Below are 72,089 nucleotides of genomic sequence, written 5' to 3' on the forward strand. Positions count from 1 at the left end.
GAACAGGTTCCCAGGAAGTGGGGTTGGCACTATGGAGGCATTTCACTCCTTCCCTGCCACTTGAGGGAGGTGAGAGCCAGGCGATGAGGGGTTCCCAACCTGGCCTAGAGGTATGGGATGAAAATTCTCTGCTGAACATGCTCAGTAGGCTTCTTCTAAGGTTATTGTGGAGCTTAGTGAAGACTAGCTAGCTCACTCTCTCTGGTTTTGTAGCACACTCTTCACTGCAGGACCCGCAACTACAAAGTTGAAGGGGCAACTGCCCCAGTTATGATAAACAACTCTCTCTCTCCATGCTTACCAGATGACATTCTAACATACCCCTTCCCTCTGTGCTAGGTGTTGATTTTATGAAGTGCTTGTGGCACTGGGACACCACCACCTTGGACTGGCCCTCAGCATGGACAGCAATGCTCCCTTTGACAGCAATGGTATTTTCCATACAGTTCTCGGGAGTCTTAGCTCTTTCTCTCCTCACATTCGTCTGGCTGATAAAAAGGCCTGGTGTGCCAACATTCCTGTGACATGCTACTCCGCTCCAGAGAAACCCTCTCCCAGAGTTTTGCTGCAGTATTATCTAATGCAGTTCACTGACTACCTAAATGGCACATCTCTAGCGAATAGCTCCTTGAATGACAATAGGAAATGTCAGACGCTGAGATAGAAAGCACTGCAAATGACTCAAGATGAAGCAATTTATTGTCAGATTAATTAACTTAGTGTCAACACCTCAGGCTTGTGTTATATATATTTACATCAAATTAGATGTTTTATACACCTCTCCCTCCAGTGTCGCTTTTCCCCCTCACTTCAGCAGGCACAGGGGGCCCCAGGGCACAGAAATATGTAGGCAAGAGGGGCTGGGATTTGGACAGCCATGCAGGTGTTATGCACTCCCCTTTGTGGTAGCCACAAGGACACATGTATGGGGGTAGCAGGCAGGGCCTGCTATCGGCATTTTGTCACCCAGGGTGGAAAGTGTTTTTGGCAGCCCCCCAAACTGCTGATGAAACAAAAAAACACCCCAATTTGGCACCCCACCCAGATGTTGATTTGGTGCCCCTGGAATTTGGTGCCCAGGGCAGCAACCCTAATCAGCCACCCCTAAGGTGAGCCCTGCTAGCATGGACAAGCTGGGCCTGGAGCAGAATGGGAGAATCTGTTGCTGAGCTTATACTCTGGTCTTTCTTTTCCTTTACCATCCACAGAGGTGGTGGGTAGGGCTGGGTGAAAATTTTTGATCAAAACTGTTTTTTGACAGAAAATTGGGCTTTTGACTAGGTTTGTTGTTGTTGTTGTTTGTTTTTGTTTTGGTGAAAAGGGTCTGCTTTCCACAGGAAAAAAATTGTGCTTTTTTTTTTAACTGAAGTATTTCAGCGAAGAAACTAAACATTTCAATTTGAAAATACTGCTCCAGTGCCTTGTAGGAGTGGTAGTTCAGATTTCTCATTCCCCCATACTCCTCTATGGGTCAGGTTTCCTGACCAGACTACAATCCCCATGATGCACCACAGTCAGAGACTCCCTTCATGCAACCACCTCCCCTCACCATGAGGGGAGACTGTGGTGTTTCTTGGGAGCTGTAGACAGACTAAGGATCCCAGCCATCAGAGGCGAATGGGGGCATGAGGCACCCAAACTACCGTTCCCACAAGGCACTTTAGCAGCTTTCTCAATCCAAATAGCTTGGTTGTCAGATGAAATATTTTGGTGTCCGAATTTTAGCTCAAAAATCAAAATTCTCAGTGGACACAAAACATTTTCTTACCAGCTTGAGTGGTGGGGTAGGCCCATAGCTGTTGATATTCTTGTGGTCTACACAGAGCCACCCCACTGCTGCTTAGAAGCTCTGGGGGAAAGGGTTCTTCCTCCCCTTTTTTCCTGAGAGGTGCCTGGACCAATGTCTCTGGCTGGACTGGTCTTGTGTCTAAGTGAGAGTATGATGCAGACACAATCCAGAGGTGTCTTGCAAAGAATGTAACCTTTAACGCTGGCTCATCATTAAGTGGACTCATTTTCCATGAAATGCTCACAGAAGAGTGTTGTCACAGTTACCACCACAGTTACCTTAGAAACACCATGGGAGTTAGCTGGTATCAATACACAAAAATCAATTTTGTTTTATTTTTTGCAAGGCTCCTCAGCAAATAAAGTTTGCTGTACCTAGGATCAGGCAGCTGCTGATTTCAGCTCGTATTTTTCCTTTCACCTGACATTTAGCCCATATATACCAGACACTCCTGTGCAAAAGTGAATTTGTAAAGGCATATCAATCATACTGCCCTTTAGTTGTCTAAAGCAAGCAGTGGCTCCCATCTATGACTAGAGAGAATGCCACTGCTTGGGGAGGGGGACTGGAACACCCTGCTAAGACTTTACTTGGGTTTCTGTCACTTTAAAAACTGTTTTAAAACATTAAGTGACTAGGAAGGAGAGTGGAGTCACTGTTAACTCATCCTACCCACCCGTCAGCTTCATCAAATATCTGGAACATTCAGCGACCATCCTGCTTATGCTTATTAAGGGAACACTTATTGTGATTGCAGTTGAAAATCAAAGGGACTTGATTTTCCTTCCAGTATGTTTACGAGTTAAGGTTAAAGCATCTAGCAATGCACACCTAAGCAGACTAATAAACACTTCATCACTCTTGCGTCAGGTTCTTTTATTTTTTGTGGGGGTAGGGGGTAGCAGGGTGGCAACCATACCAGAATTTTAATAGGGATCAAGACAAATATTTGTGATAAAAAACTATCAAACAAAATCAGTTTCTCTATTGAAAAAGCTATGGAAATATCTACAAAAATTACCTCATTTCATCTATGAATATTGTCCTTGCCTGTTAGCCACATCACTCTACTAAGGTCCCATGGAAACAGAACTAATTAAAGCAACATTCACAAAAGCTAGTGTAAATGTCACATTTCAATGCAAGCATACAGGCCTTGGATACAGAAACATACTCAGAATTCAGGCTAAGAGCAGGAAGTGAAGTTCTTTCAGTATAACTTTAGAATATCACTGGCACTTCGAAGATTTCAGTGACTAGGTAACAATGATCAGTATGTGGAATGTATTCATCTTGGACTTCCTTGTGACCTTATAGTGTTCTTCAGAAGAAGCATTTCACTAATGTATGGACATACGAACTTCTGGAAAATGTAATTAGCAATGGCCCAAGGGGAAAAGTCTGGATATGGATCTTGACGACAACCCCCTCCCCCCACCCTCCCCTCCACCCCGCATAGTGCCCGTCTTTCCCCAAAAAGTAAAGGTGTTCAGATCCAAAATTTTGGATTTGGGCCATCTGTATAATAACTATCTCCAATAATGTAACCTTAGAACAATACTGTATATAATTGTGTGTTGTTTCTTCCATTTTCATCATGCCCTAATAACTCCCTCTAACATATTTTTCATTACTCATTTTCTGGGGGGCTAGAGCCAAGATGGGTATAAATTGGGGTAGCTCCAGTTGGATTTATAAATGTACACTTTAGATTCACCTTTATCACATGGGGCAGCATAACTTTGGAGACAGGTTTCGCTATCAGGTACATGCATCATCACAAACTGCTTTAGCATAACATTATTCGTAAAAACTCCCCTCTAGCATCCATTTGTAAATGTAAATGCAAAAGGTCTGCCTGCACTGAAAAATAAAATACTTTAGTTTTGTGTGAGGCAAGCTACTTTGGGCTATTCTCTGCAAGAAGTTGATGTAAACCCAGAAAGGCGTTCACTGTACTGTGTTCCTGAGCACATATAATTGTACTAAAGTGCACACAGCAAGACATATTATTTCTTGCACAACACATCACAAATGGAATTGGAAAGAAATCAGCAAAGCTATTTGTATTAGGACCTCAGGATACAAACAAAAAAGATCGCTTTTCAGTTTAGCCTCTGAGATCCCACCCATACTCCACTGGCTTTGTAAATAAACAAACTCAGACAACAAAGGAATTACTATACTGAGTCAGTAGTGCCAAAACACTTTGTTACTGTATAACTAGATGCAGGGAAGCAATCTGAATTCAGTTCAAGTGGTCACAGAAGTGTCACACAGAAGTATAACACTATTTCAGGAAATCTCCCTGCTGAAAGGCTAAGCAATGCCTGGATACATTCATACTCTAAAGTCAAGTTGGCTAAAATACTGGACAGACATTCTTCCTATAGACAATTTAGAGTTCTTACATTATTTTGGTTGCTCCAGATTCTGTCTGGTCTGACATGCAGAATTTGTCTTCCAAGCAACCAGACATTTACTTCCTCAGTCTGTATAATAATCTGCTGCTTTCTTATAGGAATTATATTACATTGTAAATAAAAGTACAAGCCAGACCTATTTCTTCTTACGTTTTGATAGAATAAGGCTGGGTGGGGGGTCAGACATTTTGGATTTGAAAGGCAAATTTCATTTCTCGTTGGTTAAGGGCATTGAGACTAGCATGCGTGTTTACACTATAATACTGAAATAATATAGGAACCAATGGCCAATCCAGCCTCTGGAAATAGCAGAAGGTGCAAGAAAACCCCTAGTTATTAATTATGAAATAACCTGCTTATAGGGGAAGTTTCTTCCTTAATCCCATCAATTAGTGGTGATTTATGCTCTGAAACAGCCGGGTTTATAGATTCATAGATATTAAGGTCAGAAGTGACCATTATGACCATCCAATCAGACCTCCTACATACATAGTACAGGCCAGAGAATTTTATCAAGTGGTCCTCACATCATGCCCATAACTTCTGTCTAAGGTAAGGACTATTTTTAGAAAGACATGCAGTAGTAATTCAAAAAGGCTTCAAAGGATGGAGAATCTGTCACTCCCTGGGTAAGTTGTGGTAATGGTTATTCATAGATTCCAAGACCAGAAGGGACCACTGTGATCATCTTGTCAGTGATGGAGAATCTACCACAACCCTCACTAAATTGTTCCACGAGCTAATTACTTTCACTGTTACAAAGACACACCTTATTTCCAGTCTGGATTTTTCTAGCTTCAACTTCCAGCCATTGGATCGTGTTATCCTTTTCTCTGCTAGATTGAAGAGCCCATTATTAAATATATTTTCTTCACTGTAGATTGTACCTATAGATAAATTGTAATCAACTCACCTTCTTCTTGTTCAGCTCAATAGATTGAGCTCGTAGAGTTTATCACTATAAGGCAGGTTTTCTAATCCTTAACCGTTCTTGTGGCTCTTCTCTGACCCCTCTCCAATGTATCAACATCCTTCTTGAATAATGGATACCAGAATTAGACATAGAATTCCAGCTGTGGTTACACCAGTGCCAAACACAGGGGTAAAATAACCACTCTGCTCCTACTTGAGATTCCCCAGTTTATGCATCCGGGGCCCTTTTGGCCACAGCATCACACTGAGAGCTCACGTTCAGCTGTTTATCCACCACAACCCCCCAAATCTTTCTCAGAGTCATTGCTTCCCAGACTCGAGCCCCCCATGTTCTTTGTTCCTAGATGTATACATTTACATTTAACCATATTAAAACACATTTGCTTGAGCCCAGCCTACCAAGTGATCCAGATCACTCTGTATCGGTGACCTGTCCTCTTCATTATTTATCACTCCTCCAATTTTTGTGTCATCTGCAAACTTTATTAGTTCCTTACCCTTGCTGTTATGTTCCACTTTGTAAAAATAAAGAAAGAAAGAAATCTAATGTGGATGCTTTCGTTATCTATACAAATATCTAACTGGGTTGGGGGGGGTATTTTTTATTTTTTTAAATCTTACTAAGCTTTGTGTTTCATAGATTAATCATGTGTTATGTAAAATAAGTCTTTTAAAATCAATTTTATTTTTTTACATTTCTATGTCACTGAACATCTCCTTGTTCTTATCTTATGATAAAAAGCAGAATAAGAACATCTAATTTACCTTCAGAGTAACAGTCTAGAACAATAACATTTTGTATACCTCTCTTCTGTACCCTCTTACCTATTCAGCTCTTCTCTAAACTAAACAGTTCTCTAAACTAAACTGGGGCCATATAGACAACTAAAGACTACTGCTGGGATTTGGGTTGGTATTTTTTTAATGTTTTATGCATGCTAATTAGACACGTGACATAGCAACCCTTTTTCATATTCTGTAGACAGATATGCAGAAATTACTATTAATCTTTTCTTGCGTTGGTTCTATAGAAACACTCATACATTCATATATGTGCTTATAAGTAAACAACATCTTCAGCATATTTATACAAAGCACTTACTGCCTGTCCTGTGCTCTGTGCTATGATGCACTAACGCTTTATCTTATCATACCACCTCATTTCAACATTGAGCGCCATAAAGATAATGTTCCGCATAGACTAGCTTTGCATTAAAAAGTAAATAGTAACAAAGGATACCAGGCAATGCAGGACTTGTGCGGGCTGTCGTAAAGAATGATGTTTCAAAATATGATCTTCAGATGAAAAACACGTACTGTAACTTACAGTCACCCTAAGGCAGGCAGCTTACTAGCTTGTTGTTATCACAGAAATAGCTTCAGACTCTGCTGTATTCATGTCATGCAGATCAAAGTGTTGGATAAAATATAACTGCTTGCATATATACATTTTATATCATTCCAGCTTTGCACTGAAAATAGAAATTAAAAGGAAAATTGCAGCAACTATTAGAAATCAGGATATGAGGCCACAGCTCTGTTGGCATAAATAGATATGTTCCATTGAAGTCAATGGATCTAGGACAATTTACACCAGCTGAGGATCCGGACCATGAGACCTATAGACGGTCAGTATAGAATGCTGTCAGGACTCACAGTGGCTTCACTTCAGCTGTGAGCTATTTAACTATTCCCGCTGCTTTGAACCACCCTTAACAGTAAACAGCCCTACATCTGCCTGAGAAAAACCTTCCCCCACAGCGTGATGCTTGCAGGGCAGAGGAATCGTTACTTAGGGAGGTGGTGGAATCTCCTTCCTTTGAGGTTTTTAAGGTCAGGCTTGACAAAGCCCTAGCTGGGATGATTTAGTTGGGGATTGGTCCTGCTTTGAGCAGGGGGTTGGACTAGATGACCTCCTGAGGTCCCTTCCAACCCTGATATTCTATGATTCTATGAACCACCCAGATTCAGTGGTGGGGCAGTAGTAGCAGAAGTGACTTAGGAATAAAAGCATTTTAGGAACAACCATTGCTGCCGTTAATAATTACTGTTATTTAGCATCACTGAGTTAGTGCTACTGGGTCACATGATACTTTATCTTCAGTACTTGTATGGCCCCTGTTACTTAGTATTTGAGCACCACATACCCTTTGGTGCATTTAGCCTCATGATACACCAGTGAGGTAGGGAAGTGCTTTTACCCCTAGTGTACAGATTAGAAACTGAGGCAAAGAGAGCCTAACTGACTTGCCCAAGGGCATAAAGGAAATTGCCTTCTATGATGAGATAACTGGCTCTGTGGATGAAGGGAAAGCAGTGGACATGTTGTTCCTTCACTTTAGCAAAGCTTTTGACACGGTCTCCCACAGTATTCTTGCCAGTAAGTTAAAGAAGTATGGGCTGGATGAATGGACTATAAGGTGGATAGAAAGCTGGCTAGATTGTCGGGCTCAACGGGTAGTGATCAATGGCTCCATGTCTAGCTGGCAGCTGGTATCAAGTGGAGTGCCCCAGGGGTCGGTCCTGGGGCCGGTTTTGTTCAATATCTTCATAAATGATCTGGAGGATGGTGTGGAATGCACCCTCAGCAATTTTGCGGATGACACTAAACGGGGAGGAGAGGTAGATACGCTGGAGGGTAGGGATAGGATACAGAGGACCCTAGACAAATTGGAGGATTGGGCCAAAAGAAATCTGTTGAGGTTCAACAAGGAGAAGGGCAGAGTCCTGCACTTAGGACGGAAGAATCCAATGCACCGCTACAGACTAGAGACCGAATGGCTCGGCAGCAGTTCTGCAGAAAAGGACCTAGGGGTTACAGTGGACGAGAAGCTGGATATGAGTCAACAGTGTGCCCTTGTTGCCAAGAAGGCCAATGGCATTTTGGGATGTATAAGTAGGGGCATTGCCAGCAGATCGAGGGACGTGATCGTTCCCCTCTATTCGACATTGGTGAGGCCTCATCTGGAGTACTGTGTCCAGTTTTGAGGCCCACACTACAAGAAGGATGTGGAAAAATTGGAAAGAGTCCAGCGGAGGGCAACAAAAATGATTAGGGGACTGGAACACATGAGTTATGAGGAGAGGCTGAAGGAACTGGGGATGTTTAGTCTTCAGAAGAGAAGAATGAGGGGGGATTTGATAGCTGCTTTCAACTACCTGAAAGGGGGTTCCAAAGAGGATGGCTCTAGACTGTTCTCAGTGGTAGCAGATGACTGAACAAGGAGTAATGGTCTCAAGTTGCAGTGGGGGAGATTTAGGTTGGATATTAGGAAAAACTTTTTCACTAGGAGGGTGGTGAAACACTGGAATGTGTTACCTAGGGAGGTGGTGGAATCCCCTTCCTTAGAAGTTTTTAAGGTCAGGCTTGACAAAGCCCTGGCTGGGATGATTTAGTTGGGGATCGGTCCTGCTTTGAGCAGGGGGTTGGACTAGATGACCTCCTGAGGTCCCTTCCAACCCTGATATTCTATGATTCTAAGTCTGTGAAGATGCAAGGCTTTGCACTCAGGTACCCAAGTATTATGTTAGTGCCTTAACCACTGGCCCAGCCTTCCTCTTTCAGAAATACACTTTATGGATGAAGAGGAATAGAAGGTCCCTGCATCTACCTTTTGGTAATCATAGAGGGACCAGTGACAGCTCCATTGTTAAGGTAAAGTTCTATTTTGCACTTAAAGCAAAGATTCAACCTCTTTATTATATATGAAAAATCCAGTCCATCCGCCCCAAGGTACAGCACACACTCTTTGAGGACAGAGTGACCTTTCTGAGAATTTTACAAGAAACCTATTACTTAGTTTAGCTATGAAAAGTCATTTTAAACCATAGCATTTAAGACATTTAGCATCTGTGCCAGTCTTTTCTTTCTCCTGAATGGTCCTTTATTAAGGAGCCCACACAGTTAATATTCATTGAAGTCTATATTTGAAGAAATTATGTTGTAATTAAGCTAAATTATTAATAACAATTTCCTGGGTTTGTAATGCTTGGTTTTGGAAAAAATGCAGCATCCCTGCAATGTGTTGTACCCTTAAGTTACTCTCAGCCTTAAGTCCATACTAACAGTGTGTACCTGGGAATTTGCATTAAGGGGAGAATGCTGAGCCCTGTGCTCAGACCTGTTTGAATCTTTCTCCTTCCTCAGGCTGAGGAGCAGTTGTCGAACTGCTCTGAAAAAGTGACAGTAATCCTTTCTCTGCAGCAGGTCTAACAAACTGCTCTATAGGAACTGGCGTGAAGGTGGAAGGATCTGCATAGTAGGTCTATCCCAGACCTCCCTTCACCCACTAACCTCTGGTGCAGACCCCCAGAATCCTGCCCCATGGGTAACAGAACTGTCTCTCTTGCCATGGAAGTGTCCTCCTCAGCTGAGTCAGGGGCAAGATTTACCCCTGAGTAAGTTAGTGCAATAAATACACCATTCCTTTCCTTATGTGAGAGGGAAATGTTGAAATAACCTAGATATAAAAGTATAAGATGGGTTGACATCTCAAATATATATATATATATATATATATATATATATATATATATATTTGAAATGGGGCAACCAGAACTGGTCACAATACTCAAGGTATGGGCATACTATGGGTTTATAAAGTGACATTATGATATTTTCTGTCTCATTATCTATCTCTTTCCTAATGGCTCCTAACATTCTGTTAGCTTTTTTGACTGATGCTGCACATTGAACAGACATTTTCATAGAACTATCTACAATGACTTCAAGATGTCTTTCCTGAGTGGTAACAGCTAATTTAAACCCCATCTGTATGTATAGTTCAGATCATGTATTCCAATGTGCATTACTTTTCACTTTTCAACACTGAATTTTATCAGCCATTTTATCACCCAGTTTTGTGAGATTCCTTTGTAACTCTTCACAGTCAGCTTTGGTCTTAACTATCTTAAGTAATTTTGTATTGTCTACAAATTTTGGCACCTCATTGTTCACCTCTTTTTCTAGATCGTTTATGAATAGGTTGAGCAGCACAGATTGCTGGACAGATCCTTGTGGGACCCCACTGTTTTCCTCTCTCCATTGTGAAAACTGACCATTTATTGCTACCCTATGTTTCCTACCTTTTAACCAGTCACTGATCCCTGAAAGGACCTTCCCTCATATCCTAGGACTGCTTACATTGTGTAGGAACCTTTAGTATGGTACCTTGTAAAAGGCTTTCTGACAGTCTAGATACACTATAGTAATTGATCACCCATGTCCCCATGTTTGTTGACTCCCTCAAAGAATTCTAATAGATTGGTGAGGCATGATTTCCTTTTACAAAAGCCGTGTTGAGTCTTCCCCAACATATCTTGTTCATCCATGTTTCTGATAATTCTGTTCTTTACTATAGTTTCAACAACATTGCCTGATATTGAAGTTAGGCTTACTGACCTGTAATTGCCAGGATTGCCTTTGAAACCTTTTTTAAAAAGTGGTATTACATTAGCTATCTGCCAGTCATCTGCTACAGAGGCTACAAAACTCAGTGACTAGGCTACATATCCTTGAGCACTCATCTATTAACTAACTATTTACATATAGACCCACACAGAACACTCTTGTAACTAGAGCTGGTTGGATATTTTCCACTGGAAACTCTTCCCGACAGAAAATGCTGATTTGTCAAAATCTAAATTGTTTTTGCAAGAATGCAACAAATGTGACAATATTGCAATGGAAACCTGCCGAGTTTCCTGCCAGCTTGTCTTCTCTCTGTCCCTGCTTCCTGGCAGCTCACCCAGGTTCCACGGCTCCCGAAGAGCATGTTTCATTTTTGAAACACTGAACAGGAACATTTCTGAATGTTTCTGAAGCAAATATTTGAGACTTGTAGTTCTGTGACCATTTTTTCAAAAAAAAACCCCTCAAATATTAATGGAACATGAAATCCATTTCTCAGCCAGATCTACTTGTAATGCTCACCCTGCACAAGTCGGCAGCTCTGGGAGGCACTGCATAGAATGCTTCCTGAATATGGCTCTGCATCCCCAATGCATACTCTGACTAAGCATAACCATTGAGCCCCAAAGAAGTAAGAGCATGGTAAGGAGCCCAAGTGTGAAAATATGCCAATAGAACCAGAATTTGAAAGAACTGGTGAGCAGAGGGTTGAAAATGGAGAGATCCCCACTGAGTAAAGCCAGTCAGTGAAAACTCCTCTTAACATGCACCTAAAGGAAGAGAGTTGACTTCTTAATATCAGAAAGGTGATCATGCAGTTGTATAATTGCAGGTACTGATGGATGTATTTGGGTACCATCTGTGTGCATATGGAAATGGAAACCTTGGGCATGAATGATAATGATCTTAAACTTATAAAACACCTTCCATCCCAGAGGATCCCAAAGTGTTTTCCAAAGTTGAGTAAACAATACACAGGGAACGACTACGGAAATGCTTCCATCTCCGGGGTGAAATGAAGCAACTGTTTAATAGTCATGCTGAGCAAAGCTGGTAGAATCTGAATCTAGGAGCCTAATCTCTGGTCTGCTGACATGTGACACACACATCAATAAAGCAGAGGTGCACAGAAACTCTCACGGTGAGAAGAACAGAATGGAAACCTGATGCAAATGTATCAGATACTATCCTAATCTGCCTACTTTCTTATTCTGAGTTTGTAAATATAGAATCTGAAGAAAGGACTTCATGTTTTGGTCAGAAAAAGGAGTGGACATAAATATGCAATCACACTGTGTCCTCTTTACACACATGCAGTCCCAGTGGAGTCATTGGAGTTGCAAGTGTACAACTAAGCAGCTGATTTGGCTCAAAATGTACATGTACAATACAAAACTCTGACAAGATAACTCAGCTGAATGTGACCTTTAAAATGAATCTCAAAATTAGCACCTAAAGTTTAAAAGTGTCACAGTACTCTAAAAATATACCTGTTGACAGAAGACAAGAAAGGTGAAAGAGCTAATCTGCACTTTCTTCCCCCTCATCTATTGCCCCCCCCACGAGAGGTATCTCAATGGTTAAAATACAGAAATCAATCTGTAAGAAATTGGTTAAATAACTTAGATAAGGCAGTTATTCCACGGGCAAATTGTTTTATGCAGTATTGCCATCCCATAGGTTCAAAAACCTTGAGTCAGGCCCCCATACCAGGAGATTGGATTCAAATCATGAGATTTGAACAATAGTTCATTTGGGGTATTTTTTATTTGTCTTCTGGGGTTTGAGGTAGATGAGACTTTCTTTGGACAATTAACTGAAGTTTCCAGAACACATGCCCTGGTTCTAATGGGGGACTTCAATCACTCTGACATCTGCTGGGAGAGCAATACAGCAGTGCACAAACAATCCAGGAGGTTTTTGGAGAGTGTTGGGGACAACTTCCTGGTGCAACTACTGGAGGAACCAACTAGGGGCTGTTCTGCTCTTGACCTGCTGTTTACAGACAGGGAAGAATTGGTAGGGGAAGTAGAAGTGGGTGGCAACCTGGACAGCAGTGACCATGAGATGGTTGAGTTCAGGATCCTCACAAAAGGAAGAAAGGAGAGTAGCAAACTACATACCCTGGACTTCAGAAAAGCAGACTTTGACTCCCTTAGGGAACTGATGGGCAGGATCCCCTGAGAGGCTAATATGAGGGGGAAAGGAGTTGAGGAAAGCTGACTGTATTTTAAAGAAGCCTTATTGAGGGTGCAGGAACAAACCATCCTGATGTGCAGAAAGAATAGCAAATATGTCAGGCGACCAGCTTGACTTAACAGTGAAATCTTCTTCAACACAAAAAGGAAGCTTACAAGAAGTGGAAACTTGGACAGATGACTAGGGAGGAGTATAAAAATATTGCTCAAGCACACAGAGGTGTAATCAGGAAGACCAAAACACAACTGGAGTTGCAGCTAGCCAGGTATGTGAAGGGTAACAAGAAGGTTTATACAGGTATGTTAGCAACAAGAAGAAGGTCAGGGAAAGTGTGGGACCCTTACTGAATGGGGGAGGCAACCTAGTGAGAGATGATGTGGAAAAAGCTGAAGTACTCAATGCTTTTTTTGCCTTGGTTTTCACAGACAAGGTCAGCTCCCAGACTGCTGTCCTGGGCAACACAGTATGGGGAGAAGGTGAGCAGTCCTCAGTGGTGAAAGAAGAGTTTAAGGACTATTTAGAAAAGCTGGACATGCACAAGTCCATGGGTCCAGATCTAATTCATCCAAGGGTGCTGAGAGAGTTGGCTGATGTGATTGCAGAGCCATTGACCATTATCTTTCAAAACTCGTGGCGACCGGGGGAGGTCCCGGGCTATTGGCAGAAGGCAAATATAGTGCCCATCTTTTAAAAAGGGAAAAAGGAGAACCCAGGGAACTACAGACCCATCAGCCTCACCTCAGTCCTTGGAAAAATCATGGAGCAGGTCCTCAAGGAAACCATTTTGAAACACTTGGAGGAGAGGAAGTTGATCAGGAACAGTCAACATGGATTTACCAAGTGAAAGTCATGCCTGACCAACCTGATTGCCTTCTATGATGAGATAACTGGCTCTGTGGATATGGGGAAAGCAGTGGACGTGTTATTCCTTGACTTTAGCAAAGCTTTTGACACGGTCTCCCACAGTATTCTTGCCAGCAAGTTAAAGAAGTATGGGCTGGATGAATGCACTATAAGGTGGATAGAAAGTAGGGTAGATTGTTGGGCTCAACGGGTAGTGATCAACGACTCGATGTCTAGTTGGCAGCCGGTATCAGGTGGAGTTCCCCTGGGGCCAATTTTGTTCAACATCTTTATTAACGATCTGGATGATGGGATTAATTGCACCCTCAGCAAGTTCGCAGATGAATCATAGAATCATAGATTATCAGAGTTGGAAGGGATCTCTGGAGGTCATCTAGTCCAACCCCTGCCCAGAGCAGGACCAATCCCCAACTAAATCATCCCAGCCAGGGCTTTGTCAAGCCTGACCTTAAAAACTTCTAAGGAAGGGGATTCCACCACATCCCTAGGTAACGCATTCCAGTGTTTCACCACCCTCCTAGTGAAAAAGTTTTTCCTAATATCCAACTTAAATCTCCCCCACTGCAACTTGAGACCATTACTCCTTGTCCTGTCATCTGCTATCACTGAGAATAGTCTAGAGCCATCCTCTTTGGATCCACTATTCAGGTAGTTGAAAGCAGCTATCAAATCCCCCCTCATTCTTCTCTTCCGTAGACTAAACAATCCCAGTTCCCTCAGCCTCTCCTCATAAGTCATGTGCTCCAGTCCCAATCATTTTTGTTGCCCCTCCGCTGGACTCTTTCCAATTTTTCCACATCCTTCTTGTAGTGTGGGGCCCAAAACTGGACACAGTACTCCAGATGAGGCCTCACCAATGTCGAATAGAGGGGAACGATCACGTCCCTCAATCTGCTGGCAATGCCCCTACTTATACATCCCAAAATGCCATTGGTCTTCTTGGCAACAAGGGCACACTGTTGACTCATATCCAGCTTCTCGTCCACTGTAACCCCTAGGTCCTTCTCTGAAGAACTGCTGCCTAGCCATTCGGTCCCTAGTCTGTAGCGATGCATTGGATTCTTCCGTCCTAAGTGCAGGACTCTGCACTTGTCCTTGTTGAACCTCATCAGATTTCTTTTGGCCCAATCCTCCAATTTGTCTAGGTCCCTCTGTATCCTATCCCTACCCTCCAGCGTATCTACCACTCCTCCCAGTTTAGTGTCATCCGCAAACTTGCTGAGGGTGCAATCCACACCATCCTCCAGATCATTAATGAAGATATTGAACAAAACTGGCCCCAGGACCGACCCTTGGGGAACTCCGCTAGATACCGGCTGCCAACTAGCCATGGAGCCATTGATCACTATCCGTTGAGCCCTACAATCTAGGCAACTTCCTACCCACCTTGTAGTGCATCCATCCAGCCCATACTTCTTTAACTTGCTGACAAGGATACTGTGGGAGACTGTGTCAAAAGCTTTGCTAAAGTCAAGGAATAACACGTCCACTGCTTTCCCTTCATCCACAGAACCAGTTATCTCATCATAGAAGGCAATTAGATTAGTCAGGCATGACTTGCCCTTGGTGAATCCATGCTGACTGTTCCTGATCACTTTCCTCTCCTCTAAGTGCTTCAGAATTGATTCCTTGAGGACCTGCTCCATGATTTTTCCAGGGACGGAGGTGAGGCTGACTGGCCTGTAGTTCCCAGGATCCTCCTTCTTCCCTTTTTTAAAGATTGGCACTACATAAGCCTTTTCCCAATCTTCTGGGACTTCCCCTGATCGCCATGAGTTTTCAAAGATAATGGCCAATGGCTCTGCAATCACATCCGCCAATTCCTTTAGCACTCTCGGATGCAACGCATCTGGCCCCATGGAATTGTGCACGTCCAACTTTTCTAAATAGTCCCGAACCACTTCTTTCTTCACAGAGGGCTGGCCACCTCCTCCCCATGCTGTGTCATCTTAGTTGACACTAAGATGGGGAGAGAGCTAGATATGCCACAGCATAGGGATAGGGTCCAGAGTGACCTAGACAAATTGGAGGATTGGGCCAAAAGAAATTTGATGAGGTTCAACAAGGACAAGTGCAGAGTCCTGCACTTAGGAAGGAAGAATCCCATGCACTGCTACAGGCTGAGGACAGACAGTCTAAGCAGCAGTTCTGCAGAAAAGGACCTTGGGATTACAGTGGATGAGAAGCTGGATATGAATCAACAGTGCTCCCTTGTTGCCAAGAAGGCTAATGGCATATTGGGCTGCATTAGCAGGAGCATTGCCATCAGATTGAGGGAAGTGATTATTCCCCTCTATTCGGCACTGGTGAGGCCACATCTGGAGTATTGTGTCCAGTTTTGGTCCCCCCACTACAGAAAGGATGTGCACAAATTGGAGAGAGTCCAGCGGAGGACAACGAAAATGATCCGGGGGCTGGGCCTCATGACTTATGAGGAGAGGCTGAGGGAACTGGGCTTGTTTAGTCTGCAGAAGAGAACAGTGAGGGGGGATTGTGATAAGGATGTTCCTGAAGGGGGGGTGCAAAGAAGATGGCACTCAGGTGTTCTCAGTTGTGGCAGATGACAGAACAAGGAGCAATGGTCTCAAGTTCAGTCGGGGCGGTCTAGGTTGGATATTAGGAAACACTATTTCACTAGGAGGGTGGTGAAGCACTGGAATGGGTTACCTAGGGATTTGGAATCTCCATCCTTAGAGGTTTTTAAGGCATGGCTTGACAAAGCCCTGGCTGGGATGATTTAGTTGGTGTTGGTCCTGCCTTGAGCAGGAGGTTGGACAAGATGACTGTTAGAGAGCTTATTCCTTCACTCTCCCACTTCCCTGGTCCTTCTTGCATGAACAGAGAGCAACAATACCTGAAGTCCGAAGGTGCAAACAATTCGATGTTTATTGGGGTGAACTTCCAGCAAGCTTAAATCCAAGTTCCTTTTTCCTTATTTTCGAATCCCAACTTACTTCCTGTTTGCCCCTAATTTATATAGTAATATTCTTAGCTATACCTTAACCAATCATTCTACTGAAATTTACCTAACCAATCCTAACATACTGTAAAGTGGTTTGAGCATTGGCCTGCTAAACCCAGGGTTGTGAGTTCAATGCTTGAGGGGGCCATTTAGGGATCTGGAGCAAAAATTGAGGATTGGTCCTGCTTTGAGCAGGGGGTTGGACTAGATGACCTCCTGAGGTCCCTTCCAACACTGATATTCTATGATTAGCTAACCAATTATATCCCACCACCTTAAATAGTTTACACCCAGCAAAATTAATTATACAGCAGACAGAAACAATCACAGAACCAGACAGAGATCATGCAAATCAACAATAGCAAAGTGGGAACTATAATGACAAAACAATACAGAAGTGAGGATTTCACAACTACATTTATAAAGACATAAGGGTTTTCCAGCTGTGTCTATTGATAAGTGAGTTCTTACCAGACAGAAAACTATCAACCTAAATTTCCTTTTACATCTTCTAGGCTCTTCCCTTTCGCTGGAGGTGATAGTTTGGATCACCTTCCTGACAGCCCCATATTGACTAGTTTGGAATGTGAGGAGGTGACCGGTCGCTTCCCAGCTTACGGCTGCCTCTGCTGCTTAGCCAAAGGCATTGGCCTAAGAAGAGGGCCTCAGACTGTCACAGTGAGAGAAGGCCCTTACACAGATTCTTTCTTGTATACCTCTATTACTAGCTAAATGATAAACATATACCTACATTCTTAGAGTATAGGCCTTTACAGGCAGGCCTGAATATCTATATCCTAACAATGACCTCCTGAGGTCTCTTCCAGTCCTAATCTTTTATGATTCTATGATCTGATTTTTCCTTCCTAAGTGTAGAACTTCACACTTATCATTACTGAATTTCATCTTGTTGATTTCAGACCAAGTCTCCAATTTGTCAAGGTCATTTTGAACTCTACTCTTGTCCTTTAAAGTAGTTGCTCCCCGTCCCAGCTTTCTGAGAGGGGGCAACTGGAACTGGACACAGTATTCAAGGTTTGAGCATACTATGGATTTATACAGTGGCATTATGATATTTTCTGTCTTATTTTCTATTCCTTTCCTAATAGTTCTTAACATTTGGTTACCTACTTGCCCCCTGCTAGCTGAAGTTTTCTGAGAATATCTATGGTGACTCCAAAATCTCTTTCCTGGCTGGTAATAGCAAATTTAAACCCCAAAATTTTTGTATGTATAGTTGGGATTATTTTTTTTCTATGTGCATTACTTCACACTTATGAATGTTAAATGTGATCCACCATTTTGTTGCCCTGTCACCTAGTTTTATGAAACCTTTTTGTAACTCCTCGGAGTCTGCTTTGGACTTAACTATCTTGAATTATTTTGTATTGTTTATAAACTTTGCCATTTCATTGCTCGCTCCATTTCCAGATCATTAATGAACATGTTGAACAGCACAGGTCCCAGTACAGATCCTTGGGGGACCCTTGCTGTTCACCTCTTTCCATTGTAAAAACTAACCTTTTATTCCTACCCTTTGTTTCCTAGCTTTCAACTAATTATTGATTCATGAGAAGACCTTCCCTCTTATCCCATTGACTACTTAGTCTTTAATGAGGGCCCTTACCAAAGGCTTTCTGAAAATCCAAGTACTTAATATTGACTGTATCACCCTTATTCACATGCTTATTGACTCCCTCAAGAATTCTTACAGATCAATGAGGCATGATTTCCCTTTACAAAAGCCATGTTGATTCTTCCCCAGCAAATTGTGTTCATCTATGTGTCTGACAATTCTGTTCTTTATTATAGTTTCAACCAATTTGGCTATTGCTAAAGTTAAGCTCACCAGCCTGTAAATGCCAGGATCGCATCTGGAGCAAAAACTCAACGTTACATTAGCTACCTTCCAATCATCCGGTACAGAAACTGATTTCAGTGATAAGTTACATACTACAGTTAATAATTCTGCAATTTCATATTTGAGTTCCTTCAGAACTCTTGGGTGAATACCATCTGGTCCTGCTGCCTTATAACTATTTAGGTTATTAATTTGTTCTAAAACCTCTTCTATTGACACATCAGTTTGGGACAGTACTTCAGATTTGTTGCCCAGAAAAATAGCTCTGATGTGGGTATCATCCCCCACATCCTCTGCAGCGAAGACTGACACAAAGAATTCATTACCTTCTCTGCAGTAGCCTTGTCTTCCTGTCGTACTCCTTTAACACCTTTGTGGTCTAGTGGCATCACTGTCTGTTTGGCATTCTTCTCTACTTTTGAGGTACTTCTAAAAAATTACTGTTAGTTTTTGCATCTTTAGCAACTTGCATCTCAAATTCTTTCTTCGGTGTTCTCACTTGGTGTAAACCGTCTTAGCTCATTTACATCAATGAAGCTATGATAAATTACACCAAATTGAGACTCTGCCCCTGTTTTTTTCTGTTTGCAACCACCAGGTCATCACAGCTTTTGAGAAGGAGGCATTAGAATAGTGCCTGAAGGAGGTCTTTGACATGGATTTATTGCAAGCTTCATTCAAGAAAGTCATCAAAAACAGAATGCAACTTCTGCAGCCTCTCAGATAAAATGTGTGTGGGATGTTAACATTCTGCCCTCCATCTCCAGCATGTTGATCTGTACCTTAGCAGCAAATGACACACCAATCTAGAAGCCATAGTCATAGTAAGGTTTCTGGCAGCTTACCACTGTTTATCAAGTTCTTTGCACTGGCTAAAATGTTCCTGTCTAGGGAGGGAAAAACTGACAGAAGCAGACAGGTGTTTAACATGGTGTTTAGCATTGTGGAAAAATCAACATTTGTGTTGTGGTTTACTGCCAGCCAGCATCGTTGCAAGGAAAATTGGCTCTAATACAATGGTGAAAAGGCATAAATTAAAGTGATGGGGTTAGCGTGGGGAAGTGGAGAGGGGTGAAATAAGATACCTGAAGTAAATCAGCTTCCACCTGGAATTGTAAAAAGCAAGCTATAGATTTAACTGATAAAGACTGCCATAGAAATGTGGTTATTCTTTAAAAGATGTTAGCTGGAGTTCAAGGCTCCAAATGCAATGGCTGGGTGAGTAGCTGATGTGGACAGGAATTGTCATCACGTGACAGTAAATCCTTCAGCAGAAACAGTGAGGAGCAATAATTTGTATTTATGAAACTGCTTTCATCTGAGCATCCCAAAGAGCTTTGCAATCACCTTTCTGAGCTTCATAAGCACTGTGTCATTGTACCTATTTCACAGAGAGGTAACCTGAGGCATGGTGAGCCTCCCAATTCATCTCCACTACCATTCAAAAATGGAAGGGAAGAGGGGTCCTCTTGGATACCCAGGACCCAAATGTGCAGGGCTTTGTAGGTCAGCAACAATTTGCACCCAGAAACAAACTGGAAGCCAGAGCCGACCCGTTAGCACCTGTGTAACAACTCAGCCATGAGACTGCTGTATAGGTGAGCAGACTTATTCTGCACCATCTGAGGTTTCTGCATGCTCTTCCAATGGAGTCTTCAGTGCATGGCAGGAGTGCTATAGGGAGGTGATGAAGGCACAGATAACTTTGGCGAGGGCCACATCTCAAAGAGAAGGCTGCAACCTCAGTGTCAAACACAGATGGGAAAAAACTGTTCTTGGTCATGGCTGCTGTCCGGGTATTTTCTCCTGAATAATGGAAGGTGGCAACAGAACCTTGAGAGAGCCCCTGATCTTAATTGTAGTTAGCTTCAAGTATTTCTTTAAGAAATACTATTGTGTTTTGCTCCTGAAGAGACTCATGATCTCCTCCAGTAATGGACCTGAAATCTCCCTACATTATGTTATCAGCCAGGAAGTCAAGATAGCAAATCACAAGTCATGGCCTGGAGTTCTACAGGAAGTTAAACATTGGGAGTTTTACCATTGATTTCAATGGGGCCATGATTTCACCCTGAAGAGTACATGCCCACCTATACCCCCCAACACACACAATCTACTGACACGTCCCTGTGTCAATTTAACACTGCAATGTAAAGTACCATTGCATCAGCAATCAGCTACCCAAGGGAATATACATTTGATACTTCAGCTAAGTGAAAACTACTCCTTTCTATTTCCAAACCTGAGCTACTGGTCTCTCACTTTCAGGACATTATGTTAATGACTAATTATGCCCACATCCATCCCCTTTTCCCCACCATCTCTAGTTTTGAGCATTATTGCCACTGCTGTTGATAGTTTCCACAATTTCATTTACCTGCCCCTGCTGAGCTGGAATTAATTTAGAAGAAAATTGGTACTTAAACCTTTTTACATAATAAAGTAGAGCTCTATTACAGCACATAAAGCCTACCCAGGGTCTGAAAAGCTGAAAGGATATGAAGGCCAAGAATATGCTTTGGTGAACTCATAGGAACATAGGGATTGTCAGACTGGATCATACCCAAGTATCCTGTCTCTGACAGGATCCAGCACCAGATGCCCCAGAGGAAAGTACAAGAAACTCAGCAGTAGGTAGATGTGGGCTAATCTTCATCTTTCTGCCTTTCCCTACCTGATGAAGATCTCATCATAATCCCTAATAGACAGAGACTGGTTTAAGATCTGAGGCAACAGTATTTAGATCCTTTCCAAGACTGTATTTTTGTAAAATCTGAACTGGATCCATATTATAGATGAGAGAGAGAGAGAGAGAGAGAGTGTTCAGGAGGGCAGGTCCACCAGAGAAGGGGGGCAGGTCCTTATAGAAGTCCAGACCCATCCATTGGATAGTGGGACGAGGTTTCATACTTTCTCCCTCAATTGAGAAAACACTGTAAGCCAAATCCACTGACATCATTGGAATTATGCTGAGTTACACCAGCTGGGTGCTGGCTATATAGTTGCCATGCATGGATTTTAAGGGAGTCTAGCTATGCGGCAAATATAGCGAGAGCACATTACTACAGCTCAAAGATATTTTAAGAAGAAATCTCTGAGTCTCTCCTGTCTCACAGAGGAAAGGGAGAGTGGAAGCCATAGCTGAAAGGAGTCTTTTGGAATAATGTAGCTGAATTTGGGCTACACGAAGCCTTATTTAAGCTAAAAAGCTTGGTTGTGGGTGACTTGTCACATTAATTGATTTCAAACACCAAATCCTGGGATATTGAGTCCCGCAGCTGGTTTTAGTTTACTGGATCCCCGAACCCCAATGTATTCTGTAGGGGCAGGGTGGGGAGTGGAGGTAACCTACTTCCACTGAGGCATCAGGGATGGCCATGGCTGGAGATGAGACATGGCATGGGGGGGGCAGTGGAGGAGAAGGGGAGTCAGGGCTCTGAGATGGCACCAAACATTCTCTCTTTCTCTGATCCTTGGCAGGCTGGTTCTTGCTCACATGCTCAGGGTCTGACTGATCACAATATGCAGGACTGGGAAGGAATTTTCCCCTAGGCCAGTTTGGCAGTGACCTTTGGGGGGTTTCACCTTCTTCTGCAGTGTGTGGGTGAGGGTCACTTCCCGAGTTATCTGGGTGTAGCTCACTCAATCAATAGAGGGGCTCAAGTTCTGGTACACCTTGGTCCCTCCTGCTCTCTGACTGTGACACGTGATAGCCTAGTCTCCTATGGGTTGTCATACTTCGGCCTCATTTTGGTTGTTGGGTTTGATGTGTGACTGCTGGGTGGTGTTGGTGGCGAGTGAGCTATCAGAACTCAGACTAGATGATCTGATGGTCCCTTCCGGACTTCAACTCTATGACTCTCTGACCTCTCGCAGGGGAATTAGATTTAGACCCTGATTCTGCAAAGACATATACACATATCTAACTTTATGTACTTCATTTACTTCATTTGCAGTGTGCACAGTTAAGCACATGTATAAGTCTTTGCAGGATCAGGGAATAAGATATGGTCCTTTCACACACACACACACACATTGTTTAAATAGAACATATATTAAGATTCATAAGTCCTAGTTCTGAGTTACACTTCAGGCCATTTATATCACTTTGGCAATGTAAAGGGTTCTTAAAGTGAGTATATATTATATTTTCTCTCCCTTTAAGGCCCTTTTACACAGTGTAAAGAGGCCTCCCAGTAACTGAGAAGCAAGCTCACAACAATTAAATTGTTGGATGGATTTCATCTCTTTCTCTTGCGCAAGATTTGTTCACAAACAGAGCAAAGGTAATTGTATGATATTTTTCAGTTTTATTTGGTGGATTTTGTTTATTCAGTGGTTTGCTCAGCAGTGACTGGCCACATGATTGACTCTGTTCCCTGATCATAGCTCTTGTTATCAGGTTTCTGGTGCGAATGGTCACAGAAAGTGACTTGATGCTAGTAGGGTGACCAGATGTCCTGATTTTATAGGGACAGTCACGATTTTTGGGTCTTTTGACTATATATACGCTCCTATTACCCCCCACTCCCTGTCCCGATTTTTCACACTTGCTGTCTGGTCACCCTAGGTGCTGGTGAAACTTGTTCACAAGAATGCTCATGGAAAGCAGACAGAAAAGAAGTTCAAACACAAAATTGTTAAGTTTTCAGAGGAGGAAAATTACTTTAGTATTCACTAAGCTCTATATATTACTTAATCAGAAGAGGGAAGCAACAGAAAGTCCTTCAAAACCTTAGAAGGAAAAGGTTATGTTTTATTGTTTTTAATATATATAGTGGTTCTATTTTGGCACCATTTATAAATTAACCTGTTAAAGAAACAATGCTTCTGGTTTATCAAGTCTCTAAGGAGCTGACCCTGATTGCATTTTTCCATCATAACTTTCCCACTTAGAGAACACTTTGGAAATTGCAGATGTCCATTCTGAGGCTATTTTTGCCTTTTCAATCACCATGGTCATCATTTGTTTCCATAAAAGCCAGATTAAGTTCTGTCACTGTCTCTGAAACGATGCCAACAATGAACCCTTCATAATGTTCCTGTCTCTGAAAACTTTTCTGTGGAATGCCAATATAGAAGAAACAAAGTAGTCTTCATTCCTCCATCCAGTGGGGAAGAATACTAGACTACTGGGTAGCTGGTTCAGCACCACTGATCATTTTCCTTTCTTGGGGAGATGTAAATCAGATTATTCAACATATCCAGTCAGCTTTCTGGAACTAGAAATTCAGATCTAAATTCACCCAAACATAAATGAATCAACATTTTCCATCTGGTCTCTCTCTCTCTCTCTCTCTGTGAAGGGCCAAACCAAGAAAAAAAAGAAGAAGCTCACTGAACTGGTAGATAGAAAAGAAAGGAAGAAACAGGAATATCTTGATCAGAGTAAGGTTTCAGAGTAGCAGCCGTGTTAGTCTGTATTCACAAAAAGAAAAGGCATCCAATGAAGTGAGCTGTAGCTCACGAAAGCTTATGCTCAAATAAATTGGTTAGTCTCTAAGGTGCCACTAGTACTCCTTTTCTTTTTGATCAGAGTAAATGGAGATTGCATCTATTAATCGAGCATCTAGTCCATTTTACTTACCATAGGTCAAAGCACTCCTACAAACATTAGGTAATAAACTCTCACAGCAATTTAGGGAGGTATTATTATATGTATTTTGCAAATGTGATATCTGAGACAGAGGGATTGATTTATCTTGCCCAAGAGGCAGTAGCAGAGCCATCAGTGGATCCAATATCTCCCATCTCCTAATTTCCTGGTTAATCCACTAACCTGATACAATTCACAGGGTTGAGGAACAAGGCAAAAAAGATTGAGGACCAGATTTTCTAAAATAATCAGCTGTCATTTACGTGCCAAGAGCGAGGCAGTGTGGTTCCCCTGCCACCTGGAGAGGGACGAGCCTCTCCGGACACCAAGTTGGGCGGAGCCAGCAAGTCCTGCGCTCGCCCCCCAGAGGTCAAGGCACAGGACAGGAAGTATAAAAGCCCAACCTCAGAGCTCACTAGAGGAGCAGTCAGAGAGGTCAGATGCTTGTGGCCTAGCTCCTGGTTGGGAGACTCCGGCAACTGGCAGCGGACCCAAAGACTGGCCCGCCCGACCAACGCCTATTGCTGACCAGAGCCCGGAGGAGCCGCCAAGCCTACCCCTCGCCAGTTACCCTGAGGAGCTTATGGTGCTTGACCCCCTGGAGGACACCGTCCGGACCCAGGTACCTCTAGAGGGGGAGATAGGAAGTAGCCTGGGGGCAGCTGACCCTAGTCCGGCTGCAGCACTGCCAATGTTCCACCTCCTGGAGAATAACAGCCGATTAGGGTTGCTAAAGGAGGCCGGCAGAGTTCTCTCCCCTCACCTCAGGAGGCAGAGGAGTTTTTGGGTAGGGAAGTGGGGAGGAAGCAGAAATAGCCCAGCAGCTCAGGGCTGCTCTGCTCTCGTCCTGTGAGCCCCTAGACAGCTCCTCAACTCCTGTGCCCACCTTTCTTCACCCCTCTTACACCCAACCTGGGAAAAGGCAGAAGAGGAACCTGCTGCATCTGCCCCCAGGCCTGAGAGAGGGGTGTGAAGCAGGATTTAGGTGCACTGGGGCGGCATCTTTTGAGCTGTCGGGGGAGAGGTGATGTGGGGGAGGGGGAGTTCAAGAATCAGATGGCAGACCAAAAACCACAAGATGATTATTTTTAAAAGAATCTAATGATTTTGGGGACAAGTTCATGGTTTTTGGGGGGTTGATTCTTGAACTTTTAGGGCTGGCAATACAGAATTTCTAAAAAAAATAAAACCACCAACAATTCGAAAAGTTGTATACATATCAATGGGGGTGGGGCACAGAGTGCAACAAAAACCAGAGTGTTTCTATGCCCTTCTGTCGTCATACAGTTCTAGAGTGACTAGAAGTCTGCAGGTGCCATTTTAATAGAGGGGGAGAAGGAGGTGGCTGCAGCAGTGAAAGGAAGCAAAGGGAAAGCACTGATCATTTCCAGCCTGAGATGAACTAGCAGGCAATAGATTAGAAAGCAGCCACCAAACTTTAATACTCTATATTTAAAATATATATTGAGCTTTTCAAAGACTGTGCTCAGGGTCCTGAGCCCAGAAAGCTGATCTGGTCCCAGTCACAAAATTACCAGATGACATATGTAAGAAGCCCAGAATAGCTCAGAACAATGTTATCTGCAGCACCACCCTATTCCCTCACCTGGACTTTGTTTAAGAGGCATGCCAGCCCAATGGCCAGTGCAGGGGGCTGGTAGAAAAATTTTTCTTGACACTTTTTCCTATGAAAATTGGGGTTTTGACAAAAATGAAAATTGTCCAAAAAATGTCTTCTTCCCTTAAAAATGATTATTTTGTGTCAGAAAACCCCCCAAAATTGAAAATTTTCATCTGAAACCTAAATGACATTTTCAGTGGGAAAAAACCATTTTCTGACCTGCTCTAGTTTTTAATCTCCCAGTCCTATGACACAGACTTTGAGGGTTGGCTACATCAATGGATCTCACCTTATGGTCCAGGGACATCCTCCTGAAGTATCAGGGAGCTTGGCAAGATGGTGTGTGTGAATGTTGCTTAACTTATTATTTCCTTGCTTTTTAGTATTTTCTGTGTTTGGAGGAAATACACTTGAGCAACCTTAACTTTAAGTGAAGGAAGAATTTTCTGTGGAGATTGACAGCCAGCCAGCCAGATATGGTGTTTCAATTGTCAATTCCATATGATGGCACTAGGTAATCTGGTATCACTGGGTAGCTAGGGAGACAGATTCCCTAAAGGTGAATGCAGCAGTATTTATGTCATATTCGGTGTTCACTACCCAGTCTGGAGTCCAAGATTTCCAGATTTACAAGAAAAAAACATACCCTGTTGTGACTGGTGCAATAAATAAGGAAGCACTGCAAATGATGACAGAGCAACATGGCAAGATAAACAAAAATGATACGAGCAAGTCCTTTCTCATACTGCTTCCTTCAAGTAGACTGCAGATTTAGAGTATTCGCAGGCATCTAAACATCTCATCTATCACCGTGAATATCTTCATTGCTTTCCCCACAGGTCTTACCAAGTTCTCCTTTTTCTTTATCTACTTATTCTAGACAAAGTTTCATTGAGCCTTTGCTAACCCATTTATTTTCTATCAAATTGGAATTTTTCTCCCTTTAAAAGACACTTCATTTTCTATAATCCTTTTTTCTTTTGTCCCATAAGATTTTTGTTCTTGGTTCAGTTGTCAATAGAGTGGGTTGTCAATAGAGTCTATTAATATCTATGTGGTCTGTTTACCACTCCATGTAAACAAGAAAGAATTCTCCTCCAATGATGTGCTTTGAATTGCTCCCTTTTTTCCTGCATGGTGCCATGAACAAACCTCATATACTGATCATATAACCTTATTTTTATTATCAGATAAAAAGCTGAGCATAGATTTATTAGTTGAAACTAACTGCCATAAAAAGAAATAATATTCTAGTCGAGAAGATAAGTGCCTGTCATATAAATTAATTGTGTGTGTGTGTAATTGTGTGTATAAAGGGCCAGATTTCAAAAGTGGTCAGTTCCTGTTTAGGTACCTAAATGAATTGACCACATTTTTCCAAGAGCTCAGCCTGATTTAAACACATGTTGAACATAAGTGCCTTCGACACCAAGTCAATATGTTTACATGCATTCTAGATTTAGGGCCTCAGCAGCTCCCACTGGGAACAGTGGGAATTTCTGTGTGCTGAGCCCTTTTGAAAATCTGGCCATTTCACTGAGTTCGCTAAATGGGGGTGCAAATGTGACTAAGACTTTCTAAGGTTTTCCAATGCAGGTGCCTAAAATTTGGCTTCTGAATCCAAGTTCATTCATCAAAGAAAGTAGCCTTATTTTCAAAAATGCTGAGCACCCATTGAGTTCAATGGCATTTGCTAGGCACTCCATTTATGTATTCTGGCACTTAAAAGGATAGTTATGCACTTGGAAGCACTAGGCTTCCAAGGGAAGTTGTGGAATCCCCATCATGGGAGATTTTTAAGAACAAATTAGACAAACACCTGTCAGGGATGGTCTAGTTATACATAGACCAGGGGGCTGGACTGGATGACCTCTCAAGGTCCTTTCCAGACGTACCTTTCTATGATTGTATGAAATATGGCCATAGAAGCCAAATTGTGTGTGTGTGTGTGTGTGTGTGTGTGTGTGTGTGTGTGTGTGTGTTAGATGGGGTAGGTTTCACAGAAATAAGTACTAGCATATAAAAGTCATAAACAGTGCCCAGGAGGGAAAGAATGCACTGCTTCTTTTTATTATTATTATTTTTTATTTTTAAGGGTGAAATTCACTCTTGTACAGAGAGCCAGCACACGTTTATGCATCACTTTTGCTCCTCTTAGCCCTAAAAATAGGGTAAATTCCACATATTAGGAAAATGTGGATGACACCACTGGCAGCTGTAAAAAGTCTTACAGCTATCGAAAGAAATTGGAGGATGGATCAGTTGGAGGAGGGAAACTGGAGGAGAGAATTGCTAAGTATTTGTTAAAATCAAAGTATTATGAAATAACCCTTTTGGTTGCTGCATAAAGAAAAGTGCAATTAATTTCTGATACCTTCTGCTGTGCTCCACCATGTACATCACTTGGCAGAGATGGCTCAAGAAGCTTGGAGTTGGAGTTGTGTAAATGTAAAACCATGTAATTACCATTCTTACGCAACAGAAGCTCCATAAAAGGTGAACCTTAGAGCTGACTGAAAAGTAGTATTTCTGTCTTGAAGGAAATGTCAATATTTCAAGATTTGTTTTTGTCCCAAACTGGGATGAAAAGTTCAGATGTTCAAACTACTTCTCAGAACAAAAAGTTCAGAAAAATGTTGATTTGGAAATGTCAAAAGATTTAGTTTCATGTCAGTCTGGCATAAGCTGTGTCCAGCTGAACTGCTGCAGTGCCTCAGGTGAGTCATAGTTCAGTTACCTCATTCCTCATTCTCCTCTATGGGCCAGGCTCCCAAGCTAGGCTACATGTCCCATGGTACACCATGCTCTCCCCTCTAGCGGAGCCACAGCAGTGCATTGTGGGAGTCCCATGGTCCTAGAATACCATGGGAGATGGAGACTGGAGGCAGAAAACATCCAATGTCCAACACCCATGAGACACCACAGCAGTTCAGGCACACAGAGATTCATGTTGACCCAAAACCAAATATTTTGTTTTGATTTTCCTGATGGGATACTCTGATTTTGCAAAAACACATTTTCCTTTGGAAAAAAAAGTAAATGAAATTCCTCAACCCCTCTTATAAATACCAAGCAAATCAAAAGAAAAAAGAGACCCCCATGTTCCAGTTTTAAATACCTACGCACACAATTCAGTAATGCCTTTTGATGTAAAGAACATTTTTATCAGGCAAGACAAATAGCTAGAGCTGGTCATAAAAATTTTAAGAGATAATTCTTTTAAATGTGGGGCTTTTTTCCCAAACACAGAAATGTTCACCAATATATCTGTATAATTTTTTAATCTGTAAGCATTCCGTTTTTTGTTTAGTCTTTCCTGTCATGTTTATTTTTCTTTTTTACCCCATCTATTTCTGTAAAAAAGGAGGAAAAAGAAAAAAAAGGTAGAAAACGAAAAAAATGAAAAGCAGATGCAAAATTTCAAATAAACAAACATTTTCAAACACTGAGGAATGATTTTTATTTTATTTTTTTTTAGAAATTTACAAATGTTCTTGCCATAGCCCTTCACCATTTTTTGAACTAGTTCTACAAATAACCTTTCCTGGCAAAATCAAACAAACAAAAACACCTATAAAATACAGCACAATCTTATGAAAATATTCTTTAGACGCCAGCATCATTCAGCTCTCTGGGGAAATAGTACCATTTACTTGATGTGGAAGAACATAATAAAGAAATAATGTTTACAGTGAGGGACACATTGTAATAAAGTCCCTACCTGTGGCAGCTTCTGTATAAATGACTGAGTGTTAATAATAAACAGTAGTAGGAATATTTCACATTTATAACACATTTCATTCCAAAGTGCTTTACAAACTGAAGGGTTCATGTCACCACTCAAACTTTCCTATAAGTGAAACAGTGCTGTTCTTTACCAGCAGAACATAAAGTTAGACAGGTGGGGTACGAGGTGAAAAATACTGTAGTACTGGCTTAGAAATCAAAGGATATATTGGGACTCTGCTAGTAACAATTCCTGTGCACACAGGCAGGATTTATCATTCGCCTAGCCTTCGTCCCCCACAAGCCATGACAATTATCTTTACAGTGTCTTCTGTAACTGAAACTCAAGAGGGGATTTCAATATATGGAGTGTAATTTCCTGAGTTAGAATACGGCTGACAGAGTTAACATCCTCATTCTTATGAAAACCGCTGTGGGAACTTCCCTGACCAGAAGCAGTAAGAGCATCAGTTTTATGACTCATCTGTCAGTGAGAATCTTTTCTCTCCATGCTGAGTCAATCATGATTCAGAGGGAAGGGTCTCACCACTACTAATGCCACCTCTTGTGGTACCTGTGTGCAGACAACCTGGCCAAGTACTGAAAGGGCACAGCCCTGCTTAGCTTCTGAAATCTGATGGAAGCACAGTAAGTACTAATTAACTGCTTAGCAATATTCATAAAGTATTTAATGTAATGCAATTTAGCATCTGAAATCAATGGGGAGTTAATATCCCATGTGGCCCCAGAAGCTGTTCCATGGACTGTCACTGACTACAGGTCGAGAGGTGCTCTCCTTAAGGGCAAAGGGACTGGAGTGATCAGAATAAAGGTTAGGAGTCAGGAATTTATGTGTGCTAATCCTAGCTGACACTGACTCCCTCTGTGGCCTTTGACAAAACATTTTACTGACGTGTGCTGTATGTGGTTCTAGGTATTGTGTGATTCCAAGTCAGTTTTGCAACTAATGAAGTGTGCTATAGGTGTGTGGATTATTATTACACGAAAGGAAAAATATTAAAAAAAAGATGTTTCCCAAAACAGTACGGCCTGAAGTATTAAAGCTTCGGTGGTTTAAAAACAATATTTAGGGTTCTAGGAACACAGGGAGTGCCAGATTGAATATGGCTAGTGGGTTAGCATTCCAGATGGCATGAATATACATGGCAGTGTAACTGCAGTAGCATGTGCAAGTACCCACTGATTTCAGGGGTGTTTGTACTTGGCAAGGCTAATGGGAGCTACCGCTGATGATGCTACTGTAACTACACAGCTCTTTATGCTCACACTAGCTCTCATCGAGCTACTACAAGGACGGGCATCAGACCCCTAGTTCGTAGCACAGACATCACCAACGTTGGTTGAAAATGGCGTTTTCCATTTTTTTTAAATGAAAATAATTTTTTTTAAAATTCTTCAGAAATATTTCAGTTTTTCATAAAAAACCCCTGACAACTGAAAAAAAAATCTATTTCTCAGTCTCCCCCTTTCTTTTCCTTTGCCCCTCTTTTCCCTTTCCCATTTCCATTTTGCCTTTGGAAAAGGAGGTGGGGAATGGAAAAAGAAACAAAGCAGAAAAAGAGGGGGAAATAAGAGAAAGGGAGAAAAATTAAAACAATGGATGGAAAATAAAGTTTCCCATGAAAATTTTTATTGGATGAAAAGGCCATTTTTTACATTATTTTTAACCTGTTCTAGCTGACATGCACCATTGGGAATAGGTTTCTTTGTTAGTTTTCCAAGAGCTATGCTATCCCAAATCCTGCTAATTCATGATTTTTCACCTGATTCTGACATGGGTTAGCTCCCTCCAGGCAGACATGACCTAAGCATGTTAAACAACTAACTGTTCAGACATGAACTTGTTTACAAAAAGTCTTTGCCATTCTTCAACCAGCTCTACAAAAAAATTCACGAGGCAACATCCTGGGGGTTAAAAAAAATCTCCTTACAAAATGCAGGAAGATTGTGTGAAAATCTTCTTTTCACACCAACATCATTCAAATGTTTGGAGAGCTATAAGCACCGTTTACTTGACTAGGAAAAAGCATCATAAGAAATAATGTTTGCATAGAAAGATGTACTGTAATAAAGTGTCTAGCGCGGTTAGGATGATTGAGTGTAAATAATAAACAATAATAGGCATCTTTCACATTTATAACACATTTAATTCTGAAGTACTTTACAAGCTGATATATGGAAGATTCCCTTCACCAGTGAAACTTCTCTTTAAACTTTAATACTACCGCACACAGTAATGTTGAACGGTTGCCGGAACATTTCATGCTATTAAACATTGTAAGCTTAAATCTTTCCAGTCGTTTTGATGGTTGGATCTGTAGTTCCTGGCCTGTGACTGAGGTCAATTTTCATATCTAGGAAAATATTTGTAAATGTGAAAAAAGAAGACTATCTAGCAGCAATTCCCAGCTCTGAATTTCAGTGGCCTTTACACTCTTTTACCTTGATAAAAGGTCTGCAGTTTCTGGCCACACTCAAGCTCCTTTTTGCCACTCTGACATTACATAGCAGCCAAATATTCAGTAGAGCCAGCCCATGCAGAATCTTCCCCATCACCACTTTCAGCATAACTTGTAGGAAGGGTCACTGGGTTCCCGGTTTCCCAGCCAGCTACTGTAACATAGCCACTGGTAGTTAACATCTCAGATCAGGACAAAAAGTCAAAATCTCGACCAAAAACAAAAAAAAAATTGCAAACCAAAAATCTGTAGAAAGCCTGAAATGTTTCATTTAGCTTTCGACCTTTCTTTTCTTTAACATTTTAATCCAAAAAAACGTAACGCCCACCTCCCCTGAAGCTTTCTGTTTCTAAAATGTCAAACCAGGACATTTTGAAAATTCTGAAACTCTTTTCCCCCCAAAATTTTTAAGTTGGCAGATTCGCTGAAAGCCACCATATTTCGTGAAGTTTCAATTTTTTGATGAATCAGCATTTCTGAGTCAAAAAATTTCCTACCAGCACCAATCTGGTACTGTTCTATTTCTGACTCTGCCATAGCCTGGCTATATAAAACTTGGCATAGTCACTTCCATTCTCTGTGTCTAAATTGGCTCATCTGTTAAATGGCTACCTATCTTTGCAAAGTGGTTTGAGAGCCATGGATGGAACATGCTGCAAGAGACATTTACAGAGCTATGTGTGCTGACTCCGTGTGTGCCCCAGGGCTGGAGCACCCACAGAAAAAAAAAGTGGGTGCTCAGCACCCACTGGAGGGCCCACCAATCAGCTCCTCCTCCTCCCTCCCAGCACCTCCCGCCCTCCATAATCAGCTGTTCAGCAGCATGCAGAAAGTGCTTGGGGGGGGGCTGAGCATGCTCTGGGGAGAGGGACGGAATGGGGCGGGAAGAGGGGCAGGAGCAGGGCTTTGGGGGAAGGGGTGGAGTGGGGGTGGGGCCTGGGGTGGAGCAGGGGTCAAACACCCCCAGGGAAATGAGGAAGCCTATGTTTATGTGAAAGATATGGCAACTTCCTGCAATATCCTTGAACAAAGTTGTTGAATTAAGTTTAAGTATCTTTGGATTCCATTGTACTAAATGGACAGCAGTACCTATTGCATGAGCTCTCTCAGGTTTTGTATAGTTTTGTGGGATTGTAACCTTAATAATCTGCTTGGTAAAATTTATCATACAGGCAAGACTTCTTGCTTGTGACTGTGTGTGTGGTCACTGTCTTCGTTCTTCATGTGCTCCTAGAGCCTCCAAATCTAAGAGAATTGCAAAGGGTAACTTCCACCCTGTTTATCTTAAATCTGTAGCCAAAAAGCAGCTGGACTCCCTGTGATTCATCACAGAACTAGCAATTTAGTCAATGGAAAACAAAGGCTACAGATGGGAAAAACTTTTCAATCTTGAAAATGTTCATGGGCTGGCAAAATCATCTCCTGCCCTGTACTACCCAAATCTCTCGATTCTTTCTCCCTTGCCCTATGCAGTGTTACCAACTCAAACAATTGTATCATGCATCTCATACTATTTTGCATTTTTCTTAACAACCTAGCTTCTGAAGTCATGGAAACTTCAGCTTGCATTTAAAAATAAAGCAAGTTTCTAGCTTTCGTGGTTGCATGAGAACATGAACAGAGTGCATCCTGTGTGCCCAGAAACAAGAACGCAACTAAAAAGAAACCCCAAATATATGTTTTTAATTCTCATTATTTTTAAGCCAGCCTCATGATTTTTGTGTATGTGTGGTGCGGTGGGGGGAGAGAGCTGACTTTGAATGCTTGGTTTTGGCAGTACTGAATCCACTAGATCACACTTCCACCATACTATATGCCTGGCTTGACATGACATTTCTCAGAAAGCACGACTGGGGAGAGGTAAATAGTAGGCTAGAGACAGGATTTCTGTACTAGCTAAGATAAGGGGGAACACCCTGATACCATTTACAATGGACAAGATAAACCTGGAATTAAGGGTTACCAGGTTCAGACACACGCACGGGTCATTGGAGCCTGGGCACATGGGACCCCAGTAACAAGCGAGTGTTGCAGGAATGTGGAATTGGTCACCGCTACGCTCGACTGATACAGCAACTCATGGGGTCAGATGTCACCAGGTGGTCAAGGGACATCTAGCTAGAACATATCACCAGACATTAGCAATACCAGGAGAGAGGAGCTGGAGTGCTGAAGAGAAGCGAAATTGGAAAGCAACTGAAATACTTCTTTGATGGATTATATCTGCTAAAGGACAACCCATCCTAAATGCTCAATTACTGAGGGACAATCTACACTCATTCCAAGATTTGCTTTCTACAAACAACTCTCTGTATAAGTTTTCATGAGTGATGTACTGAAGTATTTGGATTCTAATATCTAAACTGTATCTTTAAATTTATTCATCTAAATTTGGATTATTGCAGATTATGTACTATATGTATTTTATGAGTTTTTAAACTAACTTTGTATTTGTGGATAATCTACGCACTATACCCAGATGTATAGACACTCTTTGCTCAACCTGTGTATTATATAATTTTAACATTAGCTTAAATAAAACCTTTAAATCTATAAAATAAGGTAAAGACAAGGTCATACATTGACAAAGCATACTGTACAGGAACTGGTTCCTACAAAGTAACCAAGCCAATCCTGAAGTGTGTAATGCCACACTTATGTGTAAATGTATATAAAGGAAGAGGTTTGCTGTATAACTAGGGATCTGTGATGTACCCTGCATCCACCCTGCCTGTGTTTGAGTCTAATCAATTTAGCATAGCTTTGCTGTCTGCCGAACAAATATACCTGAGTGACAAAATCTCGCGTCAACACAACTTCTTGTGAAGTCAAGTGAATGAGGTCTTGGAGGGAATCCCAACACATGCCAGGGCATGTAGACCAAACACCAATGGTGGAGCACTCCTAGCCATTGTGTATGTATAAAGGGCATCTGGCAACTTTGAGCCAGTCAGCTTCAGTTGTACTGAGCACTTCTTCCCTCTACCTGCAGATCTGTCCCAACATGTTTATGTCCTATGTTAGCAACAAGAAGAAAGTCAAGGAAAGTGTGGGCCCCTTACTGAATGAGGGGGGCAACCTAGTGACAGAGGATTGGAAAAAGCTAACGTACTCAATGCTTTTTTTGCCTCTGTCTTCACGAACAAGGTCAGCTCCCAGACAACTGCACTGGGCAGCACAGCATGGGGAGGAGGTGACCAGCCCTCTGTGGAGAAAGAAGTGGTTCGGGACTATTTAGAAAAGCTGGACAAGCACAAGTCCATGGGGCCAGATGTGCTGCATCAGAGAGTGCTAAAGGAGTTGGCGGATGTGATTGCAGAGCCATTGGCCATTATCTTTGAAAACTCATGGCGGTCGGGGGAAGTCCTGGACGACTGGAAAAAGGCGAATGTAGTGCCCATCTTTAAAAAAGGGAAGAAGGAGGATCCTGGGAACTACAGGCCAGTCAGCCTCACCTCCGTCCCTGGAAAAAACATGGAGCAGGTCCTCAAGGAATCAATTCTGAAGCACTTAGACGAGAGGAAAGTGATCAGGATCAGTCAGCATGGATTCACCAAGAGCAAGTCATGCCTGACTAACCTAATTGCCTTCTATGACGAGATAATTGGCTCTACAGATGAGGGGAAAGCGGTGGATGTGTTGTTCCTTGACTTTAGCAAAGCTTTTGACACGGTCTCCCACAGTATTCTTGCCAGCAAGTTAAAGAAGTATGGTCTGGATGAATGGACTGTAAGGTGGATAGAAAGTTGGCTAGATTGTCGGGCTCAACGGGTAGTGATCAATGGCTCCGTGTCTAGTTGGCAGCCAGTATCAAGTGGAGTGCCCCAAGGGTCAGTCCTTGGGCTGGTTTTGTTCAATATCTTCATAAATGATCTGGAGGATGGTGTGGATTGCACCATCAGCAAGTTTGCAGATGATACTAAACTGGGAGGAGAGGTAGATACACTGGAGGGTAGGGATAGGATACAGAGGGCCCTAGAAAAATTAGAGGATTGGGCCAAAAGAAATCTGATGAGGTTCAACAAGGACAAATGCAGAGTCCTGCACTTAGGACGGAAGAATCCCATGCACGGCTACAGACTAGGGACCGAATGGCTCGGCAGCAGTTCTGCAGAAAAGGACCTAGGGGTGACAGTGGACGAGAAGCTGGATATGAGTCAACAGTGTGCCCTTGTTGCCAAGAAGGCCAATGGCATTTTGGGATGTATACATAGGGGCATTGCCAGCAGATCGAGGGACGTGATCGTTCCCCTCTATTCAACATTGGTGAGGCCTCATCTGGAGTACTGTGTCCAGTTTTGGGCCCCACACTACAAGAAGGATGTGGAAAAATTGGAAAGAATCCAGCAGAGGGCAAAAAAAATGATTAGGGGACTGGAACACATGACTTATGAGGAGAGGCTGAGGGAACTGGGATTGTTTAGTCTACGGAAGAGAAGAATGAGGGGGGATTTCATAGCTGCTTTCAACTACCTGAAAGGGGGTTCCAAAGAGGATGGATCTAAACTGTTCTCAGTGGTAGCTGATGACAGAACAAGGAGTAATGGTCTCAAGTTGCAGTGGGGGAGGTTTAGATTGGATATTAGGAAAAACTTTTTCACTAGGAGGGTGGTGAAACACTGGAATGCGTTACCTAGGGAGGTGGTGGAATCTCCTTCCTTTGAAGTTTTTAAGGTCAGGCTTGACAAAGCCCTGGCTGGGATGATTTAATTGGGGATTGGTCCTGCTTTGAGCAGGGGGTTGGACTAGATGACCTCCTGAGGTCCCTTCCAACCCTGATATTCTATGATTCTAAGGGCAAATTAAGTGTTGTCAGAAACGACAAAACCATGCAACAAACATTACACTTCTTTTAACTGAATGTAACTTAAGAAATTATTGAGCTGCTTTTTGTGAAAGAAAACCCCCAATAGTTCAGACCTGCTGGAAAATGATTCCCCCAGATCCACAGTGTTTATTCTTTTCTTAAAATAGCTCCAAAGTGATTTCACTCAAACATGAAACTGTTCATGTTCTGGGTCTTGTTTGTTTTTTGAGCTGCTCTATTCCATTTCACTTTCATAACATTGTGACATCCCAGCACCCCAAAATTCCCCACTGTCATGTAATTAGGATATGTTTTGTACAAAAAGGTGTGCCTTGTGAGGTACCATTCTAAAACTCTTGATCTGCTAGACATTAATCTCTCATTGGATTATATGTGCTACTGTCGTATGTGAAGTTATGAAGTTTAGCTCTGTATGTATTATTGAAACGTGTTGTGAGGTTGAAAACACCCACAAGAAGCCTTTCAGGTACAACAGTAAAAAGCCCAAACAATGTTAATGGCTTATTGAGGAAATGCACACAAGCACAAGGATTATCCCAGGAACTGTGTACAATAGAAACCTCTCAGAGATAGCACTGCACAATGGGAACTATTTGACCCAGGTCACAGCAAAAGAGCTTTCCAGCAAGTGGGAAGAAGATATAAAATGGGGGGAAAGACAACATGATGGTACCTCATTCTCCCTACAAGAACGCACTTGGAAACATCTGAGGGGCAAGGACTGAGCTGTGGGAAGTGATGGTCCCAGGATAGAGGGATTTTTAGCCTATGTATGTAAACCTGGGAAAGCCAAGGCAGCTTGTGCCTTGAGAATCTGCCAGCCTGTTTATCACTCAGGGTGAGAATTTGCGAGTTCATATCCTACCTATCCAGTGTATTAAGCTCAGTTTATGGTTTTGTATATTTACTAAGGTAATCTGCTTTGACCTGTTTGCTATCACTTAAAATCTATCTTTTGTAGTTAATAAACTTGTTTTTGTTTAGTCTAAAACCAGTGTGTGAACATTATAACTCAGGGCAGAAAACTGTTGCATATCTCTCTCCACATTGGGGGCAGGGGGTGAATTTTATGAGCGTATGCTGTACAGTTCCCTATGCAGCACAAGACAGTATAATTTTGGGTTTACACTCCAGGGGGGGGTACGTGCCTTAGCAACTGGGAGGTGTCTTAGCTGAGCCTTCCCATGCAGAGCTGATCTCAGCATCTGTGTGTGAAGCTGCAGCTGGGTGTGTCCCTATCTGTGTGTATGCTGGTGAAAGAGCAAGCTTGGAGAGCTTGGCAACTTATCACAGCGCCACAATGTGAAAAGGAGCTCAGGTCAGTGGGTCAGGTGGGCTCAGTGGTACCTCAGTTCCAAGTGGCACCCTGAGGGGAATCCATCACAAATATCACCAAAGCGTATGGTCTTGAACCCATTGCCCTGTGAGTTATTGGAAGAGCCATGAAGTAAGAAAGATGAGCTCTTATACACACCAACAGAAAGTGCAAGACCAATGCTCAACAGTGGCAAGGTAAATAATTGTTGCTAAGGTCGTTTTTTCTCTAGCTATGTGGTCAAATAAAAAATGCAGTCCTAATGGCCCTGTTAGAGTTTCTATTTCTTTGTTGTACCATAAACATTCAACAAATAAGTAAATCTTGTGACGGTGGCTAATCTGTCTTGCAACATTATACCATCGTATATGAGAATCTCTGTTCTGCCTCTGATGCTATTGCTGCTCACTTGGAGCAGATGTTGACACAATGTAAATTTGAGCCCCCTGTGTGTTATCCTATTCCTTTAAACTGCCTATAAACAATATGTACGAGAGGTTGTACATGTGAGATCTTCTTTGAGTTCTCGCTCAACTTTCTTTGCTCTGGGCTGAAACAGGGTTTGGGGTTTTTTTAAGTATAATTTAAGAAAACAGAGGTGCTATGCAGACTGTCGTCTTTTGATTATCACGTCCCCTTTATTGCTAATGAATGTTGACAAGGTCTTAAGGCTCTCAGACCTCAGCAATTTCTGTACACTCTAACTTGCTCCAGTGTATTTGTTGAACACAGTTGGTGTTGGATCACATATTGTTTCCTGACAAGAGATGTTTTTTTTTAAGCCAAGCCATAAAGGTTTTATTCTCTTGTTTTTGTTTATTTTTGCTGCATTTTACTTTGTAATTGATTATTTTTTTAAAAAAAGATAAACAAGGTCACTGAAAGTGGTGCAATTATGGGCAGGAATAACATTTATAGAGTATTTTCAAAAATGAATTGGGATATTAAAAGGAATGGGTGTATTTTATTGACATTCTTTCTATAAATCACGTAGATCTTATACCCTGTGAGGTTCATCTTTCATTCTAGGCTTCCATGCTGTTCCTCTTCCTAGGGATGTGGAGAACAGAGGAAATGCAGTCTTTACTGATGAGGCACACTCACACCTACGCATTGGGCCAAGTTCTCAGCTACATCAATTGACACCACCTGAGGACCTGGCCCAACACATGCACACATATGCTTGCCGGTATCAAGCGGAGTGCCCCAGGGGTCGGTCCTGGGGCAGGTTTTGTTCAACATCTTTATTAATGAGCTGGATGATGGGATTAATTGCACCCTCTGCAAGTTTGCAGATGACACCAAGCTGCGGGGAGATGTAGATATGATGGAGGGTAGGGATAGGGTCCAGAGTGACCTATACAAATTGGAGGATTGGGCCAAAAGAAATCTGCTGAAGTTCAACAAGGACAAGTGCAGAGTTCTGCACTTAGAATCCCATGCACCGCTACAGGCTGGGCACTGACTGGCTAATCAGCAGTTCCGCAGAAAAGAATCTGGGGATTACAGTGGATGAGATGCTGGATATGAATCAGCAGCGTGCCCTTGTTGCCAGGAAGGCCAACGGCATATTGGGCTGCATTAGTAAGAGCATTGCCATCAGATCGAGGGAAGTGATTATTCTCCTCTATTTGGCACTGGTGAAGCCACACCTGGAGTATTGCATCCAGTTTTGGTCCCCCTACTACGGAAGGGATGTGGACAAATTGGAGAGAGTCCAGTGGAGGGCAATGAAAATCATTAGGGGGCTGGGGCACATGACTTATGAGGAGAGACTGAGGAAACTGGGGTTATTTAGTCTGCAGAAGAGAAGAGTGAGGGGGGATTTGATAGCAGCCTTCAACTACCTGAAGGGGGGTTCCAAAGAGGATGGAGCTCAGCTGTTCTCAGTGGTGGCAGATGACAGAACAAGAAGCAATGGTCTCAAGTTGTAGTGGGGGGAGGGTCTAGGTTGGATATTAGGAAAGACTATTTCACTAGGAGGGTGGTGAAGCACTGGAATGGGTTATCTTGGGAGGTGGTGGAATCTCCATCCTTAGAGGTTTTTAAGGCCCAGCTTGACAAAGCCTTGGCTGGGATGATTTAGTTGGGGATTGGTCATGCTTTGAGCAGGGGGTTGGACTAGATACCTGCTGAGGTCTCTTCCAACCCTAATCTTCTATGATTTTATGATAAGAGCAGCATTCTTATCATACATTCTGTTTTGCAAAGGATTTTGATATTTCCAAATGTGACTTTGTTCCAAATCAGAATGAAACCTCACAATTTCAAAATTATCTGCAAAAGAAGATTGGGGGGAAAATCATTGTGGATAGTTTGAAATGTTTTGTTTCCATTTTGATTTTACTGTATATTACATTATATTTAGAACTGATTGGGAATTTTTAGGTTTTCAAATGAAGTGTGTTCTTTTTGCAAAATTAAAGTTTTCCACAGGTTTCACAAAATGAATTTTTTCTAGGAATCCCTTCCTGCAAAACATGTTGTGGTTTTAACATTTCCTCCTGGTCTGGAATGATTTTTTTTTTCAAAAATGCAAACATTTTTCATGGGAAGGGATCGTCATTTTCCAGCCAGTGTAACAATAATATATACAGCTGTAAAATCAATGTGTAATGAAGAGTCATTTCAAAATGAAAAATCAAAACAGTTAATTTGTTGCACCCCTGAAGGCACGTGCCAGACATTTCTTTTTCTATTTCTCTGCCAAGCTCTCTGGGTAAATAATCAGAATGTGTCTATGGGGTTTGATAGCTGGATAGAGAAGGTGACTTTTTTTACATGTTAAATGTTGACCATATTCAAAAAAAAGCTTCAGTTGAAAACTGCCCCAAATAAGGGGGGAAATTGCCGAAAATATTTGGTATTTAGTTTTCAGGCAAGAAATCAGAAAATGAAGTTTCTAGACCTGATAATTAGGAAGAAAAGCTAGAAAACTAGCTCCCTACAGGATCAGAAAGCAGAAGGTGAATAAAAAGAACCCAAAATACATTTTTAAAAATTAAATTGAAAGTTTCATTATTTTTAAGATAATCTTCTGATTTCTGGCAGCCTGATTTAACACCTGAGGTTGGCAATATTGCGGATTCATAAAAAAAAGACCTTTCCTAGGGTTATAATGGAAAAATACTCAAGCAACCTTAACTGTATGTGATTACTGCTAGAACTTGTGTGTTATATTCTTTTCCATTTCACTGTGTCTGGCTTGACTATTTAGATTGATGTTGGGGGCAGGGACCATCTCTTACTCTGCTTGTACAGTGCTAGTTCAAAGAGATTCTGATCTTGGCCAGTTCTTAGGCTCTACTGTAAGAAATATAGTATCAAGACTATCCAGGGTTATAATGAATGATAAAAAATCTGGAAGGGCTATTAAACCTTGTGCTTCAGGGCGTAAGCCAATCTCTAATTGTTAGAAATGAGGATGAGACCGATGTGGGGGGCAGATTATTCAACATCTGCTATTGCAGGATTCTCACACCTTCCTCTGAGGCATCTGCCACTGGCCACTGTCATAGACATAGGTGGCCCATTGGTCTGATCCAGTATGGCAATTCCTATGATTATTAATAATAATTGAACAAAGCACACACAAGTGTTTATTCACTTTCTACAGCTTCTTTTTTATTATTTTGAATGCATTTTTCATAGGGAAAAATCGTTTAAGTATCTGAGAGACACAGAGAGGCACAATTTACAAATAAGCTTTTTGTTAGATGTTCCTCTGTATGAGTCAGCCTATATAACTATAAAGAGACAATACATTATAATGTATGCCATGGGGTGCCCATGCCAGGATGCCTCTGGCTTTTTAATAAAATAAATTGCTAAAACCAAACTTGCAATAATGGAGGCAATAGGCCTGCACAAATGCCCTATAATGCCAAACAAAAACAAACAGGAATTTCCCAATGACATTTAAAAGGAAGAAGTAGTGGTTTGCAATTTGCATCTGGGTGCTTTTCACAGTGTTGGTTGTGATCCTCTAAAGCTCTATGGGTGAAATTCTTTCCTGTGCAGTGGCCTTGAGCAAGGTCTATGAGCTACTTAGGTTGCACTTAAGTGGGATGTAATGGTATATATGCTTTGTGCTGCATAGGTGTGAACTCCACCCTATATGGTTTGGGTTCTAGCTACCTTAGAGAATGCAGACCTGCTTCTCCATTGTCCTGCACCTTATGGGGTTATTTACACCTCTTATGTGCAAAATCAGGCAATAACGAGATTTTGTATACCCACTTTGATTCCTCTGGTCCTAGGGCTGATCTCACATCTTGGCTTCAACAGAGCCACTCCTGATTTCCACTGGTGTAAGTGAGAGCAGAATCAAGCCTCGTATGCACTGATGTAAACAACAGCACTAGGTACAGGGCTTTGATTACGATTCCAAGACTCCTTGCTGCGGTACCAAAATCATTACAGCAACAAGCTAAAAGGTTCTTCAGAGAAGAAGAAGTATCTGCAAATTGACAATTAGATATTTGGTTTGCATTGATCGATTTTGATGGGACAAGGCTCCCACTGCCTCCAGGCAGGACTTGGCTAGAGAGTATGTGCCAACTTCTACATGTATATCAGGGACTATCAGGATCTTGGCCATCTCTGTGACTTACATAGGGATTTACCATCACACTACAACATTCCCCTATCGCATGGCCCCAGCATTCTGTCACCACTCCACACACAACTACAGAATTCTCTCAGATGAGGGAGGGAAAACTTCTTTTCAATGATGTGCTGCTGACAATGAGGATGTGGAATCCCTTTGTCTCCAGATTGCAGCAGTAGGTGGGCTGCTTTCAGTTGAAATAGCACTGTACTTGTGTTAGTACTGATGGCTCCCAGAAGATTCAAAAGAAGAGAGCAGCTGTGTGGAAAACCAGCAGTAATACCTTCAACAGGCACGGCCTTCTCCTCAAAATGCCAACACACACCCATGCAATGATACTTGTCTTTATGGTCCCCAGCTGCCTGCTCACCTGGACTCTCCTCATCAGTTCAGTCTCCAATTCTTCATACGCCACTGGCAAGGAAACAGACTCCAGACCAAGTTCCGTTTTACCATGTTCACATCACACCCTACATGTTCAAAAGGGATTGGTGTGCGCCGCCATGCCCAGATGCCCAAGCCGAGGCGCTTTAAAAAGGGCAGATTTCCGGCGGGGGTGGGGAAAAGCTCAGCATTTTCTGTCAGTCAGGCCCTGTTAAAGCATTTCAGGTTGGGCAGCCCAACTCTGAAGTCCCCACACTCACAAGTCACTTTTGAAAAATCAGGGCCAGGGGCTTAGACAGGCAGCGACCCAGTTTTAAGTTTCAAAGGGGAAAGGTCCTTGTCCTTCTCTTTTTTTCTGGATGGGATGCCCTTTGACAAACCCCATTTTCTAGTTGTGTCAGTCCAGAGAATGACATAGTCCGCTGTGTAGCTTGACTACCAAGCTTAAGTCGACAGCTCAAGAGAGCTGTGCAAAATCTCCACAGAAGACCCAAATCCATACAACATTGGCTTGGTCTCAGAGTTCATGTGCACAGTGGAACTTCAGCTCAGCATCACTGAAATTCAAGGTCATTTTAAGAAAATCCAGACCACTCTGCAGTTGGCATGAAAATCAGGGGAGATTCACATCTCTGCAGGTTTCAGCACAAAGCCAAAGCAGTTTGGGTTGGATTGACTTTGGGGTTCAAACTTTAAGAGTGATCACACCTTGGGAAGCAACTCTGTGTAGAACATAATGTAAGAGTGGCTGTACTGGGTCAGGCCAATGGTCCATGTGGCCCAATATCCTGTCTTTGACAGTGGCCAGTGCCAGGTGCTCCACAGGGACTGGACTGAACAGAACAGGGCAATTTATTGAGTCATCCATCCCCTGTCATCCAGTCCCAGCTTCTGGCAGTCAGAGGCTGAGGGACACCCAAAGCCTGGGGTTGCATCTCTGACCATCTGAGCTAATTCTTTTTGAACCCACTTGTACTTTTGGTCACAATATCCCCTAGCAATGACTTCCACAGATTGACTCTGTGTTGTGTGAAGAAGTACTTTTTTATGGTTGTTTTAACCTGCCGTCTATTCATTTCTTTGGGTGACCATTGTGTTAGGTGAATAGATTTCTGTCATATCCATCCCCTCTGCAGTCCTCTCTTTGCCAAACTGAACACTCCAGTCTTTTATCCTCTCCTCATAGGGAAGCTGTTCCATACCCCTCATCATTTCTTGCCCTTCCATGTACTTTTCCCAATTCTAATATATATAATTATTTTTGAGGTGAGCACCAGACCTGTATGCAGTGTTCAACGTGCGTGCATACCATGGAGGTGGCATTATGATATTTTCTGTCTGATTATATATCCCATTCCTGATGGTTCACAACATTGTTAGCTTTTTAGAATCCCACTGCACATTGAGCAGATGTTCTTACAGAGCTATCCACAATGATGCCAGGATCTCTTTCTTCAGTGATAATAGAAGAGCACAGGCCTGAGTGCTCAGGGTGCAGGGTCCTTGCTGCATATGTCTGGGAAAATAAGTTCCTTCTCTGTAGCATCTTGTCTTATCTAGGTCCTAACAATGGAGCATCACATGTGGAGGAGAGAATGGATGTGGGGGACAAAGAATCCCAGTACTCAATTGGTGCAGTCTGCTGGCAGTACTGGTGGTTTAAAGAACTCCCCTTTCCACATGTAGATGATCCAACACCATCACTACACCTTCTAGTACCTCAGACTTTCCTGGATCTTTGGGTGGGGGAATTAAGATGAAGCGTCCTGTCCTGTAACTCCATTGCATTGGGGAGAGGTTCAGGATAGATCTGAGTAAACAACTGATTTTTTTGTTCAGCGACGAAATCAAAAGAAATCAGAAAAATTTCAAAACGTTTAGTTTGTGGTGGTTTTTTTCCCTTTAATATTTAAACGATCTACATTTCTAAAACAGATGTTTTGACTTCTAAAAAAGTCCTTTTTTTTCCGGCTGAATCTCTTTGCTGAATTCGACCCAAACCCACAAATAGTTTCAGTCTATCCATAACTGCATTTTTCAGCTAATAAACTATGTGTCCAAAAATGTTGCCCCACTTTAGTCCAGGAACAAGAACTAACAGAGGGAAGCGTGTGTGTGTTGCTAGAAGTGAGTAAGGTGCATAAGATGGGGTCAGAGTTGGGAGCAAGAATTCTTGGTACAGCTGGCTGAAAAATTAAACAACTATTTTCAACTTTCAAAGATGTGATTTGGAAGGATTTGAAATGGATGCACTGTCACTTTATTTTTTAAACTGATTTTATTTCAAAGAAATTTCGGAAATGTATTGACTATGTTTAAGGCCCTACTTGAATTGTGGGATGATTGTCATATAGTTGCGACTGAGTTGTGGACAAGATATGGAAAATCACGGAAAGGTAACAATGGACCTTTATTAATTGTGGTCATTTGGAAAAGTCAGAGAAGACCTATTTAAGAAAAAAATTGCTGGAACAATATAAACACTCAAATATTATGATATGCCTGCTAATTTTTTGGATAACCAGACATTTTGCTGCAGCTATATTACAGTCATTAATTGCAGGACTTACAGTGGGAGCTCCAGCTGCTATCAGCTTGGATAAATGGCGTTCAACTGTACTAATGGGGAAAAAAAGCATGTGCTGCAAACCTCAAAATGTATGCAAAATTGTGAACCATGCAAATTAAGCTAATTAAAATCAAAACTGCGGTGGACGCCTAATATTGCGAGATCCACAATTTCCACAATATCGCAAATTAAGTAGAGCCTTAAGTATGTTATAATAACAGTTATGAAAAATGTCAATAGCTATTTCAATAAAAGTGTTAATAAAAGCTTCATAATGCTTCGCATGGAAATTTTTTTAGCAATGTCAACAGTTTTTCTGCAAAAACAAGAGGTTGTTTTTTACTAAAAAATGTTATTCAAAACTTTCAACCAGCCCTAGTGAGGCTAGCACTATGTTCCTCTCTCAGGGTGCCCTCTTAGGGTTAGGACTGGGCCTTTGCACTCACCCAGCCTCTGGTCTGAGACATCTGGGCAGTCTACTGCACAGGTCTGGTCATGGGAGACGCAGCCCTCCAACTGGATCCAGTACAGTCCACCCCTTCCAGGGGTGTCAGTGGACAAAAGGAAAGACGCTGATGAATGGTCAGATGACACAGTAGGACTGTCTTGCCTCAGAGAACTTCTAATAAGCCACTGACACAATGAAGCTCACAGGATAGCCTACAATAATAATCCCATAATAGCAGTTCATTGTCAGGCCCTCACTGTCAGGAAGAAGTCATTCAAAAAGCTCCTGCTTTTAGCCAGCATCTCTCCAGGAGCTAAGGAGCGGGGGTCTGCTGTCCTCTGTCGGCTCCCAACCATTCTGTGCTCTGCCCTTGTGATCTCCTCCCTCCAAGTCTGACATCTCACAGGTGTAGCGGGGGTGGGGCTCATGGGGGTGGGGCCCACTATAATTATTTCACCCCGCATTGCCAGTCTGGGGCTATGTACCGTGCCAGAGATGGGTAGCCTGTTAGAGGGACAGGAGTGGTGTGCATAGGAGGTGAGGAGGGGGCGTCAGGACAGGAGTTCCCGGTGGTGCTGGGGGAGGAGCAAGAGTAAGTGGTATTGTTGTGGGAGAGGCAGAAGAGGAGTGGTAGGCTGGGCAGGATGAACTGTGGTAAGATGGGGGACAAAGAGACCCCTGGGCAGGAAATGGTTTTCCCGCCCCAGGAATATTTTTGAGAATTCCAAATTTTTACGTGTCTCGAATCCTGTCTTCCAAATCCCCTCCAAAATATCCAAACCAATAACAAATCCCCCCCCATTTTCCAGTCGATGAAAACATTTTACTTTGATCATTTCAAAATGTTGTGTTTAAATGTTGATCTTTTTTCCCCTCTCCCAATTCAATTACCTTATATTTCTGAATGGAGGCATTTTGAACCACAAAATTTAATTTCAATTAAATTCAGAATTTTTTTCTCAACTTGTTTTGTTTGTTTTTGAGTTGGGAAATTCATCCAACCTGACCCTCTTGCGCAACCAGTTTTGGTTTTGACAAATCAGCATTTTCCTATGAAAAACGATTGGTTAAAACATTCCTGACCAACTCTAGGCAGGAGTGAATGGTGTGCAGGTAGAATTTAGCGAGGCTGTGGGGGTGGGAAGAGGGGCACGAAGATGTTGGGGGAAAAAGAACAAGAAGGAATGGGGGCATGTGGAGAGGGGTATGAAGGAGCTGTATTATGTGACAGGTGGTAGACAGCTGGTGGGGAGAAGAAGTTATGGTGAGGATGGTGGTGTGTTGGTAAGGGTAGAATTTATGCCTGGCAAATGCTTGTAGGACCAGCTCCAACCTACCCGCTGTCACTCTACATGTCTGCCTGATTCTCTTCGTTGACTGTTTGCAGTGGTGGTGTAGCTGTGGTGGTCACAGGGTATTAGAAAGACAAGGTGGGTGAGGTAACATCTTTTACTGGATCCACTTCTGTTGGTGAAAGAGACAAGTTTTCAAAAAACTCTTGTTCCCAGACCTGAAGAGCAGCTCTGTGTAAGCGCGAAAGCTTGTCGCTTTCACCAACAGAAGTGGGTCCATTAAAATATATTATCTCCCTCACCTTGTCTCTCTTCCTTGAGACAGAATTAATCAGTCTTTGACCTGCACTTCACTTTCCATGCAGAAGAATGTTCAAGCAGGAGCTTCTAGACTGACTTCCTGCTAAAGGCAAGCAACACACCACAGCCGGAATATTGTCACCAGATTCAGGATTCTGGGGACAGAGCACTCTTTTCCGACAGCAGTCCTTCCAGTGCCCCTAATTCCAAACCATACCCCAGCAACAAACCCTCAGACACCATCCATGCTAAGGGACCACACTGGGGCAAGATTAATTGTGAACATCCCTAACCCTGAATGTCACTGCAACAGAATGATGTGTTCGTCCTAACCAATTGCTTGCTGTAATCCAGTGCAGTGAATACCCAGACAGCACTCCTTCCAATAATTATCCAAAATGGGGATAATTCTTCTCTACTTCACAGGGATGGTGTGAGGCTAAATGCATTAGAATATGAGGCCCTCAGATGTGATGGGGCCCATACCTGAGATAGATATACATAGACTGGTCAGCAGTAACTTCAGCTTTGTTGTGTTTCACAATTAATTATCTAGTTGTCTGTGCACCTATTTAACATTATGCTGTATTTGGTTTCGGCCATGATTTGCTCCAATTATTGTTTCCAATTGTTCCGTCAGACCCACAGATGACCCTGTGTATCATGAGGTGTGAGGCATTTGCACAGTTTGGATTCAGATACAGATTTTGAACACCCCAATATATGAGGGGTTTTAGAGCCAAGTTTTTAGTTTTGTCCATGGTATAGTGGCCATTTGCAAAATCCCAGTTCAATGAAGGTTTTGAACATGCACCGTTGGAGATGTTTGGGGCTTGGATTTTGTTTCAGGTGACTCACTAATGCTAGGTAATTCATTTCTCATCTGTCCTGAGTTCTACTCTACAGTACAATCGTTAATTCCTCTGGAAGCTCTTGCCACAGTTTGCCATCTGTTTTAAACTAAAACCAGTTAGTTTCTCTTGATTTGAGACAAAACCTTCTGATATGCAAATATGAACAGTAGGTGGCCAACTTATCTTTGTTTAATGTAAATGAAAACTCAAACAGTATGCAGGGGTTACAGTAATGTTCTCCGTAGTGGCTCCATCCTTAGGCTCTACCAGACATTCTCATTTAAAACCAGGAACACCAAATATTAAGAAACTTCTAAATGTTTATTACCAATTTTTCTCTTCAGCTGATGATACTGTTTGTTCATCACTGCTCCTTTAATGTATGTACAGAGCAGCAAAAAAGACCTTTTGTTCTGTGTCTTATAACAGCAATTTTAAGTGTTGTCAATAAAAGATTGTAAAAGTTATTTTCAGAGCTATGATAGAGGGTGTTACTGGGAACTGTTACAGGAAGTGTTAGAAATATGCACAGAGCAACAAAAGCATTTGGAAAGAAGGTGGTCATCTTATTTGTGCACATATATTCCAGAACAGCCTTTGGAGTTGATCCTGCTGAAATGTATCTTGAAAGGACTTTCAGTTCATCACCTAAATCACTTGCATCAATATCGCACATGTCATCATGTGTCAACACTGTCTCTAGTGCCCTGCATTGCTGGTGTAAGTCTTCTTCAGGTATAGTGAGGAGTTTTGGAATATCATACAACATCCCAAATATACTGCTGTGTTCCTTGAGCTCCATGAAACATTCTTCAGCTGACTGTATTGCACAATCTAGCACCTGGTTAAAGAATTCAACTTTGAATTGTTGTTTGGGGTCTCTTATGGGATTATCCCATGCCTTGTAATCAAAATTTCTTCTTCGGTGACTCTTGTATTCTTGAATGGGTGGGAAAATAGCTTCAGTGTGAAGTTCCTCTGCCAACTTCTGTGCACTCTTCAGAACGTTTTGAAATCCCTCATCTGACAGGTGAGACTGTAGATATGACTTTGCTTTGTCTAGTTGTTCCATTGCTCCAAATATATCAAGGTCAACACCTTGGAGTCTCTTGCTTACAACATTTATTTCAAACAGTGTGTCATGCCACAACACTAAGCCACACAGAAATTTGAAGTTATGTATGTTTCTGGTGAGTCCATTTCCCTCTGCCGCTGTTCTTCCACGAACAGTTCCTGTCATAGCATTATCCTCTATACTGGCAACTATGGCATCATCTGTCTTCCCAATTTGGTGTTTGATAGGCTTTATCACCTCCACTGAACTTTCCCATCGTGTGGCATTCAGTGGTTTCAGTGTCAGAGAGGATGTTCCCAGACGTTGCTTCAAAATTTGCTATCGATGAGTTGATGCAGAGAAAAATACATAGATGCTTTGAATTACATTAAAAAATTCAGCAGCCTCACTAGAAGCTGATGCTGCATCACTGACCACCAAGTTCAATGAATGAGAACTTCATGGGACAAAAAAAGCTCGAGGGTTTAACTCTCGGATCCGTGTCTGCACTCCTCTGTTCTTTCCTCTTGTTAGCACCATTATCATAGCTGACATGAGAGGTCAGGGCTATTGCAATTTCCATATCGTCCAGCTTTTTAAGAAGCACATTTATCATACCAGCTCCTGTAGTATCATTAATGTCAATAAATTCTAGAAAATGCTCTGACAGTCACCATTACAGGGATGTTTTCACTCGGTTCTGTTGTTGTTACAAAACACACCATTAAAGTCATTTGTTCCATATGTCTGATGTCAGGTGTGAAGTCCAGAATAACAGAGTAATATCTTGCTGACTTCAGATCTGTCACAATCTTGTGTTTGACTTTTGTGGCCAGTAACTGTATGATCTCATTTTGAATTGTTTTTCCAAGGTAGTGGTGTGTGTACATTTCTTGGGTGGTGACTCTTCTTAGATGCTTCTGGAGTATAGCATCAAACTCAGCCATCAGCTCCACAATTTTAAGGAAGTTTCCATTGTTTGGCACATACAGCTAATCTGAAGTGCCACGCAGTGCTAGGTTTTGGGTAGCAAGCATTCTCACAATGGCAATGAGCTTTTTCAGAATATTTTACCAGTAAAGAGACTCTAATGCAATCTTCTCTTGATGCTGATCATCTATGGTGGCCTTTAACCTTAGTCATGTCTCAAGCTCTTTCCACCTATGGAATGCTCTCTGGTGATTTGCTGCCTTCTCATGGCATGCCAGATTTCTAGCCAGATTTTTCCAGTCCTTTGTTCCTGTAGAACCCAATATGGCTGGAACATTAGACTAGAAGAGTTTGCAACAAAAACAGTATGCAGCATTCTGGGTTTTTGAGTACCTAAGCCATGGCCTCTGCACTTTGTCACCATTGGAGATTTCACGCCAGTACGTGTTGGATGGAAACTTCTATTTTCATTGTCTTTGGGGAACATGAAGTTTTTCACTTGCTGTGGCCCAGGCAGTACAAGGAAGTCCTTCAGGCTACTGCTCAAGTGGGTCCACAGTCCTGGATCATCTAGACTTAAGGAACTAAACTCAGCAGCAGCTGTTTCTTGCGCCTCCACCACATTCTTCTCTGATCTACACTTTTCTTCAGGAATGTGCATGGTTACATCCATCTGAGATGGAGATATGGATGCTGTAGTAGCTGCCAGGTCACCTGCACTCTGACTAACTGGAAGATCAGGCCTCTCCTCACCACTCACATCCTCACTGGAGCCGGAAGGCTCACCGTGAACATTTGTGTCTATGTATCTCAGGAGAGCTCCTTCCTGCTCAGATAGAAAGCAAAGGAAGCTTTTCTTTCTTTTTCTGAATGCCACCCCCTTGAGGGGCGTTTTCTTCTTTCACTCATGGCTGCTGTTCTATGCCAGCTATAGTGGCTCTCAACACTCAGTTGAAGGGGACAAATAAGCAGGCTGGTAGCAGGGCCTGAGTGGGGGAAGATATCAGCGTCTCAAGGGCCTAACTGGCTCCTTCTACTTCAGCTGACTGCCTGTTCTCCTCAAGTGGGTTCAGGGAAGCAGCAGGAAACAGGCAGCTCCCTGCGAAGCTGGTGTTAATCAGTCCCGGCTCCTGGGGGTGCTACAGAGATACATAAGAGGCTCCTCCTCTCTCTCCCTGCAGCTCCTGCCGCTTTCTGTTATTCCCTCTCACCTTTTCTCCTGCCTGCCTGTTATGTCTCGTGCCCTCCTTCCTCCAGCACAGCACTCCCCCATCTCTGTGCATCTCGAGCAGAGAGAATACAGATGCACCAGCAGCAGACACAATTTTCTACACTCTGGGTCCTAGTGGCGCCCCCCCCCCCCCCCCAGCCCCATCTGGCACCTGAGGCGAATGCCTCAGTTCGCCTCATGGTAAGGCCAGCCCTGCTTGGGAGATTCAGGTTCATGTCTCTGGTTTGGAACAGATTTGCTGTGTGACTGCAAGAAGTCACAGTCTCCCTGTGGATCAGTTCCCCCTTTTAAAATGGGCATATTAGCACCGCCCGACCTCAGAGGAGTGTTGCGAGAATACACACTAAACAAAGTTGCTGGATGCTCAGACACTGTAATGGTGGGAGGCAGTATAAGTGCCATAGATAGATACTATAGGGTTTGAGCTTGTTCCAACTGAAGTTGTTGAGAGTTTTGCCATTGACTTCAATGAATGTCCTTCCAGTGGGTAGCATATGCTTTGGATCAGGTGCATCGTGCCCATCATTTCACTGTGTACGAGGGCTCCCTTTTTAGCCAACTAATGGTATTTCACACAACGCTGCAACAAACAAGAAATCTGCTGGGATTTTTCTTCTGTTAAAATTTCAATGGCCCCCAATTTTCAAAAGTGGCCTCCAATTTTTGTTCCCATCATGTCAAAACAAGCACCCAGAAACCAGATGGAATTACTGGAGACTTTGGAGAATCTGGTCCAGAATGTATTAGTTATAAAACATATTTGAGATAATTATACTACATTGTACATTGGTTTATCTCAAAATGCTTTACTGGACAATAAGGCACTCAAGATGTGTTGGCGGGCTTTTCGAAGAGATCTAAGGGAATTGGACACACAAGTCATACAGAGTCAATGGGTGTCAGGTACCTAACTACCCTAGGACTTCGGAAAGTCCCACTGTACACCTATCTCAACTCAGCATACACTGTATTTACCCAATTACAATATGATTCCAAATCTTCCCTACTGGATTAGTGCCAGTGGAGTGAACAGAGAAAGGATATAAAAAATAAAGTTTCTATGCATACTGCTTCCTGAATCCAAACAGTCAGAAGTTTCTCCATATGCAGCAGTGATTACAAATGATTGAAATTGTCCTGAAGAAACAGATACACTGGGGCTGAGGGGGAATAGGACTGTGGCTAGATGTTGGGGGATGAAAGACAAACCACACAATCTTTACCACCCTGTACAGATGGTAATCACTCCAGACATAATGCTGCGCTTGATGCTACCCAGACATGGAGGGTGGTATTTAAAAACAAAACAAAAAATCCTTAAATGACTTAGAGGAAGATTTCAGATGGCATAACTGAGAGATTCAGGAGCACAAGTTGCAGTGATTTGCGCCTAAATCACACAGGCTCTTTTGAAAATCCCTCCAGCAAATACTATTTATTATCCAGCACAACTGCATTGGTCATACCTAGTTTTTTTCCCTCTCACTTATGAAATGTATCTTTTGAGTGACTATAAAATCACAAACAAGTCAATAATGCAAAATATACTTCTCCCCAAGCTGCACTTTTAGCTTTAGCTTCCAGCCTGCCTTTTCCCACAACTCTTTTTTATACAATGTGATTTATTTTGAATAATGACAGAGAGCATAAAACTTGCAATTCAAAGGAGCGTTTGATCAGTATTAAATCATGTCAATCCCGAAATGACTGTTTCCCACCAGTGTCCCGAAAAGGAATATGCGGAACAGAAGAGGGGAATAATTCACACCCACATTCAAAACCTTAATTTAATGGGGGGAAGAATATCAGATCAGCAATTCCTAAGGGAGAAAACACATCCCAAAGACAAGCGAATGGTGCCGAATGTGTTGGCTGATCGCATGAATTCATGCCTTGACCAGAACACTTCAGAAGAGATACTTACAAGATACTGCATTATGCTTACATTTTGATAATAAAATCTGAGTTGTATCACACACACACACACACACCCCATCACCCCTCCTAGACCAACATTTTCCTTTCTGATCTGCACCCCGTGTGTTGATTCTTGTGTGCAAATTTTGCTTTTGCCCATCATGCAGAAGTTGCACTGACGTTAACAAGAGCTCTGCAAGCAGAGGGGTCGGCTCCGCAACCCTCCCCCTGTGGAGCACTTATGTGAGTAGTCCCACAGAAGTCAGTGTGAGCACCCGTGTGAATAAGAGTTCACCATCATTAACAAACATGGCACAGTCCAAATCAGGTCATACAACAGAGCTCCACACGACAAATAAGAGATTCATTCTGCAGGGCATAGGCCTTGGCCCACCATTATAGGTGTGGCTGTTGCTCATGAAGCTGAAAGACAGCACTGGTTAGAGACATGCTCTGAGCAAGCTGACTGCAGGTTTTAACTCTAAAACAGACCATAGACCTTAAGGGCAAAGGGTGGGATTTTTCAGAGGAACTAAGTAATTTAGGAGCACAAGTCCCATTGACTTTCAGTGAGACTTCTGCTCCTAAGGTTTCAGAGTAGCAGCCGTGTTAGTCTGTATCCGCAAAAAGAAAAGGAGGAGGACTTGTGGCACCTTAGAAACTAACAAATCACGAAAGCTTATGCTCAAATAAATTTGTTAGTTTCTAAGGTGCCACAAGTACTCCTGTTCTTTTTTAAGTCCCTTAGATACTTTTTAAAAATTTCACCCAAGGTTTTCAAAATGAGAGCCTGAACTGAGTCTCTTGAGTCCACATTTAGACTCCTAAATAAGTGGCCTGATTTACCAAGTGCTGAGGACCCAGCAACTCCCAGTAGCTTTAATGCAAGTCTGAAAATCTTCAGAAGTATTCATCCTCTGCGAACTTTGACAAGGGCTGCTGGACGTTCCCCAGTTTTGAAAAATCAAGCCCCTTACTCAGGTGCCTAAAGATGGGCTTAACTTTAGCTTGAATGACCAAAGGTTGCAGATGAAGACAGGAAAGCCAACAATTCCTACAGAGGGCATAACCAGCCTGCTTGTCAGTGGCAGTCAAAAATAGAACTCACTTCTCCGGATTCCCAGGTCTTATCCATTAGATCATGCTGCCTCTCCCCTTGATTCACTCCATCTGGTGATCTCCAGTGAGGCTCATGCCAGCCCTCCCCTCTTTGTTGATGTTCCATTGACAGGAGTAAGAGTTCTGTGTGTAGCTTGGCTGCTGTATTTTAATTTCCTGAAGTTATTAACAAAGATAAAGGGGCTGTGTGGTAAACAATAGGTACAAGTTGGTGTCAATCAGTTTAGGTCCATTGCCTTTGGTGCAGCTAACCCAGTTTACCCCAGTTGAGGATCTAGCCCAAAATGTGGTTTATTTATGAGAAACAACAGAAGTTGAGGCTGGCTCTTATTTTTCCTGAACCAGTTCACTGACCCCTGGCATCTAACAGCAACCAAGTGAGTCAGCTGTTTGAATACTCATCCATCTCCGGGTACCATGCTGTGCAGGACTGTAGATCAAATCTAAGCACTGCACAATGCGCATACCAGAACAAAAGCCAAAATGCAGTGAGACTGTGTTGGTAGCTCACAGCAGTATCACTTTTTGATATCCACAGAGACGCGTGAGGGGAAATTTAATTGTTTTCCCCTCTACATTTTGTGCTGTGATAGTCTGATTTCCTGTAAACCTGATTTGAGAGCTAGCACAATTAAAATTTCATATTCTAATTTTTTTTCCATTCTCCTAGACAGATGAGTCACCAAGTAGCTGAATCATTTTCTCCTAAAGAGATTTATGATTTTGTTCAGGAAGAGGCAATCAGAACTAACAGCCAACGTATTACATCCCAGGCTGATAATGCAAGCTGTAAATTGCAAACAGAGCAAAACACAAAGTGTGTAGAAAGAGACAAAATGCTCTCACAAGCCCACCTTTTCCAATGCAGTGAGCTGCATGTAATCTTCTAATGCGTCCCACAACTAATAGTGTATGGAACTCTCTCTCTTTTATAAAGAAAGAGTTGCTAAAAACTTTGATTAGAGAGACCAGGTGTCTGAGGTAATACCTTTTATTGGACCAACATCTGTTGGTGAGAGAGACCAGCTTTTGAACTTATATAGACCTGAAGAAGAGCGCTGTATGGGTTTGAAAGCTGGTCTCTCGCTCTCTCACCGACAGAAGTTGGTCCAATAAAAGATATTATGCCCTCCACCTCATCTCTCTAATATCCTGGGACCAACACAGCTATAGCTACTCCATGGACATTAAAGTCAGTTGGAACTTTTCTTTTACCGGCAGGATTACTATTAATGTAGAGAGTTTGCATTTCAGTGGCATATAGTCCAAGACTTAAAAGTGTAACAAGATTTGGCATAGTTCATGTGTTGAAAAGGCATAGATGGAAGCAATTTAAAGTGCATGAAGGAGGGGTGAGAGTAGAATCAGCACAACCTGCGTGCACTCATTCAGTAGCGTGCAAAAATTGAAAAGCCAAGGGCATTTGGTAGGTAAAGAGGGATTTTGAAATGAAAGGCGGAAGATAGGAAATTTTATACAGAACTAGTGCACCAAAAACCCTAAGCCTGAGCATGAACACAGCAGTTGTCCTTTGAGCTAAAGGAAATTTGCAATCTTTGGCTGCATACAGCATTTTGAAAGGTCTGTGGTGTGAAACAGTATGCACTGAAATTTGATAAACGGAAGCCTTATTTGAAAATGCAAGTCTCAGTCCTGAGGCCTATACTCCCAATGAAAGTCTCACTCGAGCAAGGCTTTCAAGATTAGGCCACAGGCTTTCAGCTAGACCCCTCCGGCAAGCTTTTCACAGAGAGGAGCCTACAGCTAAGATCTGAAGAGGATGTTTAGACACATAAAATCAAGTTAATTATTTAGGAAGCCAAAGGAGAATTTAGGAGCCTAAACTTTAGGGTTTTTTTAAAAAAATCTTGGCCACCGTTTTACAGACAGACACAGAAATGCTGTGTTAGCCCTCACTTTGTCAACCAGTGTGAGACTGAGGCATAGCTCTCTGATCCCAGCCTCGTAAGTGCTAGTTGGGGCTTGTCTACATGGTGAGGTAATGTACTCTACAGGGGTGTGATTTCTAAAGCGCATTAACGTGTTGCGTATAAATTGGTCTGTGTAGATCCTGCTGGTGGACTCTAAAGGTTCCCTACCTAGTGCACTTTAACATAGTACTGTTCCAAACAGCACTATAGTAAGAGCACATGAAGGGTCCTCATGGACCAATTATTTCGCAGCACAATGCGCTTTAGAAATCACACCCCCATAGAGCACATTACCCTCCTGGGTAGGCAAGTCCTTGCCCCCCGCCGTGCTACATTCAGTAATGTGCAACCACAAAGCAACCACAGAGAAAACTATTGTATTTCCTTTTCAAATCTCACCCCCGCAAATAAGCATACATCACCCATGCACTGAAATGTGTCAAAACAGTGGGATTGAACAGGGCCCTTATCCAAACTCTCGAATGCAATTTCTCTTCTGAAAATTGACTTCTTCAGAGAGAGACCGACCCTCCCTCCCACTATGTGCTACTGCTTTCTAAAGATCTTTCAGCATGCTGGGTGTGACACAGGAGACAGCAGCTGATGAATTCAGCTTCTTGAGCTGGAATTGAGCTCTCAGCTGGGAAGCTGGTGACAGAGTGGGGACTGTCAGGTATACCAGTGTAAATCAGGAGGAATTCCATTGAAGTCAACAGAGTTACAGTGGGCTAAAGTGGTATTTGGAGATCACATAGAATCATAGAATCCCCCTCCACTGCAACTTGAGACCATTGCTTCTTATTGTGTCATGTGCCACCACTGAGAACAGCCGAGCTCCATCCTCTTTGGAACTCCCCTTCAGGTAGTTGAAAGCTGCTATAAAATCCCCCCTCACGCTTCTCTTCTGCAGACTAAATAACCCCGGTTCCCTCAGCTTCCCTTCGTAAGTCATGTGCCCCAACCCCCTAATAATTCCTGTTGCCCTCCACTGGACTCTCTCCAATTTGTCCACATCCTTTCTGTAGTGGGTGGGACCAAAACTGGATGCAATACTCCAGATGTGGCCTCACCAGTGCCGAATAGAGGGGAATAATCACTGCCCTCGATCTGATGGCAATACTCCTACTAATGCAGCCCAATGTGCCGTTACCCTTCTTGCCAACAAGGGCACACTGTTGACTCATATTCAGCTTCTTGTCCACTGTAATCCCCAGGTCCTTTTCTGCAGAACTGCCACTTAGCCAGTCAGTCCCCAGCCTGTAGCAGTGCATGGGATTCTTCTGTCCTAAATGCAGGACTCTGCATTTGTCCTTGTTGAACCTCATCAGATTTCTTTTGGCCCAATCCTCCAATTTGTCTAGGTCACTCTGGACGCTATCCCTATCCTCCAGTATATCTACCTCTCCCCACCAGCTTAGTGTCATCTGTGAACTTGCTGAGGGTGCAATCCATCCCATCATCCAGATCGTTAATGAAGACGTTAATGATCTGGAGGGGGAGAGGGACAGCTCAGTGGTTTGAGCATTGGCCTGCTAAACCCAGGGTTGTGAATTCAATCCCTGAGGGGGCCATTTAGGGATCAGGGGCAAAAATTGGGGATCGGTCCTGCTTTGAGCAGGGGATTGGACTAGATGACCTCCCAAGGTCCCTTCCAACCCTGATATTCTATGTTGAAGAAGACCAACCCCTGAGGAACTCTGCTTGATACCAGTTGCCAGCGAGACATCAAGCCTTTGATCACTACCCATTGAGCCTGACAATCAAGCCAGCTTTCTATCCACCTTATAGTGCATTCATCCAATCCATACTTTAACTTGCTGGCAAGAATACAGTGGGAGACCATATCAAAAGCTTTGCTCAAGTCAAGATATATCATGTTCACTGCTTTCCCCATATCCACAGAGCCAGTTATCTCATCATAGAAGGCAATCAGATTGGTTAGCCATGACTTGCCCTTGGTGAACCATGTTGACTGTTCCTGATCACTTTCCTCTCCTCTAAGTGCTTCAAAATGGATTCCTTGAGGACCTGCTCCATGATTTTTTCAGGGACCTAGATGAGGCTAGGTGGTCTGTAGTTCCCTGGATTCTCCTTCTTCCCTTTATTAAAGATGGGCACTATATTTGCCTCTTTTCATTCATCCAGGACCTCCCCTGATCGCCACAAGTTTTCAAAGATAATGGCCAATGGCTCTGCCATCACATCAGCCAACTCCCTCAGCACCCTCGGATGCATTAGATCCAGCCCCATGGACTCGTGGATGTCTAGTTTTTCTAAATAATCCTTAACCTGTTCTTTCACCACTGTGGGCTACTCACCTCCTCCCAATACTGTGCTGCCCAGTCTGGAAGCTGACCTTTTCTGTGAAGACCAAGGGAAAAAAAGCATTGAGAACTTCAGTTTTTTCCACATCATCTCTCACTAGGTTGCCTCCCCCATTCAGTAAGGGTCCCACACTTTCTCTGACCTTCTTCTTCTTGTTAACATACCTGTATAAACCCTTCTTGTTACCCTTCATATCCCTTGCTAGTTGCAACTCCAATTGTGCTTTGGCCTTTCTGATTACACCCCTGCATGCTCGAACAATATTTTTATACTCCTCCCTAGTCATCTGTCCAAGTTTCCACTTCTTGTAAGCTTCCTTTTTGCGTTCAAGATCACCGAAGATTTCTCTGTTAAGTCAAACTGGTTGCCTGCCACATTTGCTATTCTTTCTGCACATCAGGATGGTTTGTTCCTGCACCCTCAATAAGGCTTCTCTAAAATACAGCCAGCTCTCCTGGACTCCCTGCCCCCAGGGGATCCTGCCCATCAGTGCCCTAAGAGAGTCAAAGTCTGCTTTTCTGATGTCCAGAACAATCCAATTCATGAACAATCCAATATCAATGTGATTCGACAAGATCTATTTTCCTAAAAACAAAAACAAACAACAAACATTTGATTGGCCATTAGGTGATAGATTATGGTTTTCACTATACAGTCTCTTAAGGATGTTTTCTCTTGGGGTGAATCTGGTGAACTATTTTTGCAGTAACAAGTTGTCAAGGCTAATTGCCCACTCTGGCACTTAGAGTGCAGAAGGTGGGGGCCTGCAATGATTTTAAAAATTAATACTAGTCACTCCAGGCTCATATTAAACTCCCAAGGTTACAGCTTTTCTCTGACCTTGGATGGGTAGATGCTGCCCCCACCCAAGTGCAGAACTCCTTTGAGAGCCCAGGAAGGCACACTTGGGAATTCCTTCCTGTGGGGTACCCTCAAGCCCTTTCACCCTCCCTCCTCCCCAAGGGAAGAGCTGAGAAAGAAAGGGGGGGGGGGAAAGGAAATCAGCTGTTGCCACCAGCTAATTAAACAACATATGCACAAACCTCTTAGGACACAAAAATCCAATTCTGTTTTTAAAAAAGGTAAATTTTATTCTAAAAAAAGAAAGAAAATACATCTGGGAACTCAGGTTATTACTAGGTTTAAAAAACAACAACAAGGATTAAGCACCAAGAATAGTTTTCTTGACGTCCAAATTAAAGGTTACAAGCAAAACAAAAGCACCTGGGGTTAGCACAGAGGAATCTACAAGCCATAAAGAAATAAAAGGGATAAACTTAATCGCGTGTTCCTAGACATTTCCTGATCTACTTACATAGCTGGGGTTTTAAATGAGTAGATTCTAGTATGATACTGATGATTCTTTCAAACCTGGCCCAAGCTTCTTACAGCATAGCTCTGCCCTGTCCACCTCTACCCAGGAGAAGAACAACAGACAGACAAAAGGAAAAGACAAAAGTCTTTTCTCCATTTTAAAAAGTTCTAGCCTTCTTTTGGCCAGGTGTCCACTCACTTCCTTTTACCTATGCATCACAGTGAGACTTTTTAACCCTTTACAGGTAGAGCAATTAGAGAACAGCTACTAAGAAAAGGATCTAGGGATTACAGTGGAAGAGAAGCTGGATATGAGTCAACAGTGTGCCCTTGTTGCCAAGAAGGCCAATGGCATTTTGGGACGTATACATAGGGGCATTGCCAGCAGATCGAGGGATGTGATCGTTCCCCTCTATTCGACACTGGTGAGGCCTCATCGGGAGTACTGTGTCCTGTTTTGGGCCCCACACTACAAGAAGGATGTGGAAAAATTGGGACGAGTCCAGCGGAGGGCAACAAAAATGATTAGGGGACTGGAACACATGACTTATGAGGAGAGGTTGAGGGAACTGGTATTGTTTAGTCTGCGGAAAAGAAGAATGAGGGGGGATTTGATAGCTGCTTTCAACTACCTGAAAGGGGGTTCCACAGAGGATGGATCTAGTCTGTTCTCAGTGGTAGCAGATGACAGAACAAGGAGTAATGGTCTCAAGTTGTAGTGGGGGAGGTTTCGATTGGATATTAGGAAAAGCTTTTTCACTAGGAGGGTGGTGAAACACTGGAATGCATTACCTAGGGAGGTGGTGGAATCTCCTTCCTTTTAGGTTTTTAAGGTCAGGCTTGACAAAGCCCTGGCTGGGATGATTTAGTTGGGGATTGGTCCTGCTTTGAGCAGGGGGTTGGACTAGATGACTTCCTGAGGTCCCTTCCAACCCTGATATTCTATGATTCTAAGAGGGATTTTATAGCTGGCTGGCCGGCTGTCCATAAAAGGGAGGTACTCCTCCCTTCATTTATCACACAAGTTAATTTGGGAGGGAGGATGACATGTTGGAGGTCACAAAACTGGTTTATTACAAACCTTAACAACATCTTTAACACTAGGTTTTCTATCAAAAAGCACAGCTGGGCCAAATTTTTATTATGGATAGTTTATTTGGCAAAAAAAAAAATGCAGTTTTGGACAGCCTGAAACTATTCATGAACTTGACATAAATTGTTTTGGTCATACATAAAATGGCCAGAGGACAAGGAGGTGCTACAACCTTTAGCCAAGTGCTCAGTGAACTCACCTGGGATGGGTGAAAGAAAGGCTCAAATCCCCTCCTCTGGAACAGACTCTACATGGATTTTTTCGATTCACCAAAGAACTTCAGATTTGGTTCAACCTGAACCAATGGGTTTTTTTGGACTGCCACCAAACCAAACAATCCGTTACTTGCCCAGCGCTCGTGGATAGCCCTGACAACCTCTCACTTCTCCATAGTGTGCAATGAAATACAGGGGTACCCTTCTGCGGAGGGGTCCCATTCTAAGCTGCTGGCATTTAGGGAGGCAGGAATTATCCGTGCTCAGGGTGCCCCAAAGTCATGCAACCCCCACTAATGTATGCCACCTACTATACACAAGTACAGTGCATGCTAACCACTTCACCCCCACAATTAATGGGTCTCCCCCAATTAATGCTGGCTGTCTCTCAGAACTAAAGAAATTCCCTCCCTTAGGGCTTCTGGTGCTGCTTCCATGGCTACACTGTTCTCCTGGGAGCCAGCTGCTTCTCTTCCTGCTGCAACCTGGGCCCCTTGCTCCTCTCTCTGCCTCCCATCCAGGGAGAAGTCAGGGGCCTGACATGGAAAGCAGAGCACTCCCCTGGAGTGAAGGTGAGGTTTCAGATAGGGGAGGAGAGAGAGGGAACAGCTCTTAGAATCACAGAATATGAGGGTTGGAAGAGACCTCAGGAGGTCATCTAGTCCAATCCCCTGCTCAAAGCACGACCAACCCGGGTCAAGACATTGACAGATGGGCAAGGGAGTAGAAAGAGCCCAGCGGCTAGGGCCACGTCTGCTCCCTCCTCCCATCCTGCAAAAAACATTGTCCCAGCTGCTTCCCTTCTCTTCCGCCTACCTAAAATCTGTCCTCTCTCAGTTCTGCTCCAGGAAGGAGAGGGAGGGAGAGGGAGAGGGAGGGGAAGAGGACCTATAAGAACAGCACAACCAGGAACATCTTTTCCAGCCCACCAGCAGCTCTCCATCCTCAGGGCAATGAAAATGATTAGGGGGCTGGGGCACATGACATATATGAGGAGAGGCTGAGGGAACTGGAGTTATTTAATCTGCAGAAGAGAAGGGGGGGCATTTGATAGCAGCCTTCAACTACCTGAAGGAGGGTTCCAAAGAGGATGGAGCTCGGCTGTTCTCAGTGGTGCCAGATGACAGAACAAGAAGCAATGGTCTCACGTTGCAGTGGTGGAGGTCTAGGTTGGATATTAGGAAACCCTATTTCACTAGGAGGGTGGTGAAACACTGGGATAGGTTATGGAATGAGGTCTCTTCCAACCCAAATCTTCTATGATTCTATGACCCTGGGTAGTGGGACAGGGAGGCTGGGACAGAATGTAACCCTTAGTGCAGCACTCACTCTAGTGCAGAACTCACTCTAGCCGCAAACCAAGTAGTAACTTCCCCAGGCCAGTGGGAGACTGGCAGGGAGAATCAGAATCGGGGTGTCCTGGGAGAAATGATGAGCATGAGAAGTGGAAACAGGCAACAAACCCACAGCCTCAGAGTGAATAGGTTCCAAAATATATAGTCATGTTCCTACATGGTTTTGGATGTAACTTTTATTATTTAAAAAAAAAATCAAAAATATGTTAAGAACATTGAGGATGCACAATTTTAAGCACTAAAATTAGGAAAAAGGCAGTTACAGTTGTAGATCCATTCATTAGTGGGATAGGCCAAGATTTTCAGAAATATTAGCCTCATCAATCCAAACTTAATGGGAGTTGCTGAGTTTTTCAAAATCAGATCATTTATTTAAGTGCCTAACTATGGACTTGGGATTCAAATTTTAGGTAATTGCTTTTTAAAAAATCCCAGTGATAATCTTTAATTACACAGCCACTTGTTATTTACCAGCTCTTATGATATATCAGTGTCTCTGGCTCCTACAACCTTAGATCTTGTATGTGCTCTTCACTGATCTGTGTAAACCAGCCAGAAGCCGCACAGTAAACAGTAGTTACACATATACTGCCTATTGAGGTCCAAGTTCATGATAGCACGTAATCACATGCTTAGTTTTAATAAGCATGTGTTTACATCCCATTAACATCAAAGCAACTTTATTACAGGCTTAAAGTTAAGCATATGCTTAAGTACTTTCCTGAGCTGGGTCAGAAGAATGCTTTAAACTCATTTCTGGTTCTAATGTATTAATCATGTGTAAGACAAAAGGAACAAATACTCTTCATTTGTTTTTGTGTAATAAGAATATTTGAATATAGTCATTTTGTTACATAATTGCATAGTGTTGGGGGTGAGAGGGTTAACAGAATTGAATACTGAGATACTGTTAAGAAATAAGAACTCTTTAGATAACAAGTATCGTAAACTTGTACTCAGGTTTATACTAAAAGACAAAGTCTGTAGGTCCTTTTCTGGCTCTAGCAGGAAAAATTTATTATTTCCTAAAGCAATTAGCCACTCATAACTGTTAAAAATAATGTGCTATTTGATCTCTTCTTATGAGTTATTTTTCAAACCTGAACAGGGATAATACACAGCATGGAAGAAGAGTGTGTGTATTAATAAGGCAGAATTAGCTGTCCTGGTCAGATGACTAGTGATCATTACACCACTTTTACTAATTAGCTTCTAGTAACTTTGGTGACATTGGTAAGTAAGTATCCAATGCAATTACCAGGTGTGCAGGGTGGTGCTTATTCCCCTTTAAATCAGAAAACCCCACAAGCAGGTACTAGGGACACTGTACGCACAGCCGGTGTCTATGGAAACTGAACTTGTCCATGATTTGTCATCGAAACGATTCCAGAAGACACACACTATAGGTATGAGGGAGGTACAGCTAAGAGCAAGCAAGGAAAAAGGAAGAACACACAATCTGGGCACCAGCTAAAGCAGCAAGAGACACAAGATGAACAAGGTGTGCTCCTGTTATGATGATCAGCCAGCTACACAGGTTCTGTTTTCATGGAGACTGGAAAGTAATTTCAGCTATATCTGGAACCTTTGGGGCCACATTACCCATTACACATTACTCAACCCCTATTTGCAGACACCTAAATTAACTGGCTAGATGTTCAAAAATCCCCCAGCAGCTCCCATTGTTCACAATAGTGATTGTTGTATCATGGAAATCTGGCCTGTATTTTAGGTGTCTAAAATAGGAGCTGAGTAAGGCTGGTTGAAAATTTTCTCTTAAAATTGTTTTTCAGAAGAGAATGGGGTTTTCGACTAAATAACCAATTTTGTGAAAAAAAAATAACAGACTCCCATGATGCACCACAGCAGCTCAGAAAGAGGAGAGACGAAGGTGCATAATGGGAGATGTAGTCTGGCCAGGGAGTCCAGCCCGGAAAGAAGAATGGGATGATGAGGCACCTTAACTGTAACTTCTGTGAGGAACCCCAGCAGCATTTCCAAATCAAATATTTCCAAATCAAATTTTTCCATTTTCAGACAAAAGTTTCCAGTTTTGATTTTTCATCAACCTCCCTCCTCCCTGAAGAAATTTCCCATGGATTTTTTTTCTCACCAGCTCTAGAGCTGAGTTCTTTGTAAAATTTGACCCTTTCGGGCCCCACTTCTGGAAGGGAGCACTATGCAAGTGAATCCCTGGACCTGCATGGAGCCCTGTTGACTTCTCTGGGGCTCTGTACACATGCAGGGCTCCTCACACAAGGTTTACTTTGCAGGAGTAGGTGTTTCTCAAAGTACCTAGGAGGCCGCTGTTCTTGCTGATTAAGGGCGCTATCAACATGCATTTAGCTCACATGCATATAAGCTGAGGTTCCCAAAAGTTCTTAGTGCTGGTATAACTCTACTGCCATTGCAGTAGGTGGGAGTGTTACCACTGACTTCAGTGGGAGCAGAGTTAGGCCTACGCTGAGTGCTTTTGAAAACCCCACGCAGAGCTTCTCAGCTGAGTTCTAATTACAACTGGAGGAATAGTGAATAAAAGGAATTATGAACAATTTGGCAACTTCTAAATAAAAATGTTGCTTTGACCTTGTTTGCACCCCTTTTTGATTCACTTTCCACAAGCATACATGCGAGTGAAAGATTATCCATACAGATGTCTGTGGAAAGCAAATTTTAGGTCTGTTTCTTAGTTTTGTAGACACAAAACAGAATTTGTTTTTCCTGAAATGAGGATAATTTATAACAGCTAGGTCACTGTAGGAGTGTGTGGCCATCCATCCCCATCAGTCTTAAAGGAAGGCTGTGCCGCCTCACGCTCAGGTCCCTAGCAAGGCAAGAGTTATTAGGAAATTAGCAGTCTCTAAGGCCCTGGTCTTTTAGGCAGGGCCAAGCTGCAAGTAGTCCAGAGCTTTGGCCTCTAGGCAGGACAGAGCACCAAACAGTCCAGGGGCTCAGGCCCTCCGGCAGGGCAGACCACTAAACAGTCTGATGTCCTAGCTCCAGCAGATGGCAGACAAACACAGGCCTTTTGGCCTAAAATGTGGAGGTTGCCACCCCCAGGGTGGGGTTGGCAGCAGGGAGTAGGGGGACCCAGGCCCACCCTATTCTACCAGGTCCCTGCCCAGAGCCCTAAAGGTTCTGCCACTGGGTCAGTGGGGATCCAGCCGAAACACAATGACCTGTATTCAGGCAACAACATAACTGGACTATTGTCTGGTATCCCTGGGCTACTTCCCACACTCCCCTCATGGTGTACCTGTATTTTGGGGTCATCCTCCATCTCCCTGGGGTACACCCCCAGTGGCAATCCCAGCAGCTCCTCAGTGTCCAAGTGGACTAACAGCTTTGGCAAGTCATCAGTGCTGCAGAGATCCTTCTCCTGCTCCAGCAGCAGGTGGGAAATGTCTGTCTCCTCCAGTGGCTCCAGCCCAACTGAGCTGCAGGGCTTGCCTTTTATACTTCCTGTCCCACCCCTCTGCTTCCAGCAGGGCAGGCGTGGATGTCCTGGCTCCACTCACAAGGGGGTGGGTAGTGGTTCCTCCCCATCAGGCTCTGAGGGAGGCCATGCCCCCTCACTAAAGTCACTCAGTCAGGAAACAGAATCCATGCCATGTTACTGAGGCAAACACTCGCAGTTGACATATGGAATCATGAATGTCAAATTTGTAAAAATCACTATCTTCTTGCAGAAAATGTGCGATCAGTAAAAATACTCCTTTTAGTAAAGAAACTTTCTGTCCTGAATTGCTCACCCAGCTGTAGCCCAAACCAAACCATCCCTACTAGGTGCATTTTTAAACAGCGTAGAAATATGATAGAAGAAAAGCCCATATTACTCCTTTAAAGTGCACTCCACATATCGTAGGCCTGGATACAAATAATTAGATGCGGAATGCAAACGAATAGCATTCCAAAAACTTCAATACAATTCAGAATCATGCCTTATGCCAATCTGTCTCTCAGTATGAACTGATTTATCCCCAAGGATGGGTCTGATGTACCCTGGCACCCAAAATAGTCAGTATATTTTGGAGATAAAAATGGAAAGACAGATGCACAGCCCCTAATAGAATTCTCCAAGTCTAGAATACTCTTGCTAAGGGTTGTTTGAAAACAAAGATCAGACAATATGTGCTCTTGGAAAGAGCAGTAGCTTTATCCATAGAAGAGAGGAGAACTAGCCCCCACCCACTAGATCTGAGCTCTCGTTTCTCCTTAGTCTCTCACCTCCATTTTACTCCACTCCTTTTACTTTACTGCTCACTGGGCTCCTTCTCCTACATCTCAGAGCCGGGCCTGAACCGAGTCCCACTGAAGCCAAGAGGAATCCTTCTATTGACTTCATTGGGCATTGGACTATTATTATTACAACAGCAACTACAGGTGCTAACTGAGATCAAGACTCCATTGTGCTAGGCCTGGCATAGAGTAATTAGTACAATCCCTGCCTTGAAGATATTACAATCTAAGTAGACAGGACAAACAAAGGTGGAAACAGAGATTAAATGACTTGCCTAAGGTCATCCAGCAGATCAGTGGCAGAGCCAGCAATACACCACCATGCCTTATCCCTGGACCAACTGTAGGGGCATAGGGATCATGCGCTATCTGTGCATCAGTAGTTCAACTCTCTAGAATGTGCCCTTTTCACAATGGGAAACATATGACTCTGGACCGGGTCCTTTGCATACTGTAGTGTATGACAAACTCCCATTGACTTCAGTGGTGCCGAATCATGTCGAGGCACCAATCTGGACATAGGCATGGACAAATGTGTGAGCCGAGCTGTCATAAAAATAAAGGGAAGGGTAAACCCCTTTAAAATCCCTCCTGGCCAGAGGAAAAATCCTCTCACCTGTAAAGGGTTAAGAAGCTAAAGGCAACCTCGCTGGCACCTGACCAAAATGACCAATGAGGAGACAAGATACTTTCAAAAGCTGGGAGGAGGGAGAGAAACAAAGGGTCTGTGTCTGTCTGTACGCTGCTTTTGCCGGGGATAGAACAGGAATGGAGTCTTAGAACTTTTAGTAAGTAATCTAGCTAGGTATGCGTTAGATTATGATTTCTTTAAATGGCTGAGAAAAGAGTTGTGCTGAATAGAATGACTATTCCTGCCTGTGTGTCTTTTTTGTAACTTAAGGTTTCGCCTAGAGGGATTCTCTATGTTTTGAATCTAATTACCCTGTAAGGTATCTACCATCCTGATTTTACAGAGGTGATTCCTTTACTTCTATTAAAAGTCTTCTTGTAAGAAAACTGAATGCTTTTTCATTGTTCTAAGATCCAAGGGTTTGGGTCTGTGGTCACCTATGCAAATTGGTGAGGATTTTTACCAAACCTTCCCCAGGAAGTGGGGTGCAAGGGTTGGGAGGATTTTGGGGGCAAAGACGTGTCCAAACTACGTTTCCCAGTAAACCCAGTTAGAGTTTGGTGGAAATCCAGGGACAAAGGATAAAATTAATTTGTACCTTGGGGAAGTTTTAACCTGAGCTGGTGAAAGTAAGCTTAGGAGGTTTTCATGCAGGTCCCCACATCTGTACCCTAGAGTTCAGAGTGGGGAAGGAACCTTGACACGAGCCATGCACAGCTGGCACTCGTGTATCTGATAATGTTTATATGCATCTACAAATGTTGACCAACATCTCCTCCTCCAAAGCAAGGTGCCCCCCAAAGTTGTAAATATAAAACACCAATCATAATACTCATCATCATCATCATCATGTTGTTGTAGTTCCAGTAATGTCCCCAGGCCCCAGTCAGGATCAGGGCCCCATCAGTATTTCCTGTCTCCCATCCTTTGTCTTGTCCTCTCTATTTTAGGAACACATCTGGGAAGATATGCCTACTCGGGAAGGCATGTGCACTTAAGTCACATCTTAAGTGCTTTCCTGATTCACGGCTATAGATTGTAAATTGTTCATGGTGGGGCTGTTTCTTTCTCTACAATGTGTTTGTACAATCACTAGTACAATGGGGCCCTGGTCTTAGTTGGAGCTAAATTGGAGCTTAGTTGGGGGGAGGGATAGCTCAGTGGTTTGAGTATTGGCCTGCTAAACCCAGGGTTGTAAGTTCAATCCTTGAGGGGGGCCATGTAGGGATCTGGGGCAAAAACTGGGGATTGGTCCTGCTTTAAGCAGGGGGTCAGACTAGATGACCTCCTGAGGTCCCTTCCAACCCTGATGTTCTATGATTCTAGGCACTACTCTAATATTAATAATTGTGCTAGGCAATGTACAAGCACATAGTAAGAGGTAGGTACTCAAAGTACACCTTTAAACTCCATCTCAGGGTGCATCAATGGGGTGCAATCTATAATACTCCATCAGGCCGGCAATATGTCTTTTCAAAGGCCTGTATGTCCAGATTAGCACTTTATGGCAATGTGGTCTAGCAGATATGGCATTGGACTGGGAGCCAGGAAACATGGGTCCTATTCCTGGCCTGCCACTGACCTTGTGTGTGACCTTGACAAGCCACTTCTGTTATGAACACACAGAGAAAAATCGGACGCAAACCATAAATACTTTTGCTGGAAGGTTGCAATGTGACACTTTTATTTCTTAAATCAGAACAATTACATACAAGAACCCAAAACCAGAGAGAAAGCAGGCTGCTCCCTAAGACAGCAAGGCACAGCTCATCCCACTTTGCTTAAAACTGGTTTTCTCCAGACTAGCCATCTGCTGCCTGACTCAGATAGCCCAGATCACAAAGCTTCCCTCAGAGCTCCCTAGCCTGCAAGCAGGATCAAGAACCCCCTGACATTTAAAGTGATAGCTTGTCATTTTAACTAGTTGCAAATTAATTTTAGTTCTGCTGTTTCTGTTTGAAGTCTCATTCACCTGCACGTTTACTAATGTTATATATGCCATCATGTGCCAGCAATGCCCCTCTGCCATGTACATTGGCCAAACCGGACAGTCCCTACGTAAAAGAATAAATGGACACAAATCGGACATCAGGAATGGTAACATACAAAAGCCAGTAGGAGAACACTTCAATCTTCCTGGACATTCTATAACAGATTTGAGAGTGGCTATACTTGAACAAAAACACTTCAGAAACAGACTTCAAAGAGAAACAGCAAAACTAAAAATCATTTGCAAATTTAACACCATTAATGTGGGCTTGAATAGGGACTGGGAATGGCTGGCTCATTACAAAAGCAGCTTTGCCTCTCCTGGAATTGACACCTCCTCATCTATTGTTGGGAGTGGACTACATCCACCCTGATCGAATTGGCCCTGTCAGCACTGGTTCTCCACTTGTGAGGTAACTCCCTTCTCTTCATGTGTCAGTATATAATGCCTGCATCTGTAATTTTCACTCCATGCATCTGAAGAAGTGGGGGTTTTTACCCATGAAAGCTTATGCTCAAATAAATCTGTTAGTCTTTAAGGTGCTACTGGACGCCTTGTTGTTTTTGTGGATACGGATGAACACAGCTACCCATCTGATACTTATAAATTTTGAACCGTTAGGCACATTCTGTGGTGTGATCCGAGTAATCCTTTTAAGGTCAAGCCATTTATGTGTCTCTTGAAAGAGACTCTGTGAAATCTTGGGCCCATTTAAGTCAATGGCAAGACTCTTATTGATGTCAGCAAGGACAGGATTTCACCCTTTATCTTTATAGGCACAAGCCCTAAAGTCCCAAAGAGTTAGATGCCCTACTCCTGCCCGATCAGGCACTGACAGCCAGGATACTTGAGCTGAGCATTATAAAATCATCTCTCTCTCTTCCTCTCCTCACAGTCTGCCACACCCATTCTTCTTGAGTTCAGCTTCCAAGTTAATGACCCATCCAACACTTTAGCCACTCATCTCTTCGCCCTCACCTCCTCATTTGACCTGCAGCCCCATTCAGCTCTCTCTCTCATGCAAAGGGCCTTTCACTTACCATGGCTGTCACCAGGAACTTCTCTCTCTGAGCTCTCCATTGTCAAGTTCTCCCTCTCTGACCATCACCTGGTCTCTTTCATCACCACCCGTCAGCACCCTCCCACTCACCCTGTTGCCTGTCCCTTCCATGGTTTCCGGTCCAGCAGCATTAATGACTTCTCCTTTCTTCTGAGCCTCCTTTCCCCTTTTTTCCATTGATATGGTTGTGGATTCTCCCCATGCTTCACTCTCTTCCACAATTACCCCTCTTTCCCCTCTCCCCCTGGCTCACCCTCAACATCCGCTTCCTCTGGTCCTTCCTTCACACTGCCCAGTGTCTCTGGCAGACATACCATGACCAGGCTGACTTCCTCCATTACAAATGTGTTCTCCCCTCCTCCAGTTCTGCCATCTACCTAGCTGCACAGCTCTATTTCTGCAACCTGTTTAAACTCCATGCCCGCAACCTCTACTGCCTTTTTTGCCACCATTGACTCACTCCTCAAATCCTTCTCTCCATCTACCTCCATTGCTGTCCCCCCTGAGCTCCCTTGTGCTCACTCTCATCCCCTCCATAACCTTCTTCTCAACCTTTCCCTCTCCTCTGGTTCTCTGTCTTCAAAATACAGACATGCTTTAGCCACTCAGACCCTAAATCCCACTGCCACCCTTGGCCCCAGTTTCCTCCTGAACTTCTCCTTTTCATCTCTAAGCTCAGTGAACATGCTGTCTGGAGTTCTTCTCCTCCAATTCTATCATAGGCCCTTGTTAATCTGGCTTCCACCGCTTGAAGTCCACTGAAATCACTATCGCCAATGACCTCTTCTTGGCCAAAGCTCAGAACCAGTATTCCATCCTTACCCTATCAGCCGCTTTGGTCACAGTCAGCCATGCATTTCTTCTTGAAATCTTGTTATCCATTGGCTTCTGTGACTCTGTCCTCTCGTGGTTCTTCTCCTACCTCCCTAATCGCTCTTTCAGCTTGTCCTTCAGAGGATCGTCCTCATCCCTCCCTGCAGCTCTCTGTGGGGATTTCACAGGGCTCTGTCCTTGGTACCCTCACTCAACACCTTATCTCTGCAAACACACATTCAACCACCACCTCTATGCTGACGACTCACATATCTACTTCTCTACTCCAGACCCGTCTCGTGTTCAAACTGAAATCTCATCCTGTCTCTCTCACAGCTCCTTATGCATGTCCTGTCTGCAACTTGAACTCAATGTGGCTAAAACAGAGCTCTTAATCTTCCTCTCCAAC

This window comes from Chelonia mydas, chromosome 4 (genome assembly GCF_015237465.2).
Source record: "Chelonia mydas isolate rCheMyd1 chromosome 4, rCheMyd1.pri.v2, whole genome shotgun sequence".
NCBI classification, from domain to species: Eukaryota; Metazoa; Chordata; order Testudines; family Cheloniidae; genus Chelonia; species Chelonia mydas.